Below are 72,089 nucleotides of genomic sequence, written 5' to 3' on the forward strand. Positions count from 1 at the left end.
CTAGAAGTGTGGTGGAGTCAGGTTCAAAAGGATGTCAGATGTTTATTAGAATAGGTTTCTTGTATGTGGGGGGTATGGGGAAAATAGTTTAACCTGGTGTTGTGAGACTTCTTACGGTATGGGGAAAAGACAGGAGAATGGCATTGAGCCGTAATGCTGGCTTGGAGAGCTGGTGCAGACAATTCTGTGATTCTGTGTGATGATCACATTGCTGTTTGTGGGATCTTGCTCTGGGCAAATTAGTTGCCACATTTCCTACTTTACAACAGTGACTGCACTTCAAAAATATCATTTGCTGTAAAACACTGAGAGTTCTGATTGTGGTGAAATGCACTGTATAAATGCATACATCTTTGAAATAAACCCTCAGCTTTCATGGCAATGGGGGAAATTTATAATGTCCCAAACCCTGATTATTTTTAATTAAAAAAAGTAATCAGTGTTACAGAAAAACACTTTTTTTTCAGAAGGAAAACCAGTTCAGGCCAATATCCTTAGTTTCCTCTTTTACTGCTGTTCCAGTTAAAGTGTACAAGACCAGTTCAGACCAGTGTTGTTAGTTTCCCTTTAATTGTGACATGACCTCACCTCTCCTGTCCCCACTCATCACCCTCATTACTGAGAACAACGCACTGCAGGGCTCCCCAGAGTAATAAACATTTCACTTGCTTCTACTGGCCAATGATAAATCAGTCACTAAAACACACCAACATCAATTTCCGGTTCAATTGCTTGAATGGCTAAAAAAAAACTGATGGCAGTTGCCAAAAAGAAGAAGCACGGAATGTGATGCATTTTTTAAATTGAGAACATATTCTTGAGTGCTCTTGTCCTTGTTCACTGGCAGTTCCAGCAAACGTGGCTCTGTACCTTTGGAGAAAATGAAATGTTCCATGTGTTTGATAGAGTTTGACAAAAACATGCAAGAGCAAGATTGGTGGCATAGTGGACAGTGAAGAAGGTTATCTAGGATTGCAGTGGGATCTTGATCAATTGGGCCAGTGAGCTAATGAGTGGCAGATAGAGTTTAATTTAGATAAATGTGAGTTGATGCATTTTGATAGGTCACATCAGGGCAGGACTTACTCAGTTAATGGCAGGCTGTTTGGAAGAGCTATAGAACAAAGAGACCTAGGTGCATCGCTCCTTGAAAGTGGTGTCACAGGTACCACCTATGAAGAATGAAGAAGGCATTCGACATGATTGGTTTCATTGGTCAGAACACTGAACACAGGAGTTTAGTGTCTTGTTGAAGTTGTACAAGACCAAAGTAAGGCCACATTTGGAGTGCTGCATACAGTTCTGGTCACCCTATTACAGAAAGGATATTATTAAACTAGAAAGAGTGCAGAAAAGATTTACTAAGATTCTACCGGGACTTGATGGTTTGAGTTACAAGGAGAGGCTGGAAAGACTAGAACTTTTTTTCCTGGAGCGTAGGAGGCTTAGGGGTGATCTTATAAAGATCTATAAAATAATAAGGGGCATAGATAATGTAGATAGTCAACATCTTTTCCCAAAGATAGGGAAGTCTAAAACTAAAGGGCATAAATTTAAGGTGAGAGGGGAAAGATACAAAAGGGTCCAGAGGGGCAATTTTTTCACACCGAGAGTGGTAAGTGTCTGGAACAAGCTGCCAGGAGTAGTAATAGGGGCGGGTATAATTTTGTATTTTATAAAGCATTTAGACAGTTACATGGATAAAATGGGTACAGAGGGATATGGGCCAAATGCGGGCAGTTGGGACATGCTTTGTGGTATAAACTGGGCAGTACGGACAAGTTGGGCGGAGGGGCTTGTTTCCATACTGTAAACCTCAATGACTCTATGCACTCAATTGTAAATCATCATCCTGTTCAGATGGAGACACCTTTTGTTTGAAATCAGTGCGGATATGCTGTTGCCTTGCTGTAATATATTTGTAGAGATGCCCTTTCTCTCTGTTCGTTTGTGGATGGTGAATGTGGCTAGGACAGGAGTTGGCCACTCAACTTTTATGAATGGAGCTGATTAGTATTCAGCGCGGGTCCCCGCCCCGGCTTGACGTCAGTGAGGTGTCTGTGAGTCAGTCAGAGTGACTCCTCCAGTAACTAACTCCAGCAGCCTGCACTCTGCAACCTGCCAGAGACTGCAGAACACACAGCCTGCACACACTGGGAGCAGCTCTCTATCCACAGATCGCACGGTCTATCTGTATAAATATCGAGATTATATTTAATATATTGCTGCTTTGTCTGGAAACCAAGGAGAAGCACTTGAATGTACAACATCTAGACAGACAGGTAATGCTCAGATTGCAATGACTGTTTGAAATAAGGAACAAACAGGGTTTGGGTGGTTCTGGGCGGCAGGTTTTGAGGAAGCTTGCTGGTTAAGTGTTTTATTTGCCGTCCTGGCAGTATTTGCTGATGCAAGTGGAGAAGTGACTGCCAGCGACATGTACCTTGCATAGAGTGCAGTAATGTTAATGTAGAGATGGGGATGACAAGGTGCGAATGTCAGCAATTGGAGAGGCATGAGTCCAATGTTTACAGAGCATCGCATTAACTAGAGCTGGTGTGTATGTTTAACTAGAGACAGCATGTTTAACTAAAGTTAGTGAATATATTTAACTAGAGTTAGTACGTTTAGCTAGAGACAGTGAATATGTTTAACTAGAGCTAGTATATTTAACTAAAGTTAGTGAATATGTTTAACTCGAGTTAGTGAATATATTTAACTAGAGTTAGTACGTTTAACTACAGACAGTGAGTATGTTTCTGGAGTCCAGAACTGTTTTTTTAAATATGTACAAACACGCTCACATGTTGCAGGTCAAACCCAACAACATGAATGAGAATATTTCTAAGAACTCCACTGATGAGCAGTCGGGCTGGTTCGAGTCCAGTGAGGAAGGTTCCCCTCTGGATTTAGCGGTGCGGCAGCCTCTCCTCAATCCCTGGGATGTTGTGCTGTGTGTGTCTGGGACGGTGATCGCCTGTGAAAATGCCATTGTGGTGACGATCATTTTCTACACGCCAGCCCTGAGAACGCCCATGTTTCTGCTGATCGGGAGCCTGGCCACGGCTGACCTGCTGGCGGGCCTGGGACTCATTGTACACTTTGTGTTCCTCTACTGCATCCGCTCGGAGGTGGTGGGGCTGGTCACAGTCGGGCTCCTGGTTGCCTCGTTCACCGCTTCAGTGAACAGCTTGCTGGCCATCACCATCGACCGCTACCTCTCCCTGTACAACGCACTGACTTACTACTCGGAGAGGACTGTCACCCGCACCTACATCATGCTGATTCTCACCTGGGCTGTGTCCATCTGCCTGGGGCTGCTCCCCGTCCTGGGCTGGAACTGTCTCAAAGACATCTCCATGTGCAGTATTGTCAAACCTCTCACCAAGAACAACCTGATCATCCTCTCCATCTCGTTCTTCATGATTTTCGGGATGATGCTGCAGCTGTACATGCAAATCTGCAAAATAGTTTGCCGGCACGCTCACCAGATCGCCCTCCAACGCCACTTCCTCGCCACCTCTCACTATGTGACCACCAGGAAAGGTATCTCCACCCTGGCAGTCATCCTGGGGGCTTTTGCAATCTGCTGGCTGCCCTTCGCAATATACTGTCTGATGGGAGACTACACCTACCCCTCTTTATACACATACATCACCTTCTTACCAGCCATCTACAACTCGATGATAAACCCGGTCATCTATGCTTATCGGAACCAAGATATTCAGAAAGTGCTTTGGACAGTGTGCTGTTGCTGCTTCCCCAGTAAACTTTCCTTCCGCTCCAGGTCTCCCAGCGATGTCTAGATCCCTGGGATCCACTATCAGTCTAGTCTGGACTGTGCCTGTCTGTCTTATCAGAGCTTGAAGACTTTCTCAAACGTCCAAAGCTCCTGCAGTCGAACCCATTGCACTAAAGCCAAAATGAGAATCGAGGAACAAGTGAGAGAGAGGCGGAAACACTTGGACCAAGAAATGAGATGCAACTAAAACACTTTCTGTACTGTACTTGGAATTGCACAATTGTTAAATATTAAAACAAAAAAAAACTGTATAAAATGTACACGGCACTTTGAATTTCAACTCTTACTATAATATTGCACAGAGTTTATTTAAATAAAAATAGTCGTTTGTGAGTTTTTGTTCTTGTTTGAGATTTTGGAATGTATTCTTGTTTACAATCATCAATAAAAAGTCATAATTTGTGATAGAAATATAATGTTTTCCTCTTTTTATCGCAACATTTCTGCATTATTTTAATATTTCCAACAATTTAACTGGCGTAACTTCAGGTCGCGTTTTAAATGTAAAACAGGGATTAAACATAAACTGAAACAGTTTCAATAAATTCATTAGAAATGAAGAAAATGAATGAATCCACAATATATATTTCGGTGCTCGTCCATTGTAAAACCACGAAAGCTCAAAATATCCGATAGGTATTTAAATTTTCAGCTATATTGTTGCAATGTAAAATATATTCTGAATGAGCGATTGCGTAATCCGCTCAGGTAAATGTTAAAATCGAGTTTGAGAATCCGAGTTTTGACAGTGTTACAACACTTCGGAACAGCAGAGGGAGTAACCCTCCCATTGTACACACATTGCATCAGGCACGGATTCTGGGCACGTATTTATAATGCAGCCTCCAGGTGAGGTTTGCATTGCGGAGCACTCCCCGCCCCCCCCCCCCCCCCCCCCCCAAGATCTAGCACTAAAATATACTTCTTCAACGTCAAACATAATCCCTCAGCAGTCAGTAAAATAGCACCTGACTAAATCAAACACATTTTATAATATCATTCGCAGCAGCTAAAGTCCTCTGGGTGGATTCTGAGTGTACACCAGTTTAATATCAAGAGCATTCTGGTGGTGGTCAGATTGCAGCTGTATCTGTAAACTCGCCAGAGACTGTCCTTCAGAGGAAGGGGCTCCTTCCTGAGGGGAGGGGTGATTTGGAGGTCAATCTTCGAGAGCTCTGGGGCCAGTGGGGTTCGGAGCCGCCTATTCCTCTCTACTGTCTCTCCTCAGTCTGATCATTCTCCTTTCTCTCTCTCTCCTCAGTCTATTTATCTCCCTCCCCCCTCTCTCTCCCTCCGTCTCTCTCCTCAGTCTACCTCTCTCTCTCTCCCTTCCTCTCTCAATCTATCCTTCTCTCTCCCTCTCAGTCTATCCTCTCTCAGTCCATTTCTCTCAGTCTATCCTCTCTCTCCCTCTCAGTCTATTTCTCTGTTTATCCTTTTCCTCTTCTCTCTTTCCCTCCCTCTCTCAGTCTATCCTTTTCCTCTCGTCTCTCTCTCTCAGTCTATCGTCTCTCTCAGTCTATCCTTCTCTCTCTCTCAGTCTATCCTTCTCTCTCTCTCAGTCTATCCTTCTCTCTCTCTGTCTATCCTTCTCTCTCTCTGTCTATCCTCTCTCTCTCTCTGTCTATCCTTCTCTCTCTCTCAGTCTATCCTTCTCTCTCTCTGTCTATCCTCTCTCTCTCTCTGTCTATCCTTCTCTCTCTGTCTATCCCTTTCTCTCTCTCTGTCTATCCCTTTCTCTCTCTCTGTCTATCCTTCTCTCTCTCTGTCTATCCCTTTCTCTCTCTCTGTCTATCCTTCTCTCTCTGTCTATCCTTCTCTCTCTCTGTCTATCCTCTCTCTCTCTCTCTCTGTCTATCCTTCTCTCTCTCTGTCTATCCCTTTCTCTCTCTCTGTCTATCCTTCTCTCTCTGTCTATCCTCTCTCTCTCAGTCCATCCTTCTCTCTCTCTCTGTCTATCCTTCTCTCTCTCTCTCTCTCTGTCTATCCTCTCTCTGTCTATCCCTTTCTCTCTCTCTGTCTATCCTTCTCTCTCTCTCAGTCCATCCTTCTCTCTCTCTCTGTCTATCCTTCTCTCTCTCTCTCTGTCTATCCTTCTCTCTCTCTATCTATGCTCTCTCTCTCTCTCTGTCTATCCTTCGCTCTCTCTGTCTATCCCTTTCTCTCTCTCTGTCTATCCTCTCTCTCTGTCTATCCTTCTCTCTCTCTCTGTCTATCCTTCTCTCTCTGTCTATCCTTCTCTCTCTCTCAGTCCATCCTTCTCTCTCTCTCTGTCTATCCTCTCTCTCTCTCTCTCTGTCTATCCTCTCTCTGTCTATCCCTTTCTCTCTCTCTGTCTATCCTTCTCTCTCTCAGTCCATCCTTCTCTCTCTCTCTGTCTATCCTTCTCTCTCTCTCTCTGTCTATCCTCTCTCTCTCTCTCAGTCTATCCTCTCTCTCTGTCTATCCTTCTCTCTCTCTCTGTCTATCCTTCTCTCTCTGTCTATCCCTCTCTCTCTCTCTGTCTATCCTCTCTCTGTCTATCCCTTTCTCTCTCACTGCCTATCCCTTTCTCTCTGTCTATCCTTCTCTCTCTCAGTCTATCCTTCTCTCTCTCTGTCTATCCTTCTCTCTCTCTCTGTCTATCCTCTCTCTGTCTATCCTCTCTCTGTCTATCCCTTTCTCTCTCTCTGTCTATCCTTCTCTCTCTCAGTCTATCCTCTCTCTCTCTCTCTGTCTATCCTCTCTCTCTCTGTCTATCTTTCTCTCTCTCTCTGTCTATCCTTCTCTCTCTCTATCTTTCTCTCTCTCTCTCTCAGTCTATCCTTCTCTCTCTCTCTGTCTATCCTTCTCTCTCTCTCTGTCTATCCTTCTCTCTGTGTCTATCCTTCTCTCTCTCTCTGCCTATCCTTCTCTCTCTCTCTCTCTGTCTATCCTTCTCTCTCTCTCTCCCTCTGTCTATCCTTCTCTCTCTCTCTCTGTCTATCCTCTCTCTCTCTCAGTCTATCCTTCTCCTCTCCTCTCCTCTACCTCCCCTTCTCAATCTATCCTTCTCCTCTCCTCTCTCTCTCAGTCTATCCTCTCTCTCTCTCTCAGTCTCTCTCTCTCTCTCTCTCAGTCTGTCACGTTCCGGAGAAGCTGGCTGACGTCAGTGCCTGGTTTGGATCACCTCCACCTTCCAGTATCCTCTCTCTGTCTCGGTCGGAATAAGAATCCTGGCTGAATGACTCCTGGGGAGAGAGAGAGTGCGTGTGGGAGCAGCAAGCACACACCATCAAACCACCTGAACTATACTTTGGCAGCAGAACACTAAAGGAAGGTTCATCATTGCAGAAAATAACAACCACAATTTAATAACCTGATTATTTCCATCCACTGATTAAGCAGCAGTGGGCGTGTTAGTTTCCCTGCTCTGAGTGATTGCTTTAATCCGGGTAAAAGTCTTGCTTCTTATTTAGATCAGATTGGTTTTGGCTTCATTCCAGACTCTTCTCACTCGCTCATTTCCGCTCTAATCTTGCTGTTAGTGCAGATTGCTGGGGGCTTGTCTGCTCCTTACTGTATCCCCCACAAGACTGAATAGGAACGCTGTAACACAGCTGGGTGCAGTGAGGAAAGATCCAGATGTTCCACAACTTTCACAGGTTTGGAAGAGATGCAGTGGATTTGGTTAAAATCTTCTTGAATCATTGCAGATATTTTAAAATCGATTCAATGACCTTGTGCTTTATTCAACGAATCGCATGAATCTACACTGTTCAGGCGATTCAGATTAAAGCATCAAATATATTTTCAACGTGACACTTTTCATGGCACATGTTTGATATCGGAAGGTAAGAAATATGAAGCAGGCGTGGACATTCAGCTTGGGGAGTCTGATTGGCTATTTAATAAGATCATTGCTGATCTGTTTTCCTCCACTACACTACATCTGATCTGGGGAAGTTGCTGGAGTCCATTACCAAGGATTTCATAACCCGGTATTTGTAAGGCAGTGATATAATCAGACAAAGTCAGCGTGGATTTACAAAGGGGGAATCACGCTTGATGAATCAACTGGAATTTTTTGAGGATAAAACCAATAATTGACGGAGGAGAATCAGTGGATGTGGTTTATTTAGACAAAAGCTTTTCAACAAGGTCTTACATAGTAGATTGCAATGTAAAGTTAAACTGCATTGGGATTGCAGGCAATATCGTAAGATTGATAAAAAGTTGGTTATCAGGAAGGAAGCAAAGAGCTGGCATAAATGAGTCTTTTTCTGATAGGCAGTGACTACTGGGGTATCTGTGCCAGGATTTCAACTGTTCACATTATATATTAATGATTGGAAGAGAGAATTACATGTATTATCTCCAAAGTTGGGTGGGAGGGTGAGCTGTGAGAAGGATGCAGAGATGCTTCAGTACGATTTGGACAGGCTGAGCGTGTGGGCATCTGCATGGCAGATACACTATAATATGGATAATATAATATGGAGTTCGGTTACGAGTGGTGTGCCTCAGGGATCTGTTTTGGGGCCACTGCTGTTTGTAATTTTTATTAATGATCTGGATGAGGGTATAGTTGGGTGGATTAGTAAATTTGCTGATGACACCAAAGTCGGAGGTGTGGTAGATAGTGAGGAAGGGTGTCATAGTTTTCAGGGAGACTTGGACAGGTTGCAGAGCTGGGCCGAGAGGTGGCAGATGGAGTTTAATACGGAGTAGTGTGAGGTAATTCACTTTGGCAGGAATAACAGATGTGTCGAGTATAGGGCTAATGGGAGGACTCTGAATAGTGTGGATGAACAGAGGGATCTAGGTGTATGTGTACATAGATCCCTGAAAGTTGGGAATCAAGTAGATAAGGTTGTTAAGAAGGCATACGGTGTCTTGGCGTTTATTGGTAGGGGGATTGAATTTAGGAGTCGCAGCGTCATGTTGCAACTGTACACAACTCTGGTGCGGCCGCACTTGGAGTATTGTGTGCAGTTCTGGTCCCCACATTATAGGAAGGATGTGGAGGCTTTGGAGAGGGTGCAGAGGAGGTTTACCAGGATGTTGCCTGGTATGGAGGGGAGGTCCTATGAGGAGAGACTGAGGGATTTGAGGTTGTTTTCGTTAGAAAGAAGGCGGCTAAGAGGGGATCTTATTGAAACATATAAGATGATTAGCGGTTTAGATAGGGTGGACAGTGATAGCCTTTTTCCTCGGATGGAGACAGCTAGCACGAGGGGGCATGGCTTTAAATTAAGGGGGAGTAGTTATAGGACGGATGTCAGGGGTAGGTTCTTTACCCAGAGGGTGGTGAGGGATTGGAATGCCCTGCCTGCTGCAGTTGTAAATGCGCCTAGTTTGGGGGCGTTTAAGAGATCCGTGGATAGGTTTATGGATGGAAAGGGATTGGTTTAGGTTAGAGGGTCATTGTTTTTTAACTGGTCGGCGCAACATCGTGGGCCAAAGGGCCTGTTCTGCGCTGTAATGTTCTATGTTCTATGTTCTAAATGTGAGGTTATCCACTTTGGTAGCAATAATAGGAAGACAGATTATTACTTGAATAAATGTAAATTAAGAGAGATGGAGACTCAGCGAGAACTTGGTGTCCCTGTGCAGGTACAGCAGGCAGTAAAGAAGGCAAAAGCTTTATTGGCTTTCATAATGAGAGGATTTGAATATAGAAATTGGTATGTTTTATTGCAATTATATAGGGTATTGGTGAGGCCACACCTACAGTATTGAATCCAGTTTTGGTACTTTGTCTGAGGAAGGATGTCCTTGCTATAGAGGGGGCACAACAAAGGTTGCTGTCTGGGCTGATTCCTGGGATGGCAGGTCTGTCATATGAGAAGCGACTAAATTGGTTAGGATTCTACTCATTGGAGTTTAGAAGAGTGAGTGGGGATCTCATAGAAACGTATAAAATTCTTACAAGGTAGATTCAGAAAGAATGTTCCCAATGGTGGGAAAGTTCAGAACTCGGGGCTATAGTTTGAGGATAAGGGGTAAACCTATTGGGACAAAGACGAGGAGAAATTTCTTCACCCAGAGGATGGTGAATGTGTGAAATTCACTACTGCAAAAAGTAATTTAAAACAAAGTGTTGTTTGATTTCAGGAAGAAATTAGATATAGCTCTTGAGACTAAACGGATCCAGGGATAAGGGGGAGGGGGGATCAGGATATTGAATTTTATGATCAACCATGATCAGAATGAATGGCGGAGTAGGCTCGAAGTGCCAAATGACCTATTCCTGCTTCTAGTTTCTAGTTTTCCTGTACTATCCCCATCCTTCAATTCCCTGTGCTGTCCAAAAATCTATCCATCTCTCTCTTGAACATCCGCAGCCCTCTGGGCTGGAGAATTCCAAAGGTTCAAGTTTCAGTGAATAAATTTCTCATCTGGCTGACCTCTTTGAAATTATGGTTCCTAGTCTAGGTTCTCCAGCCTGGGGGGAATCGCGGGGAACATTCTCCCAGCATTTATCCTGTCAGTAATCTTGCATCCTTCAATAAGATTATTTCTCATGCTTCTGAATTAGAGTTTGGGACTATGTCTCTTCAAAAGCTGATCCCACCCCAGAAATCAATCTGGTGACCTTTCTCTGCTTTCCCTTCAAAGCAAACGTATCCTTCCCTCAGTAATAAATACTTTAGTTATGTTCTCAATTAATCTGTGTTTTTAAATAGGAATGGAAAAAGGATGTATTGGGAGAGCAGGATAAGGCTAATAAGGAAGACAAATGGAATGTTGGCATTTATTACTAATGGAATAGAATGTAAAGGTAATGAAGTGTTGCTGCTCCTGCTCCTGGTGGGATCGCACTTTGAATATTGTGTACAGTTTTGATCCCCTTACTTGAGGTGGGATGTAGTTACATTGCAAGTGGTTCAGAGGAGGTTCACTAGATTGATTCTAGAGATGAGAACTTTGTCTTACGATAAGAGATTATGTAGTTTAGACCGATTCTCCCTGGAGTTTAGAAATATGAGTGGAGATCTAATTGAGGTGTACAAGAAAATAAAGGGGATTGACAGTGTAAACGTGGAGAGGATATTTACTCTTGTGGTGCAATTAGGAGAGGTCATAGTTTTAGGATAAGGGGAGGCAGATTTAAAACGGAGATGAAGAGAAATTACTTCTTTCGAACGGTCGCGTGTCTGTGGAATTCGCTGCCCCAGAGAAGGTGGGGGTGGGAGTAGAGGGAGAGGGGGAAGGGAGGAATGGGGGAAGAAAAGAGTTAGGGGAGATGGGGAGGGAGGAAGAGGATGGGGAAAGGAGGGGAGGGTGAAGAGGGAAAGGCAGAGAGGTAGGTGGGAAGGAGGGGAAAGGTGGGAGAAGGAGCGGGGGAAGGTGAAAAGGAGAAACTAGGGAAAGGATTAAGGGTGAAAGGAGGAGGGTGAAGATTGGAAGGAAGGGGGGAGAAGGGAAGGTGGGAAGCAGGGGTGGATGATGGCAGTGTGATCCAGGGCAACACGCCTGCAGCAGGTTTTTGAAGTTTGAGCAGCTTTGCCTCAGAGTCATTGAGCTGGAGGCTGAGCTGCAGACACTGTAATACGTCAGGGAGGGGGGATATTAGGTGGATGCTTTGTGCCAGGAGGCAGTCACACCTCTTCGGACCAAATCTTCTGCTTTAATCAATGATCAGGGACAGGAGGGTGTGACTGTAAGTTAAGCAAGTCAGTGGACTCAGAGGGCAGGAACATGGGAGCTCAGCCTTTACAATTGTCCAGCAGGTTTGAGGCTCTCTCAGCTGGTTTGGATGAGAGTTGGGACTATAGGGTGGATGAGCTAACTGGCCATGGCACCATGGTTCAGGAAGCCACTCAAGATGAGGGAGCAAAAATGCAGTTGGGAAGGGTATAATCAAAGGGGTTGACACCATTCTCTGTAGCAAAGGGGATGCCTGCCCAGTGCTAGGATTGAGGGAATCTGCTTGGGGTTGATGTGGGAGGGGGAAGACTCATGGTCCACATGGGTACCAACCACATAGGAAGGAGGTTCTGCATAGTCAGTATGAAGACCTGGGCACTGAATTAAGGGGCAGAACCTCAAGGGTCTGTGTTATTATGGCTAAGATCAAGCCCAGACTCAGGTGCAATGCATTTCCTTGTCAGGTTGAATCTCCTTTGTCCCTTTTGTGGGGACCATGTATTGGATTTTCGTTGAATTTTAAATTGTTTTTTGGAGCAAGGAGATGGATTAAGGGCTCGTCCTGTCCACTCTGACTCTGTAACTTTGAGAAAGAAACAGAAATACCTGAGCTACATGAAAACTGGTATAGAACAAATCAGATTAGAGAAATGAATACATGGTTCATAGACCGGTGTGGGAGAAGTGGGCTTCAGTTTGTGGGACGCTGGCACCAGTACTGGGGAAAGTAGGAGTTATACTGTTAGAGTGGTCTACACTCGAATCATGCTGGGATCAGTGCTCCTGTGAGCTGCATAACTAGGGAAATAGACAAGATTCTAAACTAAATAATGGGGACAAGGGATCAAATTTGCTAAGATGTACGAATAGAGACCAGGCAAAAGAGGAAGGCATTATTACAAGAAATGAAATATTGACAGGAAGAGATAGAGAGTAAATCAGTGATGAGATGAGTGGTTACAAAAGTAATAATGATAAAACTAAAAGCTCTATATCTGAATGCACAAAGAATTCAAAACAAAATGAATGAAGTGAGAACGCACATAGAAATAACTAAGTACAATTTGGTAACAATTACAGAGACATGATTGCAGGAGACTACAGATTGGGACTGAATATTGAAGAGTACAGGATAATTAGGAAGGACAGGAAGTGAGGAAAAAGTGGAGCAGTGACTCGGTTGGTTAATGATACCATTAACACAATAGAGAGGTGTAATAAACTCACAGAGGCAAAAGTCCTGCCTCCAAAAGTTTCTTTATTTATAAGACATACTGCACAACAGAGTGCCTCCTGCTTCAGCAGGCAGATAGACTTACACACCTGCTTTAACTAGGGAGCATGAGGCCAACCTAATTTGCCTGACTGAAGTCATCACAGAGGGAGGATCTAAAGCCAGGGTCCAGGATGTGGAAACAGTTTGGGTCGTGATGGAAATCACCTTGTGAAGGTCGTGTACAGGCCCCTAATAGTAACCATATGGTCAGGTGGAGCATAAAGGAAGAAATAATTGGAACTTGTCAGAAAGTGAGTCTGGAGAATTGGTAATGGAAAACAAAGAGATGGCAGATTAATTGAACCTTGCATCAGTCTTCACTACAGAAAATATAAGTAGCATCAGAAGCAGCTATAAACCAGGAAATGGAGGGAAAGGAGGAACCCAGAAAAATTATAGTCATCAGAGAGGTGGCACTGAGTAAATTGTCGGAGCTGTGGGCTGACGAGAGCTCGGGTCCTGATGGATTTCATCCCAGGGTCTTCAAAGAGGTGTCTAGCGAGATAGTTGATGCATTGTTTTTAATTTTCCAAAACTCTCTAGAATTGGGGAAAATCCCATTACATTGGAAAATAGCAAATGTAACTCCAATATTCAAGAAGGGAGGGAGACAGAAAACATGTTAGAAGCTATTGTTAAATACGTTACAGCAGGGCACTTGATTAAGCTCAAGATAATCGGGCAGTGTCAACTGAAATTCTTTGAGGAAGGGGAACCAGTGGATGTACTGTATTGAGATTTCTGGAGGGCATTTGATAAAGTGCCACATCAAAAGTTATTGACAACATATTAGCATGAATAAAAGATTAGCTAGCTAACAGAGAGCAGAGAGTAGGCAAAAATGGATGTTTTTCAGGTTGGCAAAATGTAATAAGTGGTTTTGTCATGGATCAGTGCTGGGACCCCAACTGTTTACAATTTATATAAGTGACTTGGATGTACAGATTGAAGAAATGTTTGCCAAATTTACAGATGAGGGATAAATAGGAAAGTAAGTTGTAAAGAGGACATACGGAGACTGCAAAAAATGTAGAGAGGTTAAGTGAGTGGGCAAATACCTAGTAAATGGAATATAATGTGGGAAAATGTGGATTTTAGCAGGAAGAATAAAGTAAAGCATATTATAAAAATGGTAAGAGATTGCAGAGCTCCGAGGTATAGAGGGATGTGGCTGTCCTAGTGCCTGAATCACAAAAAACTAGTGTGAAGATACAGAAAATAATTAGAAAACTAATAAAATGCTATCACTTATTGTGGGGGGGAATTGAATACTGGAGGAGGCAGGTTATGTTTCAGTTGTACTGGGCATGAGTGAGAACACATCTGGAGGTGTGTACAGTATTGGTCACTTTATTTAAGGAAAGATGTAGATACTTTGAAAGCAATTTCAGAAGGTTTACCAGACTAATATCTGGAATTAATGAGGTGCCTTCTGACCACAGGTTGAATAGGCTAGGCTTGTATCCACTGGAATTTAAAAGAATAAAAGGCGACTTGATTGAAACATATCGGATCTTGATGGGTCTTGACAAGGTATTAAGTTGATCTTTCTCCACACCCTAGCTATGACTCTAACACTACATTTTGCACCCTCTCCTTTCCTTCTTTATGAATGGTATGCTTTGTCTGTATAGCGTGCGAGAAACAATATTTTCACTGTATGATAATACATGTGGCAATAATAAATCAAATGTCAGGTGGACATGGAGAGGATGTTTCCACTTGTGGGACTATCCAGAACTAGGGGTGAAATTAAAAACAGGGGGTCACCCATCAACAAGGAGATGAGGTGAAAAGTTTTCAACCAGAACTCCACCAGTCTTTGGAACTCTCTTCCCGAAAAGAGGAGCATAGTAGACTGTGTCCACGTGGAGAGGAAACCAGAAATTAGTAACTATCTTATCAGACAACATTTGTATATTTCAATAGTTTTGTTTCTAAAAATAAATGACCTGAATGAAACATTTTTTGTGATACTTTTCTGATGTAATAAAAATTAACTATTGAAATAAATTCTAGGAAATCTAATGGCCTGTATTTATTAACTTCAGGTGATTCAGAGTTAATGATTTTTATTCCAAAGGTAGCAACGGTTTACTGCACACACAATCAAATACATGCAAATTCTTCTTCAAATTAACACCACTAAATTACCACATTCTCATGAATATTTACAGTGAAAACTCAAAGCTCGAGTTCATATTTTTAAAATTTTAAATGTTTTTCTTGTGTAGATGGATTTGTTGAAGAACTTCAAATTCTTTCCAGTTTTAGTCTTGTATCTTTAGTGTCTCCAAAAGTCCCCAAGTGTTTCTCAGTTTATCAGTTTCTTTTTAAATGTGTTAAAGCTAATTCTCAAGGAGTAGCATTGTTGATTTAGTCATAGTCATTATCATAGAAGTTTACAGCACGGAAACAGGCCCTTCAGCCCAACTTGACCATGCCACCCTTTTTTTCAAATCTCTAAGCTAATCCCAATTGCCCGCAGTTGGCCCACGTCCCTCTACTACCATCGTACCCATGTTACTATCTAAATGCTTTTTAAAAGACAAAACTGTATCCACCTCTACTACTACCTCTGGCAGCTTGTTCCAGACACTTACCATTTGACCAGCATTTATTACCCATCCCTTATTGCCCTTGAGAAAGTGGTGTTTAGACATTTTTTTGAACCATCGTTAAATGTAGCACTTCATTCCAACTGTGTAGCTTGTTCAAAGTCAGCCACGTTGCTGTGTCAAGACTGACGTTGAACTGGAATGCATAAGAAAGACAGATTCCTCTCCCTGAGGGACACTGGTGAACAAATGGGATTTTACAACAATCTGGCTGTTTTATGCAAGTTCTTTTTATTTACTTTCAAATAACATGCTTCAGGACAGAGATCTGCAAGAAAATCCAGCAAAATAATATCTGCACTGCACTTGGATGTTGCATGAAAAACATCAAGAGTTCAGGACCATAATAATAATATGCAACATTTTTATAGACTGGTACACCCACCAAATAATACACAATGCTGTTACGGACTGGTACACTGCAGCCAGGACATTTTAAAGCTGTACCTTTTTGTTAACAAACTAATTTACCAAGTCAAACACAAATATTTTTTGATTGGCTAACAGATAACAGTGTCTGTATTGGCAACATAGATTAAAATTTGATGGCCAAAAGTTCAAAATTTTCAAGTTTTTTATTAAAAATCTACATATGGGCTGGGAGCTTCCAAAGAAAGAATGGTGGGGCATTGATCTTAAAAATAAACTTTGATTTGAGGATCTAGGTCATTGTTTTTTGAGGTCTGAAATTGTCAGTATAAATTGGGACTTCAGAATATTAGTAAATTTATTTACGCTATTTGTGTTGAATTTGTAGTTTTGCATAATACAGTGGTCTAGGAATAGAACCATAGAATAAGTACAGTGCAGAAAGAGGCCATTCAGCCCATTGAGTCTGCACTGTCTACAATCCCACCAAGGTCTTACCCCTTTAACCCCACATCTTTATCCTGCTAGCCCCTGACACTAAGGGGCAATTTAGCATAGCCAATCAACCTAACCTGTACATCTTTGGAGTGCGGGAAGAAATTGGAGCACCCGGAGGAAATCCACGCAGACACAAGGAGAATGTGCAAACTCCACACAGACAGTTACCCGAGGTCAGAATTGAACCCGAGGCCCTGATGCTATGAGGCAGCAATGCTAACCACTGTGCCACCATGCTGCCCCCTGTGATACTATGTCAAAGTAGCGGATGGAGAAGAAAGGCTTGTAATGCCAAAATAAGGAATATATCAGTTACACATGAGGACATAAAATTATTAGAGATGAGCAGAGGCCACTAGAATCCGTGGGCTGGCATTGTGGCACAGTGATTAGCACTGCTGCCTCACAGCACCAGGGATCAGGGTCAGCCTTCTGTCCCAATCTGGGGTGACTGTCTGTGTAGAGTTTGCACATTCTCCCTGAGTCTACATGAGTTGCCTCTGGGTGCTCGCATTTCCTCCACACTCCAAAGATATGCAGGTTAGGCCTCTTAGTCTCAGGGGGATTATGTGCTGTTACGGGGATACGGCCTGGGTACGATTATTGTCAGTGCAGGCTCAGTGGGCCAAATGATCTCCTGCACTGTATGATTCTATGATTTTCATTCTATGATTATCTTTTTGCCCATAGCCCTGGCTCAGGGAGCACAGTGGTTGGCACTGCTGCCTCACAGTGCCAGAGACCCAGATTCAATTCCTGGCTTGGGTGACGATCTGTGTGGAGTTTGCACATTCTCCCCATATCTGCTTGGATTTCCTCCGGGTGCTCCAGTTTCCTCCCATAGTCTGAAAGATGTGCTGGTTAGGTGCATTGGCCATGCTAAATTCTCCCTCAGTTTACCCAAACAGGCGCCAGAGTGTGGCAACTAGGGGATTTTCACAGTAACTTCATTGCGATGTTAACGTAAGCCTACTTGGGACTAAAATATAAAGCTTACTTTAACTTTCATTTAATTTACCTTTTAACCATATCTATCAATTGTTAATTTCTTCTGAAACAGTTTATTTTTCAACAAATCCATGGAACCTGTTAATTTTTTCTATTTCAAATTACTTCCTTTATACCCAATCCACATGGCTCATATTTTGGGCTGATTATTTTCCTATTTTCCAGTTTAAGCTCTCTGGTATTTGAAGCTTTTCTCATGGTCACTAATTCCCCTGCGAACTGCATCCAACTGTGAGACAAATTTCTCCTGGACTTAAACCAATGGTTTTAATAATGAGGTTATCTTCCAAACAGGATTGCTTATTTCAGCGTTATGGAGGGAATACAGATTTATATTTATGTAGCTCTTCATCATAGAAAGATCATAAAAACCCTTCAGTACAGAAAGAGGCCATTCAGCCCATCAAGTCTGCACCAACCACAATCCCACCCAGGCCCTACCCCCATATCCCTACATATTTTACCCACTGATCCCTCTAACCTACACACCTCAGGACAGTAAGGGGCAACTTTAGCATGGCCAATCAACCTAACCCACACATCTTTGGATTGTGGGAGGAAACTGGAGCACCCGGAGGAAACCCACACAGACACGAGGAGAATGTGCAAACTCCATACAGACAGTGACCCAAGCCGGGAATCGAACCCAGGTTCCTGGAGCTGTGAAGCAGCAATGCTAACCACTGTGCTACCATGCCACCCAACCATTTCAGGTGTCCCAAAGCACTTTACAACCAATGAAATACTTTTGAATTGTAGTCACTATTGTAATGTAGAAGATGGCACAAGGAAGAGTGTGAGATACTGACTGAAACCAATAGTCATCAAACTGCTGAATTGATAAGTGAACAGTTTTCGAAATAAAATTCTTTATTTAATAAGGAAGAATACACATCTTAAAAGAAACATTGTACACTCTGCAGTTACTCTGTTTCCTCCCGTTGCATTCGACAAGTTTACTCATTTTGGATAAAACAGAGGTGCTTAAACGTTAGTGTAAACATGCTTCAGTGTGGAAATACTTGTGAACAGGAACCTCAATTTGGAAAGATGCTCTTTAGAATTTTTTAGGGTGTCCACTTGAAGAGTTTTTGGGATGTTTTCTTATGTTAAACGTGCCACGTAAATTCCAAGTTGTTGTTGTAAGAATGATCGAAAGTAAAGTAACTAATACTCGAAATTGATCAATATCCAATGACTACTGCTCTCTATTTCATGGTTCCAGTCAGCCAGTTATATCTATTTTCAATGATCAGCTAGCAACATCCTGGGGGTTAACATTGGCCAAAATGTAAACTGGACTAGCCATATAAATACCGTGGCTACAAGCGCAGGTCAGAGCTGGCAATTATGCAGAGAGTAACTCACCTCCTGACTCCCCAAAGTCCACCGTGTTCAAGGCACAACCTTCTCCACTTGCTTAGATTAATGCAGCTCCAACAACACTCAAGAAACTCAACATCACCCAGGACAAATCAGCCCATTTGATTGGCACCCCACCTATCCACTCCCACCATCACCGACGCACAGTAGCAGCCGTGTGTACCATCTACAAGACGCACTGCAGGAACTCACCAAGGCTCCTTCGACAGCACCTTCCAAATCTAGAACCTCTACCATCTGGGAGGACAGGGGCAGCAGATACATGGGAACACCACCACCTGCAATTTTCCCTCCAAGTCACTCATAGTAACTTCATTGCAGTGTTAATGTAAGCCTACTTGTGACACAAATAAATAAACTTTAAAACATCCTGACTTGGAAATATATCACCGTTCCTTCACTGTTGCTGGAACTCCCTCCTGGACAGCACAGTTGGTGTATCCATACCACGGACTGGTTTAAGAAAGTGCCTCAGCATCTTCTTAAAGGCAAATAGCGGAGGATAATAATTGCTGTTCTAGATGAATAAAAACACTGTCATCAGTTCTTTGTTCGAAATTGGTGTGAACCTTCCAATCTGATCAAAGTAATTGCTATTGATTAATAACTACATCTCTCTTGGGGGAAGCTGTTGAAAGCAAATTACAGTTTCACACCAGGACGAGGTATGAATTAGTTGTCCTTATGACTTTGGCGCACAGCAGAACATTTTGGTATATATCACAACACCTACACTTAAGACAGAAGATTCCAAACCATTATTCCTCAATCTTCCTTTAGCTGAAATTTTAAGTCTTTCCAGAGATTCTCATAGAATTCTATGATTCTAGAATTCTCAGTGCAGAAGGAGGCCATTTGGCCCATTGAGTCTGCACCCACCATAATCCCACCCAGGCTCTATCCCCATACATTTACCCTAGCTAGTCCCCTTGACACTAAAGGGCAATTTAGCATGGCCAATCCACCAATCCTGCACATCTTTGGACTGTGGGAGGAAACCATAGCACTTGGAGGAAACACGCACAGACATAAGGAGGACATGCAAACCCCATACAGACTGTGACCCAAGCCGGGAATCGAACCCAGGTGCCTGACATTATGAGGCAGCAGCGCTAACCACTGTGCCACCATACTGCCCCAAGATATACTCTGTTTCAGAATATTTTCCTTTAAAAAATACTTCCCAGCATTAACATAATGCTTGTTCACATTTTTTGCAGGAGCCAAATTCATTGCATATTTAAATATACTATCGGCAAATGCTCGCAATGATTTCAAACCCTTTACACAAAAACATTCAGTTAAAGTGTAATTTCTTCTTGAGGGAAAGGGGGAAAATGCTGGTTTAACTGGTGAAGTCCACACCCTGTGAAAGAATGAATAAAATTCGATGTGCCACTTTTCTCAAGTGTATTAATTTCTCTTGTACACTACATACAGTATTTGGCTGAAATAATGGATGGGATTCTCTGGCCGCCCTCACCAGTAAACCAGAGACCCTCGCCCAATTTCGATGGACCTTTACATAGTCCGCCCCTCGCCCGCTAGAATCCCAGTGGTGGACAGGATGGGAGAATTCTGGCCAATAAAAAGGATATTCATGGAGTAGAGTTTTCTTTAAAAAAAATCTTAGCACATATTTGTAGATCAACATTATTTTAAATAATGAAGTTTCTATGTATAAAGATCAGTGTTAGCCAGGAATACACAGAAAAAATATAGGAACTTCCCGATGCAATAAGGCCAAAGACTGTCTAGTTCACACTTTCTATCATATGGAAGTGACATGGTTCAATGCTAATGGAGCTGATAACTAATCATTCCAGCAGACTCAAATATCCAGGGAAACTGAATGATGGAAAGTTTTGGAATGTTAAGTCCAAAATATGGTTCTACTCACCTTTCAAATCACCCAATTGCCATGTCCCAAACTATTATATTTTCAAAGAAATGCACTGGCCAGCATTAAAAGCTCATGAGCCAAGGTCGAAAATCAAAACATTCAGGAAGTGATGGCTTTGATGCTTTGTGTAATTGCAGTAACGTACAATCTACGACATAAAGTACTAATGTACATACACCCAGATATCAATGGCAAATATCAAACTCCTACTTAGATATAATAAAACCGAACAGGTCTATAATTACACCACAACAATCAACATGAAACAGTTTTGAGTTTGGGAGTGAATGAGTGAGGTAAACCCAGGATCCCTAAATCCTCGTGCACACAATCGAATCATAGACTCCCTACAATTCAAAAAGAGGCTGTTCGGCCCACTGAGCCTATACCGACTCTCCAACAGAGCACCTTATCCTGGCTCTCCACCCTATGCTCCCTCTCACCTTAAAGGCAAGGAATCTGAGAGATGGACAGTTAAATCCACAGGGTGGAATATCAAAGCAGCTGAACAGTCTAACAGTATAACCCTCACTGGGGAAGCAGATTAGTTTTCCATCCCGCCCATCAGGCAGGCCAGAATTTTCAAAGAGGCCAGTTCCCTGTATGATCAGGACCATGGAGGCCTTTTCCAGCTAACATTTAGAGCCGCGACAGATTCGCATTGTCCCTACCCCAAAATGTTGCAAATATTGTGCCGTCCAATTTCCTCCAAACTGGACATTCTGTAGCAAGGTTCTCCATTTGGAATAGATCACATTTCCTGCTGCAGCTCCACACCGTTTGACCCTGCACGCTTCCTTTGATCTCTAGATTTCATTAACTGCAACGTGAGACTACTTCTGGTGAGGGCTGTGGTGTTGCGATAAGCTCCTTGCTGCTGAAGAGAGGCAGAATTTCACTGTAAATGTTGCATACAATGCTGAATATTTTAAAACACCGCATTTCCAACTTAAACCGGAGATCTTATTGAAAGTTACAGGATACTGCGAGATCAGGATAGAGTGGACATGGGGAGGATGTTTCCACTAGTAGGAAAAACTAGAAGCAGAGGGCACAACCTCAGGTGAAAGGGGCGATCCTTTAAAACAGAGATGAGGAGGAATTTCTTCAGCCAGAGAGCGGTGAATCTGTGGAACTCTTTGCCGCAGAAGGCTGTGGAGACCAGATCATTGAGTGTCTTTAAGACAGAGATAGATAGGTTCTTGATTAATAAGGGGGTCAGGGGTTATGGAGAAAAGGCAGGAGAATGGGGATGAGGAAAATATCAGCAATGATTCTGCTGCTATGTCTTATGGTCTTGAGGTATTAAAATGGTTGTGTAATCTTCCAAAACTACGAGCCTTGCAGAGTAATTCCCCTGCATCTGAAGAGATTTTCCATCATTATTATTCTCTGTCTTACATCTTTCCAAGGTGACACGTACAAACCTGGTGCCACATTTAAGCTTTACATTTGGGTGTGAAAGAAATGACACAAAAAGCAAAGTACTGTAGATGCTCAAAATCTGAAATCAGCACAGAAGCTACAGGATATAGTGTGAACCAGACTACTGACCCAGAACCTTAACTCTCCCCACTTCTCATACTGCCAAACCTGAGTGTTTCTGGTATTTTCAGTTCATTTGTGAGGGAAAAGATTTTAAGTGTGACCCTCGAGAAGAAAAATATTTGAAAAAATTAAATTTGACTCCTTTGTTCCAAAGGTGTAGGTTAACACTTTTGAACAATTCATTAGAAGGTGCTGAAGATACTCAATAAGTCAGGCAGCATCTGTGGAGAGAAACAGAGTTAACTTCCCGCTCAATGACCTTTATCAGAAAGGTGAAGGCTGACGCTTTTGAGCAACATCCTGGCACTATCCAGAAACTGGATCATTTAGTCAAAGGACAAGTCATACATGCTCAATTCAAAAGCTTATCAATTTATTCTAGAGGTGGTGCGTGGAAAAAATGGCTATTTGAAAAGATGTGACTCATCATCCTAGTTGGCTCTTAGCCTCAGATACATTTTCACTGGCTTTGATCCTCAGTGCGGGCAGACTATAAGAAATTTCACGTGCACAGAAGCACGTTGCTCAGACATAGGCAAAGACATTTAAAAAATGGATTTAACATTTCTCCATATTATCAATGTTAGCCTGAGAAAAATTGCTCCAAGGGGATAAAATATTATAAGATCATAAAAGATAGGAGCATAATTAGGCCATTTGGCCAATCAGTTCTGCTCTGCTCTTCTCATCCCCATTCTCCTGCGTTCTCCCCATAACCCTTGATCCTCTTATTAATCAAGAACTTATCTATCTCAGTCTTAAAGACACTTAATGACCTGACCTCCACAGCTCTCTGTGGCAAAGAGTTCCACAGATTCACCACTCTCTGGCTGAAGAAATTCCTCCTCATCTCTGTTTTAAAGCTCAGGGTCCCTGAGCAGAGATATTTGAATCATTGATAGTCATGGGTGAGGTGCCTGAAGATTGGAGAGTGATAAAGGTTGTGCCTTTGTTTAAAAAGGGCTGCAGGGAAAAGCTTGGGAACTACAGGCCAGTGAGCCTCGCATATGTGGTGGGTAAATTGTTGGAGACAGGATTTACAGGCATGTAGAGACACAAGGACTGATTAGGGACAGTCAGCATGGCTTTGTGAGTGGAAAATCATGTCTCACAAATTTGATTGAGTTTTTGAAGGGGTGGCCAGGAAGGTAGATGAAGGCAGTGCAGTTGATGTTGCGTACATGGACTTTAGCAAAGCCTTTGACAAGGTACCACATGGTAGGTTGTTGCATAAGGTTAAATCTCACAGGATCCAGGGTGAGGTAGCCAAATGGATACAAAATTGGCTTAATGACAGAAGACAGAGGGTGGTTGTAGAGGGTTGTTTTTCAAACTGAAGGCCTGTGATCAGTGATGTGCCTCAGGAATCGGTGCTGGGTCCACTGTTATTTATCATTTATATTAATGATTTGGATGAAAATATAGGGGGCATGATTAGTAAGTTTGCAGATGACACCAGGATTGGTGGCATAGTGGACAGTGAAGAAGGTTATCTAGGATTGCAATGGGATCTTGATTAATTGGGCCAGTGGGCTGATGAATGGTAGATGGAATTTCATTTAGGTAAATGCGAGGTGATGCATTTTGGTAGATTGAACCATGGCAGGACTTACTCAGTTAATGGTAGGGCATAGGGGAGAGTTATAGAACAGAGAGATCTTGGTACAGGTTCATAGCTCCTTGAAAGTGGAATCACAGGTGGACAGAGTGGTGAAGAAGGCATTTGGCATGCTTGGATTCATTGGTCAGAACATTGAATACAGGAGTTGGGATATCTTGTTGAAGTTGTACAAGACATTGGTAAGGCCATTCTTGGAATACTGTGTGCAGTTCTGACCACCCTGTTATAGAAAGGATATTATTAAACTGGAAAGAGTGTAGAAAAGATTTACTGGGATGCTACCAGGACTTGAGTTATAAGGAGAGGCTGGATAGACTGGGACTTTTTTCTCTGGATCATAGGAAGCTGAGGGGTGATCTTGTAGAGGTTTATAAAATAATGAGGGGCACAGATCAGCTAGATAGTCAATACCTTTTCCCAAAGGTAGGTGAGTCTAAAACTAGAGGGCATAAGTTTAAGGTGAGAGGGAAGAGATCCTCCTAAACTCTATTGAGTACAGATACAGACTCCTCAATATGCTCAGGAAACTGGGATTAGTCTCAGTAGACATGCTACTGGTGTCACGGTAGCACAGTGGTTAGCACTGCTGCCTCACAGCACCAGGGGCCTGGGTTCAATTGTAATCTTGGGTCACTGCCTGTGTGGAGTTTGCAATTTCTCCCTGTGTCTGTGTGAGTTTCTTCCAGGTGCTCCGGTTTCTTCCCACAATCCAAAGATGTGCAGATTATGTGGATTGGCCATGGTAAATTGCTCCTTATGTTCTAAAATGTGTAAGTTAGGGGCTAAGGGGGGTAAATGCATGGTGCTTTCGGATGTGGTGTGTAAATGCATGACATCTGAAAGCAAGTGACAGACACAATCCAACACAACCACTGTAGGTTTCTCATCAAATCTCCTTAGATGCTTCTCACACTGAGAGCCAACTGGTCTCACTGGGACTCTGACTTCCACACAAATGTTTCCAAACTCCAGCCTTGAAAAATATGCCATGGAATCTTCTTCCAAACAATGCTCTGTCTCAGATGCCTTCACCAATGATTCATTTCCAGGATTTCAAACTCTCCTTACAGGATTCCTCTGCTTTAGATTGTTATGTGCATTGAAGTTTCCACAGTCCCTCAGGTTCCCATGCTTGACAGAATGGAGTAAGATGTCACTAAACTTTTGGTTTACCTCAGATGTCTGGTTTTTCGCGAAGCGAGCTTTAAGTTTGATTCTTGCAGCTGTCTCTTTAACTCAGAGCACTTTCTCTGCTTCTTCCTCATTCTCCTGAATACAACCTTGTTCAACTATTTGTTATTTGTTCCCTTAATTTAACTGTCTTCCTGTGACATATTTCTGGTCCCAAGTCCTGGAGTTTCTGGACTTTCTTTTGTTCTTTTGGGATGTCTGCTCTCTGCAGCTCACTTGCCCTATTCAGCTTCTCCTTAGTCCAGCTTAAATCTAACTTAACTCTTTTCTGTTCTAGGGTGGCACCTGGTTGCTAAGCAACAATCCAGTTTTCCTTTAAACTTTGCTTGTTTTCATATCATAAATCCTCATTATAACCAATTTAAAGTCATTAACCATTTCAAATATAGGAACAAAAATTAAATGTCTTTAAGGTTATACCTTATTTCTAATACCCACAAATATAAATATAGATTATTTAAATCTGCCTCTATTTCCTGGCTCTTGACTGGAGAAAGTGAACAGGTGACTTACTTTCACATCTCAACACTGCACTGAAATAAGATGGTGGAAGGTGTGTGACACACTAGTATCCACAGTGATAACCTTGACAGTGTTTCTTCTGTCATTGTGGGGGCTAATGATAAGTTCATTGAATCTCTACAATGCAAAAGAGGCCATTCAGCCCATCAAGTCTGCTCCAACTTTCTGACGGAGTATCTTACCCAGACTCTCCCCTCCACCCTGTCCTTGTGACCCCACACATTTACCATGGCTAATCCATCTAACTTACACATCTTTGGGCACTTGGGGAGAATTTAGCATGGCCAATCCACCTAACCTGTACATCTTTAGACTGTGGGAGGAAACTGAGCACCCGGAAGAAACTCACGCAGACACGAGGAGAACGTGCAAACTTCATACAAACAGTGGCCCAAAGCTGGAATTGAACCCGGGTTCCTGGTGCTGTGAGGCAGCAGTGCTAATCGCTGTGCCACTGCACAGTTACATTCTACTATTGCAGAGTGTTGATATCATATCAGCCAGTTTGTTTCCTTTGGACATTCTCAAACCATACTCTGATTTCTCTTGAACAAGTACAACTGTAAATGGGACCAAAATCTCTCCCACATCTGTCAGTGTTGCCTGGATTGTTTCTATGTGAATATAGACCTCAATTTTATACACTCCATCATCCTGTAGGCCTGATTATAGTGCGTTGAATATTCTGTACGTTACTGAATTGCAATTTCATTATTTCTACAACTCAAATAATGTTGACTACAGGGAAATAGGGAATATCCTAAAAAACTGATAGGGATTAAAGTTACACATACCTTCTTCAATTCACATGGAGACAAATATAAATAGATTTCATGCAACATTTTTCAAGTAACAGTGTCTTAAGGCAATTTACAGGGGGTTACAGTATAGGGTGCAGGGGCGAGTCTGGGTAAAATACTCTGACAGAGAGCTGGAGAATAAGGAAATTTGGCATGTCAGCTACAACCCTCACCAACTTTTACAGATGCGCCATAGAAAGCACTATTTCTGGTTGTATCACAGTTTGGTATGGGCTCCTGCATAAGACTGCAAGAAACTACAAAATGTCATGAATGTAGCCCAATCCAGCCTCCCATCCATTGAGTCTGTCTACACTTCCCACTGCCTCGGCAAAGCAGCCAGTATAATTAAGGACCCCACGCACCCCAGACATTCTCTCTTCCACCTTCTTCCATCAGGAAAAAGATACAAAAGTCTGAGGTCACGTACCAAACAACTCAAGAACAGCTTCTTTCCTTGCTGCTGTCAGACTTTTGAATGGACCTACCTTGCATTAAGTTGATCTTTCTCTACACCCTAGCTATGACTGAAACACTACATTCTGCAATCTCCCGTTTCCTTCTCTGTGAACAGTATACTTTGTCTGTATAAAGTGCAATAAACAGTATTTTTCACTGTATGTCTATATATGACAATAATAAATCAAATCAAATCAAATTAAGGGGATCAGTGATGATCAATAAGATTTGGGGAGATGTTAGCAATTACCAAGGGCATATATGTTATCCAGGCAGTGGTGACCAAGGAGGAAACTGGTACTAGGAGGAAGTATTGGGTAGATTGCTGGTACTTAATACTGACAAGACACTGGGACCAGAGGAGATGAATCCAATGGTTTTGAAGAAGATGAGTGGAAATTGCAGGGCACAGGCCGTAACCTTTCAATCTTTCCCAAGACTCAGGAGGTGCCAGGAGACTGGAGAATTGCAAACATCCCACCCTTGTTCAGTAAAGGTTCCCAGAACAAGCCCAGCAATTACAGAATAGTCAATTTAACTTCAGTGGTGGGGAAGCTTCTAGGAACAATTATTCAAGATAGAATTAGCAATCACGTGGAAAATGTAGGTTGATTAGGAAGAACCAGTATGGATTTCCAAAGGAGAAGTCGTGTTTAACTAAATTGCTGGAGTTTTATGAGAAAGGGTTGATGGGGGAAATGCTGTTGATGTGGCGTACACAGAATTTCAGAAACATTTGATGCCACATGACAGACTTGTAAGAAAGACTATAGCTCGTGGATTAGAAGGGACAGTAGCAACATGGATAAAAAATTGGCTGAGTAATCAGAAACAGAATAATGGTCAGTGGCTATTTTTCTGGCCTGAGGAAAGTTTGTAATGGGGTTGCTGGGGGTTAGTATCAGAGTCATAGAGGTTTACAGCGTGGAAACAGGCCCTTCAGCCCAACTTGTCCATGTTCATCTTTGGTATTTGGCTCCTTGCTTTTCTGGATATAGATTAACGATCTAAATCTTGGTCTACAGGGGATAATTTCAAAGTTTGAAGATGACTAACAATTTGGAAGCATTATAAACTGGGAGGTGGATAGTGTAGAATTTCGAAAGGACATAGACAAGTTGGTGGAATGGGCAAATAGGTGGCAGATGAAGTTCAATGTGAAGTGTAAGGTGATGCATTTTGGTAGGAAGAACACGGAGAGACAATACAAAATAAGTACAATTCTTAAAGGGGTGCAGAAGCAGAGGGAGCTGGGTATTTCTGTGCATTGATCATTGAAGGTGGCAGAACGGGTGCAGAAAGCAATTAGTAAAACATTGTGTCCTGGGCTTTATTAATAGGGGAATAGAGCACAAGAGCAAGGAGGTTATGCAGGACATGTTAGGTCTTTTTGTATACTTTCTGGGAGCTATACTATAGGAAGGATGGGGAGAGTGCAGAAGGGATTTACAGGAATGGATCCAGGAATGAGAAACTTCAGTTATAAGGATAGATTGGAAAAGTTGGGACTGTTCTCCTTGGAGAGAAGGCCAAAAGCAAATTTGACAGAGATGCTCAAAATCATGAGGGAGCTAGACAGAGTAGCTAGAGAGAAACTGTTCCCACTTGTAGAATGAACAAGAGGGCACAAATTTAAAGTGATTTGCAAAAGAAGCAAATGTGATGTGAGAAAATACTTTTTCACCCAGTGAGTGGCTTGGGTCTGGAACGCACTGCCTGGAAGTGGGGTGGAGGCAGATTCAATCAAGGCATTCAAAAGGACATTAAATTATTTGAATAAAAATAATATGCAGGCGTACGGGGAACAGGTAGGAGGATGATATTAAGTCATAATGTTCATTTGGAGAGCAGGTGCTGATATAATGGGCCGAATGGCCTCTCTCTGAGCTGTAACAATTCTGTAATTCAGCAAAGTTAAAAATAGAAGTCTAGAAGAGTATTTGCAAGAGGCCTTAATTCCACTTTCCTGCCAGTCTCCCAGAACCATCGATTCATTTGTTCATCAAAAATCTCCCCAACTCAGCCTTAAATATATTCAATGTCCAAGTCTCCATTAGTCTCATAAGAACAAGGAGCAGGAGTAGGCCAGCTGGCCCCTCAAGCCTGCCCCACCATTCAACAAGATCGGCTCCACTTACCTGCTCGCTCACCATAAAACTTAATTCCTTTACTGTTCAAAAGTTCATCTATCCTTGCCTTAAAAACATTCAACTGCTTGACTGGGCAGCGAATTCCACAGATTCACAACCCTTTTGGTGAAGAAGTTCCTCATCAAATCAGTCCTAAATCTGCCCCGCCTTATTTTGAGGTCATGCCCCCTAGTTCTAGTTTCACCCGCCAGTGGAAATAACTTCCTTGCTTCTATTTTACCTATTCCCTTCACAATCTCCTTTGTTCATTTAAGATCTCACCTCACTCTTCTGAATTCCGAGTATAGCCCCAGTCTACTCATTCTCTCCTCATAAACCAAACCTCTCAGCTCCAAAATCAACCTAGTGAATCTCCTCTGCACCCCTGCCAGTACTTTCTCAAGTAAGGAGACCAAAACTGTACACAGTACTCCAGGTACACAGTACACAGGCCTCACCAGCACCTTATACAGCTGCAACATAATCTCGCTGTTTTTAAATTTTATCTCTCGAGCAATGAAGGACAAAATTCCATTTGCCTTCTTAATTACCTGCTGCACCTGCAAATGAACTCCTTGTGATTCTTGCACAAGGACACCCAGGTCCCTCTGCACAGCAGCATGCTGCAATTTTCTTTTGGTGGAAGAGAATTCCAAAGACAAACAGCCCTCAAAGGAAATTCTTGTCATCTCAGTCTTGAATGGATGGCCTCTGATTTTGAAATGCTGCCCCCTTGCCAGGAGGAAGCATCCTCTCAGCATCCATCCTATTAAGCTCCTTTGGAATCTTATATTCCAATATGAATACCTGATTCTTCTAAACTCCAATGAAGATGCATCCAATCTGCATTCCTCGGAAGACAACCAATTCATCTCAGGAAACTTGCTGAATGCAAGTACCTCTTGAAGGAGACTAGAACTGTGTACAGTATTCCAGATGGTGTCCAGTACAGTTACAAAGCAACTCTTTCCCTACTTTTATACTCCATTCCTTGTGCAATAAAGCCAACATTCAATTTGCCTTCCTAATTATTCACTGCATGCTAACTTTGACTGCTTTATCTAGCTGAGCTCCTAATGGTTAAAATCTGACACTGAGCTCTCCATCTTTTATTCCCAGCAGGGTCAGTGAAAATTTCAATAACCATATATTCTCCTGGCTACACTTTGGCCTTTGGGTCTAGCATAATACAACCTCTAAATCAGAGAATTAGATTTTTGTCGCATGAAATAAAGTACCAGATAATGGTGTGTAGAAATGATTTTTTACCCTAGAAAGTTGTTTGATGGGCAGTAATGTTTATCAATTTTTTTTGCCTTGGACAGCTGTGTGTGGGTGGTGGGGGGGAGAATGAGAAGTGGAAGGGATATTCCAACCATGGTGTAGTCTTGACGGGTGTACCAGCCCGCTGGATCTTACTGGAGGAGTAAAAACACAGTCCCAACCGTTCCTTATAAAACACTCTGAAATCTTTCTCTTTCAATATCAGATTGATGAAATTCTCAAAGCAAAGTTCTCCTTTCCAACAAATCAGACACATGCATAGTGGAGCTTAAATTTTACACCGAAGTGTACCTATTTATTATCAGTTAGTGCTGTCCAAACCCAACATTTTAGTATTTACAACCATTTGCTAAAAATCAAACTCAGTCCAAACGTGTGCAGGTTAGATGGTTAGGGAAGGTGATGGTCCAATTGCTAGACTATTAATCCAGAAATACAGCGAATGTTCTGAGGATCTAGGTTTGAATCCTGCCACGGCAGATGATGGAATTTGAATTCAACACAAAATATCTGGAATTAAGAATCTACTGATGACCATGAAACCATTATCAGAAAAAGCCATCTGGTTCACTAATGTCCTTTAGGGAAGGAAATCTGCTGTCCTTACCTGGTCTGGCCTACATGTGACTCCAGAGCCTCAGCAAAGTGGTTGACTTTCAGCTGCCCTCAAAGGACAACTAAGGATGGGCGATAAATGCTGGCCAGCCAGCGACACCCATGTCCCACAAATGAGTAAGTAAAAGCTGGATTGGTTATACTAAATTTCCTTTCAGTGTCCAAAGGCTGGGTGGCAAATGCATGGGGTTAATGGAATAGGCAGGGGTGTGAGCCCAGGTAAGATGCTCTTTCAGGGAGTCTGTGCAAACTCAATGGGCCAAATGGCCTCCTTCTGCATTGTTGGGATTCTATGGCTCTATGGTTCATGCACTTTTCTCGTCACCTTTTCCAAACAATTGTTCCAGTTTTTACCAAAAGGTTAATTTAAAAGGTCCTTCTGTGGTCTGGAACTGAAATCAAGCATTCTTCAGTTTTACTTAAAGCCTTCCTGCTTTAAACTTTAGCAGCACATCTACATTGGGCTGTCAAATCAATTTTATGCTGCACCACTGCCCTCCAGAGGCAGAAGGCACAATTACAGGATAACACATGACATTGGCACAAGCTAAATTCTTAAAACAAGCAACACCAGAATAATTTGTTGCAATGCAGAATAATTAAAGGCCTAGATAGTTAATTGTTATTAATTATATGTAAGGAATTTAACAGCACAAGATAAACAACAATTAAATGGTAACAATACAATGTTTGGGCCTGAACTTTTGAAAATTAATCTTAGGATTATACAATAGAATCCCAACAGTGCAGGAGGCCATTCAGCCCATTGAGTCTGCACCAACTGTTTGACAGAGCATCTCACCCAAGTCCTATCACGATTACCCCACATATTTACTCCATTTAATCCTCTTAACCTACACATCGTTGGACACTATGGGACAATTTAGCATGGCTAATCCACCTACATTGCATATGGACAGCACGGTGGTTAGCAATGTTGCTTCACAGCTCCAGGGACCCAGGTTTGATTCCTGGCTTGGGTCACTGTCTGTGTGGGTTCCCTCCCGGCGCTCAGGTTTCTTCCTACAGTCCGAAACACGTTCCGGTTAAGTGCATTGGCTATGCTAAATTCTCCCTCAATGTACCTGAATGGGTGCTGGAGGATGCTGATTAGGGGTTTTTTTTATATATAGTAACCTCATCACAATGTTAATGTAATCTTTTGGAAGATCTAATACATATAGAAAGTATACAGTAAATAGCAAAAATACTTAAACAGTATTGATAGGCAAAGGGATCTTGGTACACAGGTCACTGAAAGTGGCAATGCCGGTGGAGAAGGTAGTCAAGAAGGCATACGGAATGCTTACCTTCATCGGTCAGGGCATTGAGTTTAAAAATTGGCAAGTCATGTTGCAATTTTAAAGAACCTTAGTTAGGCTGCACTTGGAATAGAGTGTTCAATTCTGGTCGCCACACTACCAGAAGAATGTGGAGGCTTTGCAGAAGGTACAGAAAAGATTTACCAGGATGTTGCCTGATATGGAGGGCATTAGCTTTGAGGAGAGGTTGGACAAACTTGGTTTGTTCTCACTGGACAGTACTGCTAACCACTGTGCTGTCCACATCCTACCGTAGTCTCTAATCTGTATTAGACCTTGTATTAGAAGGATATGGTCCCCAGAAGGGTAGGGGATTTTAGTTAATTCAGGCCTGTTCTTGTGCTGGAATTTTCTTTGTTCTTAAACCTACTTGTGAGTAATGAATAATTTTTAGAAAATCTTTGGACATTGTTAATCATGGGTGTGAACTAAAGAAAGGCAACTTTTCAAACTTGCACTCAAATTGTTCAAATAATGCTCTGTGCATCGTGTGTTTTATAAAGTGCAGCAATGGAGTCTGTAGTTGAAGCAATCCATTAATTGATCCTGAGCACAGAACATGCTGAAATTTGGTTTTCTTAATACCAACAGGAATTCAGGAAAATGTCAACAACCTATACCTGTTTTATACAGAATATGGAAGCTGCTGCCAAGTTACTGGTGAGGTTAACTATTGCATCTCAAGCAAACAACCTGCAGTGGAGGCCAGCATATAACAAGTTGTATCAACATTATTAGAAGTTTTGAGTCTTCAAAAAGGATTCCTTCTAATTCGTACATCAGCACTTGTCAGACACTACCAGCTAGTGTATCCCAGGAATGTTTGAGGACTCTGGGTCTGTTTTCATTGCAGTTTAGAAGGATGAGGGTCTTATTGAAACATACAGGATACTGCGAGGCTTGAATAGAGTGGACGTGGAGAGGATGTTTCTACCAGTAGGAAAAACTAAAACCAGAGGGCACAACCTCAAGTGAAAGGGACGATCCTTTAAAAGAGATCAGGAGGAATTTCTTCAGCCAGAAAGTGGTGAATCTGTGGAATACATTGCCGCTAAAGGCTATGGAGACCAGGTCATTGAGTGTCTTTAAGACAGAGATAGATAGGTTCTTGATTAATAAGGAGGTCAGAGGTTATGGGGAAAAGGCAAGAGAATGGGGATGAGAAAAAAAAACTGCCATGATTGAATGGCGAAGCAGACACGATGGGCCGAGTGGCCTAATTCTGCTCCTACGTCTTATGGTCTAACAAAGAATCCTCTAGTCATTTTCAATGTTTAGTTTAACTAATTAAATCAGATTGAACCAGATGCAGATATACTGGAAATCTACTGAAACTTCAGCCCACATTTATCCTTTTTCCCTCTCACCCTCTGCCTCCCTCATATCTTCATTTTAATAAATACTATTTTTATACATCTAATTTGTGGAGTAATTTCAATGCTATTCACTCAGATTACCAGCTTCAATTAAACTATTTCAATAAACTCCATTTTCTGATAAAAGAACATGCTTTACCACAGGATGTCCCAGAGTGCTTTACAACTAACAAAGTACTTTTCAGAGGTAATCATTATCACAATGTAGGAACAGGCAATTTGTGTACAAGGTCCAACAAACAACAATGAGATAAATGACCAAATAATCTGCTTTAGATCAATTGATTCAAGTATAAGAAAATTAGCCATCTCAACGGGAGAGGTATTTTGCTACTCTTCAAATAATGCCAACATACAAAGCCTCTATCTAACCTCTCATTCAAAAGACAGTAGTTTTGACAGTGCAGCACTCCCTCAGCAATACACTAGGGTGTCAGGCTACATTTTTACAGAAACAAAATGCAACATGCTCCAACCACTTAGATGACCTTTTCTCTTCCTTCCCTCACTTTCTACTTGGGAAATTGATGGACATCTGCTTGGAGAACTTCCACTGCTTGTCACCTATATTTGCCATGTTGTACTGAACTGTAATCTAACTAATGAAGATGTTTTGTGCACTTGCTGCATTTTTCACTCTACTGGATGCAGCTTCACTTTTCAAAATCAAATTTCAAAAGTCGATGTCTAAATCAGTGGTGTAGTTATGACTCAAATGAAAGGAGAAACATTTAATAATGCATGTATTAAAATAAATCAGGCCCAATCAAATACAACAGTTTTGGTAATTATTTATTTTAACAGTCTTCAGGAGGTCTATAGCAAATTCCGCACATGATCTTTAGTTACATAAAATTCTAATTAAATATATTCTTGTGAGCACCCCGCTACGGTTAAGTCTTGATAAGTTCTATTGAAATTACTTGTGAGTAATTCCACATAACAAATACAACTGCCCACACAAGGGAGAGAACAGCAGAAGGGAGGAAATTAAAGAATTGAATTAACCCAGCTACCTGATTCAGATACTGTATAATTACAAAATCTACCTGAAAACACTAGGAAAATAATCTGTTAAATTTAGATCAAGATAATTTTGAACACTTTAATTTTATTGTACATAACATTCCATAATGTTAGCTTTGACGAGCACTAAATTTGCATAGTTTGTCAGTGAAGCGCTCTCCTCACATCCATTCACTGAATGATTGCTTAAGCAAGATGTAGAAACACTTAAAAATGATGTAAACAAAGCAAAGATTAAATTGCAGTTCCCTCATAAGTTTAGAGTCCTTTTTTTGGTCTATTAAATGCTTCCTTCCAGACAATTACCAGTGTATACCTGTAGGCAATTAACACAAGAAGTTGGTACCCCATTGTAGGAACATGTTGCCAGTATTATAAAACTACTAGGGTATAAAGATTCCTAGAATAGACATTTTACACACGTTCCCTTTAAAACTTTGCTCAGTAAAACACTTTGGTGACGTTGCAAATTTCACAAAAGTTGGCATGATTTAAATCAATAGGAACATATGATTTATTTAAATTCGATTAGCACTAGCAAGTGTGAATATGGACTCTAAACTACATCTGCGTATATATTTTTATATCGCTGATTTACAAGATTATAGAATTCCATCATTCTAACTACTGTATGTGATTAAAAGGCAGAATATCATTAATTTATATAGAAGAAAATATTGGCTGATAAATATAATTTCATTGTTGAATGATCATGCGCACTGCATTTACTGTTTGAAACAAGACAGCAAGATGTTTTAATGTTAGGAATCCAGTGGTTTTTAGCACATTTATCCTCCTTGTTGAAATGTGTGTACATGCAGTGCATATGGTGACTCCCACAAGGACGAGTCTATTTTATTGCTTTGTAAATGTGGCACTTCATATATTATAAGCCCTCCATAATAATGCCAAGTGTTTTCTTGTCTGACTTGCATCTTTCCAACAGATTCACAGACTGTGCAAATAATACATTAGAGTACTACATCTATGTGTGAAGGCATTGTTGGAAAAGGTTTGGCGTTTCAAACAGGAGAATACTGGCAGCTGGTGATGTGTGTGTCAGCATAGCTCAGCTTAATCAGACCACTCTTCATCATCAAATTCTGACTCTTCAGAATCACTGTATTCAACTGCAATACGTCTGGACAGGATTGTGGCCACGTCATTCCCAACCCGGTCCCGCTTTTCCTCTTGCTCTCGTTGCTCTTCAACTTTACGAAGCTGGAAGCCTAGTGAACAAACAAGACAGGTTTCGAATGCAAGGTTTACCCTTCACATTAAAAATGGCTCATCTGGCTGAATCCTGGTTCCAGCTTTTAGATCAAACACTGAATGCAACAGCTTTCTAATGTTGGAAACTCAGAAGATATCAGCATCCTTAAATCAAACTAGGGGCAGATTACATTAACATTTCTGCTCTCAGCCTTTTCGCTATTCTATAACAAGAGCTGTTGCTATGATACTAGAGAAAATTGAAATGGCATTCAAAAACTTTCAATAAAAAATAATAAGATCCCACTATCTAGCAATGGTAATAAACACAGGATGAGAGTGGGATGTCACGTGTTGGTAGCAGCCCCTTCAGCGTAATCTCCCCAGTGACAGCCTCCTAGTTGGTCATTTCCATCTTTGCTGTGTGCAGGAACAGGCTCCTGATGTTGCCAGCTCAATGAGGGGGCATCAGCAGAGGTGGATGCCATTGAGGCAGGTCAAACACCTCAAAGATACCTCAACACACTGGCACCCTCAGAGGTATGTCTTTATATTAAAATACACGAGAACCAAAGCCACTTGGCCGAAAGGAGAGGTCTCTTTCGAGGCAGGAACAATTTTAAGGCCCAGGCCAGAAACTCTAAGGTGTTATGTGAAGTTACCTAGATCCTGATGCTACCCACAATAACCTGATTTTATAGCCCACTGGCAATACCATTTGATGAACTTCTGCCCATTTTTTGTCTGCCTGAAGATGTAAAGGCCTCCATTTCCTCATTAAGACATTATTTACAAGTTAACAACATTCCAATATATATGCATTCTTTTTCTATGCATGCTTTCTGATATAACTGTTTTATCTCTACATCTTCTGTTTTAATTCTGCCAACTTCCCCAAACTAAGAATATCCACTTCATCTTTCTCCACCTGATCTCGTTCCTTTCCAACTATCTGATCAGAAGTGGTTTCTGACAACTGAACTTCTTTATCTTCACTCTTTGATTTCTCCTCTTGTTGTAACCTATGGCTTTGTGACTTTATTACCAAACAATCAGGAAAAATCCCAGAAGATGCATCCTTTAACAGATCAGTGATTTGATTTCCCACTTTTTAACCACAGAAGCCAGCACTCCCACGTGTGATCCAGCTATATTGTCACCCAACATAAACTGCATTCCTGGACAATATGATTTCTCTATTATTCCTACTACCAATTCACTTTTTACTGGACCACCCTCATCTTTATAAAGGAACACTACTCCTCTCAACCTGAATTCCACATTTTACCACATTTTCTGGCAATATTCCTTCTAAACTATGTAACTTTTCATCTCTCACCAAAATCTGACTTGCCCCCATATTTAAAATTTTAACTTCTTCACCTACTCCTGGTACACATAAGTAAACTTTATCCACACAACACTTTATCAACCAAACTGGCCAGGCTGTACATTCTTTAGCTTTAAATGGGAGTTTCCTTTATCACTATAATAATTCCCACTAGCTTATCCTGTTTTATCACATCTGTCTTCCCAGCGCTTTTTTTAAATGCCAACACTGTGACTTTGCATGGCCTACTTCATTATGGTGAAAGCACCCCGGGCTTTTTATTTCTCTTCTATCCTCATGAACTTCCTTCTCAACCTGAGTCTTTATTATCTTCCACAAGGTCTCCTTTGCCTTTAACATCCGAGTATTTCTCTCTTGCCCAGTTTTTATCCCTCACAAACTTTGATTTATGAATTAATTCATAATCATCTGCCATTTCTGCTGCTAACCTTGCAGTTTAAACCCTCTTCCATGTGTTCTCACTAAGTCAGGAACTGAATTTTTAAGTTCCTCCAAAATAACTGTTTCTCAAAGTACACTATATCTGGCCTATTTTCAAGGCCCTTATCCACTTACCAAAATTACTTTGTTTGATCCTTTAAATTCTACGTACTTTGACCAGGTTCTTTCCTTCGATTTCTAAACCATCTGCAGGCTTCTGGCACTAACTCATATGCACATAAGATGACTTTTTTATCTTATCATAATCCCTAGATACCACCTCAGATAATGATGCAAAATTGCTCTACCTACCAACTTTGAATCAATAATACCCAGATGGCCATTTCACCTGTTTAACTAACTTTCTCAAATGGAATAAAAAAGGCTTCAACATCCTTCTCATCAAACCTCGGCAATGCTTGCACGTATTTAAATAGATCCCTATCAGGTCTTTTGACTATGACGAGTTCGTTCTTCCTCAGTCCTCATCACTATTCCCAGCTTTAACCTCTACCACTGCCATTTCAAGTTTCAGTTCCAGTTTCCGAAGTTCAGATTCACTCTCTTCTTCTTCTGCTAGAGCTATCTTATCGCTTTCTTTTTCCTTTGCCAGGGCTATACTGTCTTTCTCTTTTTGATCTGCCACGGCTATTCATTCTCTTTTTTCTCCTGTGTTTTTAATCGCAATTCAATCTCAAGGCAGCAGCTCACCACCACCTTCTCAAGGGCAATAAATGTTGGCCTAGCCAGTGACACCAACATCCCAGAAGTTAATTTTAAAACATTAAATCATATTCATTTACCTCAGTTTGATCATTCAAATCATTTTGTGAATGCTACGTACGTTCAGATAAAAAGCCTTTAATTCTGTGTTTTAACATTATTCTCTGTTCTTATCACATCTGATGCTTTTCTATACTTCGTCTGTGTCTATTTTTGCTTTCTATTCCTTTTTTGCAACCTTTAAATCTGGCTCCCTCTCAGTTTCCCAGCTTCTTCCCAACAGCACTGGCCAATCTCCATGCCAGTTTATTAGTTTCAAGTCCTGCTAAGCCTGACCATCTTGTGCCCCAGAACCAAATCCTATGCCTCAGAAATCTGACGTTCTCTCCTATACCAGTTCTCCAGCTAGACACTCACTCAATTCTTCTATTTCTGTGGGACTTGGAGTAATCCTGAGTTTAGTCCTTAGAAGTCCTGCTTTTCAATCTCCTTCCTAGCTCCTTAAATAATGCTTTCAAGACCTAATCCCCCTTTCCTACCCAAGCCACTGTTACCGAAGTGGATCACAATCTCCAACTGTTCACCCTTCCTTGGAAGAATGTCCTGCAGCTGCACTGAGGGCAGTTCCAAACTCCAGGATCGAATCTCCCTTCTCACAGGTAACTCCAGGTTTATTTCCATGGACACAGGTTGATACCCAATATCTCCACCTAACACACAAACACTTTCTAGTAGATACTAAGGCAACATTGAACCATGAATTCTGCTTCTCTTCAGGGGCACTTTAGACAACTGGACCACTTTTTTTAATGCTCTGGACATCAGCTGATTCAGTATTTATTCACAGTCATTCCTAGTATGCCTAGTGCAACCCTTCAATTATTTGGTGAGCACAAGCAGTTGTTCCCTTTGAAGAAAATTGCAACTGACAATGTAACATCTCCCAGTCTTCTTTTACTTCATTACTTTACTTTATTCATTACTTTTACTTTATTCTTCATAAAGTTCCCTTCTTCACTATTATAATGCTACTGATGTACTGTGGATTTGATCAGCGTTGTATATTAAAGATATTCAGTGTCAAATTGATTCCAAAGGTAAATGAGCCATCGGCTGCTTTATTCTTACTCAACTGGTTAATACTGAAGTATTTGTAGATACTATCAAAATGTACCCCTTATATGTATTAAAAAGTAATCTGTGAACCAAAACTATCAATAATTCTTCAGTTATGCTGGTGTTCAAGATATAAAAGCAATCTGAACAGTCATGTATTAGATTGTTGTACGGAGAAAGCAATGGATCTGTGAGAAATAGCCATTACATTTCAATCAAGTACATTTCGTTACTATCTGTATTCAACTGGACAAAAAGCAAATTGTATTATGCTCCCTCTGTGCCACTAACATTTGTACAAAACCAGTTTTACCTTGTCGAATGGCTGACAGCAAGTCGGTCCTAGCATCACTCACTGGTGGCAAAGAGGCTTTAGGTTTTGGCTCTGAAGATAAAGGTGGTGGAGCTGGGGCACTGTTAAAGGATAATGGTGGTGGGCCAGGAGGGGGAGGAGGAGGAGGGGGCGGTGGAGGGCCAGCTCCTCCTGCAGAGGATAGTGCAGGAGCAGCAGGGAACTGATCAGTTGGAGGAGGAGGAGGAGGGACTGATGGAGCTTCAATACCATGGAAGTTTTGATTAAACTGCATTGGAGGCATTGAGGGAGGGGGTGGAGGCGGTGCAACAGGAGGTGCATGTCCCTCAGCTCCCATGAATGGTGGTGGTGGTGGAGGGGGAGCTGGTGGTGGAGCAGGCCCACCTCCCATTGGTGGGCCAGGTGGTGGTGCTGGAGGAGGAATATTCGGGCTGCCAAGACTAATCCTTTTATGGGTTGAAGAATCCTTTTGCACATCCATGGCATAACTGTAACAGAAGTAAAAATTGGCACAGAATTACAATTCACATGCACACACAGCAAGTCCTCACTTCAAATTCTGGTTTTGTCTTTGAAAAGCATGACTTGAAGTGAAACCCCAATTCCAACTGGAATCGCTGCTAAAACTGTTAGATTCTGCAGGAACTTCCTTGTCAGAAAACAAACAAATATTAAAATATTATACCTTCCAAGTTGAAATATTTTACATTGTGAAATTCTGACGCTGGTAAATAAGGTAATTTTTGTAATAAGTTTAGAAATATTAGAAGAGAATTGGAACATTTTACTTCGTTCCTGCTGCTTCCTGAACCACCCACTCCCGGATCCTCCTGGTTGGTCCTGAACCCACTCCCCCTCTCTGGGTCCGCAAGTCGGCAAACACCGAAAGAGGTCGCACGTCAGACAGTGTTAAGGGGGAAGAGGCCTCCACACAGGGAGCAGCGTGTGGGAAGAGAGCACCACTCAGGCAGTGGCCACTCCAAAATAGTCCTGACTGGATCATGACGATAACTATGTTAAAATGAATCTCATGATGTTCAACAAAATGACAGACCCCATTAACTTACTGATGTTAAAATGAAACAACATTAAATGGTCAATGCTAAACAAGGGCTTTACTACACAAGAGAAAGCAGTTTAGCTGTTTTACATGAAAGAATGGGAACATTGTTCTACATTTACAGAATTCTGCTTTTCTGCAATTTATAAACCTATATGAATACTTAACACTTATCTGAAGAGTAAAATCTCATTATAACTCTCAATTACAAGTAAGTTTAAAATGGTTTGGTTTCTGTAGAAACTCCATTAAATTTCAATCACAATAGTGTTGCTTTATTATTTGGCCTGGGAAACATTAAAAACAAGATGCTGTTTTACTGCAGAAAGAACAGTTTCTTCTCAAGACTTACAGTGGTTGCTTTGAGTATAGTAATTCTAGAATAAATTGCATTTAGCTAAACGGCAATCAAACCTCTCCTAGTCTAGATGTATGCTCCAGAGATTCTGGTTTAGCGCACAATCCAGTGCTTAAGTTTCTTTTACAAGGGACATGGTTTCACGTAGAGGTGCAATGGTGAGGGAGTCCAGAACTAGGGGTCATAGTTTGAGGATAAGGGGTAAACCTTTTAGAACTTAGGCGAGGAAAAATTTCTTCATCCAGAGGGTGATGAGTATGTGGAATTCACTACCACAGAAAGTAGGCCACAATGATGTCAGATTTCAAAAAAAAAAATGATATATTGCTCTCGGGGTTAAGGCAATCAAGGGAAAAGGGAGGAAAGGGGGGATTAGGATGTTGAATTTGATGATCAGTCATGATCAAAGTAAGGTAGACAAGTCTCCAGGGCCTCCTAGGATATACCCCAGAATACTGAGAGACGCAAGGAAGGAAACTCCTGGGGCCTTGAAAGAAATCTTTGTATCCTCACTGGCTACAGGGGATTGGCGAATAGTCAATGTTGATCCTTTGTTTAAGAAGGAAAGCAAGAATAATTCAGGTAATTACAGGCTGGTGAGCCTTACATCAGTGGTAGGAAAATAACTGGAGAGGATTCTTTGAGACAGGATTTATTCCCACTTGGAAATAAGGGGACCTATTAGTGAAGGGAAGATCATGTCTCACAAACCTGATCAAGTTTTTCAAGGAAGTGACAAAGATGATTGATGAGGGTAGGGCAGTGGATGTTGTCTACATGGACTTTAGTAAGGCCTTTGACAAGGTCCCTCATGGCAGACTGGTGCAGAAGGTGAAGTCACATGGGATCAGAGGTGAGCTGGCAAGGTGGATACAATACTGGCTTAGTCAAAGAAGACAGAGGGTAGCAGTGGAAGGGTGTGTTTCTGAATGGAGGGCTGTGAAAAGTGGTGTGCCTCAAGGATCAATGCTGAGACCTTTGCTGTTTGTAATATATAAAAATGATTTGGAGGAAAATGAAAATAGATTGATTAGTAAGTTTGCAGACAACACAAAGGTTGGTGGATTTGTGTACAGCGATGAGGACCATCAGAGGATACGGCAGCATATAGATCAGTTGGAGACTTGGGCAGAGAGATGGCAGATGGAGTTTAATCTGGACAAATGTGAGGTAATGCATTTTGGAAGGTCTAATACAGATAGGAAGTATACAGTAAATGGCAGAACATTTAAAAGTATTGATAGGCAAAGGGATCTGGAGGTACAGGTACATAGGTCACTGAAAGTGCCAATGCAGGTGGAAAAGGTAGTCAAGGCAGCATATGGCATGCTTGCTTTCATCAGCCAGGGCACTGAGTTTAAAAATTGGCAAGTCACGTTGCAGCTTTATAGAACTTTAGTCAGGCCACACTAGGAATATAGTGTTCAATTCTGGTCACCACACTACCAGAAGGATGTGGAGGCTTTGGAGAGGATACAGAAAAGATTTACTAGAATGTTGCCTAGTATGGAGGGCATTAGCTATGAGGAGAGGTTGGAGAAACTTGGGTTTGTTCTCAATGGAGCGAGGGAGGTTGAGGGGAGACCTGATAGAAGTCTACAAGATTATGAGAGGCATGGACGGAGTGGATAGTCAGAAGCTTTTTCCCAGGGTGGAAAAGCCAATTACTAGGGGGCATAGTTTTAAGGTACAAAGGGCAAGGTTTAAAACAGATGTACGAGGCAGATTTTTTTTTTTACACAGAGTGGTAGAAGCCTGGAACTTATTGTCGGGGAAGATACTGGAAGCAGATATGGTAGTGATTTTTAAGGGGCATCTTGACAAGTACATGAATGAGATGGAATAGAGGGATATGGTCCCCAGAAGGGTAGGGGGTTTTAGTTATGTCAGGAAGCATGGTTGCTGCAGGCTTGGAGGGCCAAAGGGCCTGTTCCTGTGCTGTAATTTTCTTTGTTCTTTGAATGGCAGAGTAGGCTCAAAGGGCCAAATGGTTTACTCCTGCTTCTAGTTTCTATGCAAGTAGAAAACTATGAATCCAAACAAAATTATTAAAAATCAAAAGCACTGGAAATATGACTGTGCGGAGCTTGCATATTTCTCCCTGTGTCTGCATAGGTTTCCTTTGGGCGCTCCAGTTTCCTCCCACAGTGCAAAAGCCATGTTAAATTCTCCCTCAGTGTACCCAAAGAGGTGTTGGAATGTGGCAATAATGGGATTTTCACAGTAACTTCACTGTAATGTTAATGTACATTCATAAACAAACTAAACTACTCAGCACATCTGGCAACATCTGTTGAGAAGAGAGTTAACATTTCAGATTGATGATCAGGTTCTAAAGAAAGAGTATTGATCTGAAATGTAAACTCTGTTTCCCTCTTCACAACAGGGTTTCCTCTAAGTAATCATGCAGTAACTCAAAAGTCCCATGGAGACTGGGCACAAGTCAGTTCCTTTTAATTTGAAGATTTCACCATTTCAATAAAATGCCAGCTCATTCCATAAAGAATAATTAATCAGTTGCACTAAAATTCTACTGAGGTTAAACTCTATACTCTGCTGGCCTTTCTCAATATATTGGGATATCACTGCTCACAGTGGCTTGTGAAGAATCAGTGTGTGAAGGGTTTCAATCTTGTACAACTTCATTTAAATTTTTTTCTACAAATTAAAAAGTAATTGCATTGCTCAATGTTAAGAAGTTTCCAAATATCCATTAACATTATGTTTATTCATATACTTTTAATTTAACTTACTCAAAATCAGGTGGTGGTGGAGGTAAATCAGCCCCTGGGGATGCTGGAGGAGGTGGAATGATTGAATCACGGTACGTTCCATGGGTTCTATAAACAAGATCTTCATTTCCATCAGAGCCTATGCTTCCATTAGGATAGATCTCATTGTGACTGGATCTGTAAAATGTACAATTATCTGTAAAACAAGCAATCTGAAAATTTGTTCCTCAGCAGTCAAAATCTTTTAATTTAGATCAAGATTTACAGACATCACAATCAATTATTCACTTTGCACTATATCTGGCGACCTGGGGGCATGAAATGGTGGGTAGATGGTGAATAGAAATAGTTGAAGTTCTTGACTGTTAGGACAAGGATTTTGGGCCAGGAACGTATATTGCTTTTTCATCAAAGATTTTAGACCTAACACTTGTTACTTACATGCTTGCCCTTTGTATATCTTGTTGCTACATATAAAGGATTATGTTTCGTTTGGGTGTAAAAATACCTCATTTTAGTATTGCGCTCGAGGCAAAATATGGCTAATTTGTGGTTACAAATTGAATAGTCCTGATCTAAAGGTTTTCTTGAATCAGAAAGATACAACAAAGCTATTCAGCCTATTGTATGTGTTCTGCCTCTCTGAAAGAACAATCAAATTAGTCCCATTCCCCTGCTCTTTCCCAATTACCGCGCAGTTTTTCCTTCAAGTGTTCATCCAATTCTCTTTTGAGAGAGGTAACCATGATGTGGAGGTGCCGATGTTGGACTGGGGTGGGCACAATAAGTAGTCTCGCAACACCAGGTTGAAGTCCAACAGGTTTATTTGATAGCACGAGCTTTCAGAGCATTGCCCCTTCATCGGGTGACGAAGGGGCAGCACTCCAAAAGCTCATGCTGCCAAATAAACCTGTTGGACTTTAACCTAGTGTTGTGAGACTACTTACTTTTGAAAGAGATTATTGAATCTGCTTCCACCACCATTTCAAGAAGTGCTGACTGTGTGAAGGCTCTTCATGTAATCTAGCCCCGCTTCCATTGCTAACTATTATAAAGCTGTGTCACCTGTTTACGAGCCCTTCTATCACTGGAATATTTCTCCTTATTTACACTGTAACAACTCAAGATTCTGAATACCTCTGCTAAACATCCCCATAACTTCTTCCATTTTAAGAAGAGCCTCAGCTTTTCTAGTTTTCCCACATGAACGAACTGCTGGATCCCTGGTACTTTTCTCACTGATACCCACTGAATTCAGGAATAAGGGAAGGGCAAGGGGAGGCAAGATGTTGGGTTTAAATTTCAAACAATGCTTGGCAGTTAACTGCCAGTCACCATCAAATGGTACATTCTCCATGGCAATATCTCCACTATAGCCCATTACCAATTGCTTAGCACTGTTTTCATTCAGTATAAATTGTTTTTCCCTAATATTTGTATTCTTGCATAATACCCTGATGACTGCAAGATGAAAAGCTTTGACTCATCTCTTCATTCAGCAATACTCAAACAACTATTTGCATAACTTTATTAAATCATAAAAATAGTAAAACTTACGTGGATTCTTCTGTCACAGATTTTGCTTCCACAAATTCCTTGCCCATCTTCAACCTCTCCCATTCTTCTTTCCGAGTTCTTATTTTCCGTGGATTGAGATTTCCTCTATTTGAAACATCCCTTTTCTCTTTCTAGATGAAGTCAGAATAGCAACCAATACATTTCAGTGTTTTGTAAGAGTTTTGTGATTTGAAACAAAATAGAAAAATTAAAGTGCATTCACATCACAGTTCTGTTGAAAGTTTGTTGATCCGAAATGCTTTTTGCTTTTCTCCCCACAGGTTCTCCTTGACCTCAGCGTTTACAGCACGACATTCTTATTTCATGCTGCAACTTATCCAAGGTGTACAAGCAGTATACTTGTTACACAAAATAATGGAAAAACAGAAAAACTGAATAAGCTCATTGGGTCTGGCAGCACATGTGGAGAAGCAAACAGAGTTAAGATTTTGAGCCCACATGGTGCTGCTACATTTTGGTTTCTCTCTGCACAGATGCTGCCAGACCTAAGTCTATCCAGCCTTTTCTGTTTTGTTTCAGATTTCCAGCATCTGTAGTATTTTGCTTTTAATTATTTTATCAAAAGTGCCTATTATCCCACATCACCTCTGAAAACAGAGACTCAAATAGATGTCCTTTCAACCCTCCAAGCTTGCTCTGCCATTCAATAAGGTCATGGCTGATTTATGACCCAACTCGACATTTGCCCATATCCAGAAAAATCAATCTCACATCTAAAATTTACAATTGATCTAGCACCAATTGCCATTTATAAAAGAATTCTAAACTTTTACCACCTTTGTAAATTGTTTTCAAGAGAGAATCAGAAAAATTGAGCCAGATTTATGTCCCTGCGTCCTATTCCCAACCAGCAAAAATAGTTCCTTTTCAGCTGTACATTAATCTATTTTGACCAAATACCCTTTTAACCATCCAAATTTCCTTTTAACCATCCAAATTTCAGGGAATGCAATCTATTTATGCAATCTCTCTTCACAGTTTAACACTTGAAGCACAGGCATCATTCCAGTAAACTGATGTTGCACTAACTCCAAAGTCTTCCCACCCTTCTCAAGGTATGATGCCCTATGGTTTAACCAAGGTGTTGGACAACTGAAACATGACTTTTATCCCCTTCTGTTCTAGTGCTCCAGATATAAAGAATTCCATTAGTCTTTGGTTATTTTCTGCTTTAGTTATGTATTTGAAACCACCCGCCCTCCATCATTTCTTTCTTTTCGCTATTTAAGTGGAACCCTGTTACATCCTTTTGAAGTCGAAAGTGGATGACCTCACATTTGACTACATTGAAATCCACTTGCCAATCTTGTCCATTCAGTCACTCTCAATATCACTCAGTGTCCCTTTGTAATGTTTGTATCCGTTTTCTAATGTTCTCATTTGGTAATGTTCTTGGGACAAGATACATAGAACTTTAAAGCGACAATTGTACATTTCATACACCAGTTTGATAAACAATTTACAAAATGAATTATTCTGTAATTGTTAAAGTGTTCAATTTTGATTTGAGATGTCAACGTATTCGTGATTAATTTCACAGGTTGGTCTGTTTCCAAGTGATTGCTCCCAAGACAACATGAGCCGTGGCATTTCAAGGGTCTCTGGTAACTTTCTATAGCATGCTTTATTCAGCACTGACCTCAATAATTCCATTGATACTTAAAATCTGACTAGCAACATTCAGTGCAGAAAGCTGGCTGAAGATCCTTTTTTTTATACACACAAGTCCACATTTATTATACATTTTTATTGGATCTCATTGCAAAATATTTCATCCAGTATTTATTTTAATATCAAGACAGCCAGTAAATAAATTCACCTTCATATAATTAATTAGCTGGTGTGGAATCTGAAATGTTGGCTTCATGAAATCTGCCATTTAAGGTTCCTATGCTCTACAAAAGTTGATAATGTAAGCTACTAAAGTAACCCTGCTATGCATCCTAGATAATGCCAAATGATTTCAACAAGTGATGATATTCATGAACAATCAGGTACCCTAAATCAATAAACTACAATGAGCTAATAGATGAAATGCTAACACAAGTTCAAAAGCTGCTCTTGGGACATGGGCATTGCTGGCTAGACCAGCATTTAAATTGCCCATCCCAACTTGCCCTGGAGAACAAGAATACAAGAAACAGACGGAGCAGGCCAGATGATGGTATGCTACCTTCTTGAATCCCCATAGTTCATGTGTTGTCTACAGTGAGTAAGTTGTTAGAAGGTATTCTGAGAGACATGATTTACAGGCATTGAGAGAGGGAAGGACTGATTAGGGACAGTCAGCATGACTTTGAAAGTGGAAAATCATATCTCACGAATTTCATTGAGTTTTCTGAAGGGGGGGGGTAACCAAGAAGGTAGATGCGGGCAATGCAGTCAAAATTGTTTACATGAACTTTGACAGGGCACCACATGGTGGTTGTTGCATAAGGTTAAATCTCAACGGACCCAGGATGAAGGAGCCAATAGGATACAAAATTGGCTTGATGACAGAAGACAGAGGGTGGTTGTCGGGGGGTGTTTTTTCAAATTGGAGGCCTGTGGAATCTGAAATGTTGGCTTCATGGAATCTGCCATTTAAGGTTCCTATGCTGCAGGGAAGTCGATAATGTAAGCCATCAAAGTAACCCTACTACGCACCCTGGATAATAAATGTTTTCAACAAGTAATGATATTTATGGCCAATCAGGTACCCTAAATCAATAAACTACAATGAGCTAATAGATGAAATACTAACACAAGTTCAAAATTTTATAGTTGCTCATGGGATGATGCTCAGGCCAGATGATGGTGTGCTACCTTCTTGAATCCCTGTAGTTCACGTATTGTCTGCGGTGGGTAAGTTGTTAGAAGGTATTCTGAGAGACAGGATCCACAGACATTGAGAGAGGGAAGGACTGATTATGGACAGTCAGCATGACTTCAAGAGTGCTCAGTGCCTCAGGGATCACTGCTGGGTCCACTGTTACTTGACATTTATATTAATGATTTGGATGAGAATACAGGAGGCAAGGTTAGTAAATTTGCAGATGACACCAAGATTGGTGGCATAATGGACAGTGAAGAAGGTTATCTCGGATTGCAACAGGATCTTGATCAACTGGGCTAGTGGGCTAATGAATGGCAGGTGGAGTTTAATTTAGATAAATGCAAGGTAATACAAACCAGGGTAGGACTTAACTTGATGGTTTGAGCAAGGAGGAGAGGCTGGATCGACAGGGAAATCTTCCTCTGGAGCTTAGGAGGTTTAGGGGTGATCTTATAGAGATCTTTAAAATAACGTCAGCTAGACAGTCAATCCCTTTTCCCAAAGGTAAGGGAGTCTAAAACTAGAGGGCTTAGGTTTAAGTTGAGAGTGAAGAGACATAAGGGTCAAGAGGGGCAATTTTTTCACAGAGGGTGGTGATTGTCTGGAACAAGCTGCTAGAGGTAGTAGTAGAGGCAGTACAATTTTGTCCTTTAAAAAGTGTTTAGATAGTCACATGGGTAAGGTGGCTGTCGAGGGATATGGGCCAAACGTGGGCAATTGGGACTAGCTTAGTGGTTAATAAAAAGGGACAGCATGAACAAGTCAGGCCGAAGAGCCTGTAAACCTCTATGATGCTATGGTCCATTCATGGCCACTGTATATTCTGCATCTGGACTATGTGGAGAGGTAGTGGTGACTCAATACAGAAAGTATTCCAGAGATATGGGATATCTCATACCTCATATAAAATGAAAAAAGTCACAATGAGAGGAATATTGAGTAATCATGTGCGAACATCCCTGCTTCTGACCTTATGATGGAGGGAAGGTCATTGCTGAAGCAGCTAAAGATAGTTTCGTCTAGGACACCAGCCTGAGGGACTCCTGCAGCAATGTCTTGGGACTGAGATGATTGACCAACAACTGCAAACATCTTCCTCTGAGTGCCATGATTCCAACCAATGGAGATTTTCCTCCTATTTCTGATTCCCATTGACCAGTTTTGCTAGGGCTCCTTGATGCCATAGTCAGTCCAAATGCTGATTTGCTATCAAGGGCAATCACACTCACCTCATCTTTTTGTCACTGTTTAGAGCAAGGTTATGACGAGGTCAAGAAGCGAGTGACCCTGGCAGAACCCAAACTGAGTGTCAGTGAGCAGATATTTGCTGAGTAAATGCCATATGATAACACTGTTCATGATAGCTCCCATCACTTTGCTGATATTGGGAATAGGCTGATGGGGTAGTAATTGGCAGGGTTGGATCTTTTTGTGACAGGACATCCCTGAGGAATTTTCCACATTGCCAGGTAGATGTCAGTGCTGTAGCTGTACTATAATAGCATGGCTAAGGGTGCAAAAACAGAAAATACTGGAAAATCCCAGCAGGTCTGACAGCATTTGTGGAAAGAATAGAGCCAACGTTGAGTGTAGACAAACCTTCGTCAGCTAGTTCTGGAGCATAAGTTTTCAGTACCATTGCCAAAATATTGTCAGGGCCATAGCCTTTGAAGTATCTAGCATCTTCAACTGCTTCCTGATATCATGTAGAGTGAACCAAATTAGTTGAAGAACTGGCATCTATGATGTTGGGCACCTCAGGAGTAGGTGGAAATGGATCATCCACTCAGCACTTAAGGTTGAAGATGTCTTGAAGTGCTTCAGCCTTAATTGTACTTTGCACTGAAGTTCTGGCTTCTCCATCATTGAGGATTGGGCCAGTTGTGGATTCACCTCTTCCTGTTAAATTTTCAATTGCCCATCACCATTCATGACTGGGCTAAAGAGCTTAGACATAATATTGAAATTAAGTCATTTTCTAAGAGGTAGAAGAGAACTTGAAATGTAGATAGAGGATGCTGTATGATGGAAGTACTAGTTAGCTTTTCTTTGTCCTTCAGTTTTTCTTCCCCATTAACCAAATCTGGTTCCAATTCACTTGTCCATTTTTTTTACATCTTTCTTACAGATCTTTGACTTCATAATTAAATTAATCCACATAGCTCTTTTCAATCAATAAATGTGTTAACACTGGCAGACAGCATCAACAGATCATTTCGCCATAGCCAATTAAGTGTCATTTAGAGGCTCACATCATAATCCCTTGCACGCTAGATTTTAGACAATGGTGCTTGAATCACTATTCTGATTGTACTTGCCGGCCAAAATTGAAGGTGGCTTTGTCTACAGCTACTGTACAAGTCACTATCCAATGACAGATTCTGTATAATCAGGTGATTAAACATAAAATACACAAAAGGTAGAAGGCACTTTGGCATTGCTGTGGGTTTTAAATTTGAAGTCATTGTGGCTGCCTGGAACTTTTCCTCTTACATACAATTTACACCTGTCTTGCTGGTATAAATTCAGCACAGTTTAGACTGCCAAGTTCCTGTTATTTTTAATTGCCAGCACCCACTTGCTAGGGTGAAACAACAAAAAGGAAATGCAATTCATAAATGAACAGAATCACATTACATTCAATTTCAGCTTTGAACCATCCATTCACCGTTATTCAAGACTAAAATAAAAAGCAATACCCTGTGTTTCCTTTTCTCTTTCATTATCTCCTTGGTGTCTTGCAGCATTTTTTCTTTCCAAAGATCAAAGAAATAGGAAGGGTCAGTGTAAAACTTAAGGCTGTCTTTTCCATCCTCTCTGTAACAGAAGGAAATCACCATCAACACAAATGTTGAAAGACTTAACTTTTAAGACATAGCAACTAAGGCAATGATGAACCATTTACCAAAAAAATCTGATTGTGACAGTTTCTATTAATGTCTTTGTGTCCAAGTCTGAAAAATATTTCATTTCATTTTCCTAAACAGCTAACTTTGTTGATAGCAGCCTGCCTATCAGTCAAAAGGTTGTACACAAGAGTTTCACTTCAACAGAAGACTGACGATCTGCTGTATTCTTGGAGATGCAATTTTTGATCGGTGCTTTGAACTTGAATTCTGCCTGTTTTAGCCATATTAAAAACAACAATGGCACAATTCAAAGACGCACAGAGACTTCTGTTCATGTTCCAGCTAACAAGCTTCACCACCAAATTAACTGTTTAACGGACTATTCAAATCATTTGTTGTTTTTGCAACTTGCTGTGCACGTATTAGTTGCCACGTTTACCTACAGTACAACTGATTCATTTGGAAATCAAGAACTTAGGGATATTATGAGGGTGAATAAAGGTGTTCCATAATCACCTACAGATTCTGGTTTATGGCAATGTATGTTATTTGTAAAAATTCTATTTGAACATCTTGTGCTTCCTTTAATGGCTGTAAAGAGGAGGGTTTTTAAAAGATATTTATATATAATCACTTTACAGAAGTATGAAGATTAAATTAGTTGATCACTGAAGTTGACATATTCGCAATCAATAGCTTTCCATCGGACGACAAAATGAACAACTGTTTGAGTAGCTTCCCAAAGGACCAAGGCTGCAGGCAGTTTACAAAATTAAAAAAGTTTCCAATGCAGAAGTTTCAGACAGCAGTCTGCAAATGACTGCTCCCAAATTAACTGAACTGGAGCTTCAAGTCAGTAATTCAGGTTATGTGCCTTGCAACTTATTTGATGATATGACGCATGAAATCTTTATAATTATTTAAAAGGTTGAAAATTCATGAAATTATGTCAGGTATTTCATTCAGGCAAGGTTTCACCAAGTTTGTGACCATTCTGTCTGGTACAAGGATTTTAATAAACGGGGCAGAGGTAAGAGAAACATTTCTCCCTCCATTACTGAAAATACAATGTCCCCTGCTAGAATACTACTACAATCCATTTTACATAAAATGAGTCAAAAATATTCAGCTCTGCTTGCTTTACTTTCCAAAGTACAAATGAACAAAATTTTAAAATGCATTCTTATTTATACCACATGATGGTTAGCATCTCATACCTGTATGGAGTTAGAATATGAAGGGGTGGTGGCTTGTCACATGTATTGTACGTATCATCAATAGGAACTGGCAGAGATGATCGACAGAACAACTGTTGATCCTGGTTTGTGCAGCTTTTGAAGGCTTTTCTCAGGTTGATAGTTTGCAGCGAAACTGAAAATAAATAGATTTGCTTAAAACTTCAATTGCCCTCATGCATGTTTTTCACTAGCTTGCCCATGTGGCTACACTGAATTCACATGTCGAATTGGCAAGGCTCTTCATTTAAGAAGCATCCTCCCCACTCCACCCCTCCCTAATACGCACATTATTGAGTTGCTATTTAATTTCGTTAGCCAAGAAATATCAAGATGAATTGCAATGCCCCATCACTACCTCAAGTGACATCAGCTTAGCACAGTTTAAAAAAAGCTGGACTCTCCCAGACTGCATCGATATACCACACAGTGCATTTACACGTGTCCATGAAGCAAAACCATTTTAATATCTTCTTCCAGTCCTATTACTACATTTTATCTTTATTACTTATCCTTCATTTTTTTTTGTTTTCCAATTTCAAGATGACATACGCACAAAGATGATGACATATTGTTTTTCAGAAATACCCTTTTCTCACAGCTGGGATTTCACTCTTCCCTTGTAAACACAGGATATGCAACAGTTGTCCTTTCACTTCCTCCTGGCTAATTAAGAGTTCGGGTAAGGTAGCAATTTACTTCAATCTTTTCCGAGCTAGCGTATGTTGCATATTATGCAGTACCCTCTAACATCAGGGAGACCAAATGCATATTTGGTGACCATTCTATTGTACAGCTCCATTCTGTTGGCAAGTGCAACACTGACTTATCATCTGCTTGTCGCATTAACTGTTTCTCTACTTTCCTGTCCATGACAAAGTACACTGATACAATGAATCTTAATGCAAATTAAAAGAACAGCATTTCATGCCAGTATTTTCTGTTTTTAATTCAAGTTGTGTTTGACCAGAGAATGCTTAAGACATTGCTCTGGTGACCAGCATTAACATGTCTTCCATTAAATGCAAAATTCAATAACAAAACTTAAAAAGAAACGCTAGCCAGCAAAGTGATGAAGCTCTGCTGGTCTGAAAGTGGAACAGGGTAACAACTTTTAAGTGCTTCTAAATTAAGACTCGAACAGAGCTGAAAGCACAGGATGGAAAGGTTTGCACAACCACCAACAAATACAAATAGCACCACCAGGTCATTCTTACCATCTTCTACTTTGGGGTCAAGTTGCGTGACTTTAACCTGCAAACGGTCAATCCGCTCTCCAAGGCTATTTACTCGAACAGCAAAGCTGCCTGCTTCCCTAAATAGCTCACCAAAGATATCCTCAGCATATTTACCTGACAAGAATTAAAGACAACAGATTAACAGCCAAGAATTATAATATTTCACATTTAAAAATGCTAAGCTTGAAGCTCTGCAATATTATTGGACTTCTTCAGCTACTTGCGGGTTCCCTAGCAGAGATATTTGAATCGTCGATAATCACAGATGAGGTGCCTAAAGATCGGAGGGTTGCAAATGTTGGGCCTTTGTTTAAGGGCTGCAGGGAAAAGCCTGGGAACTATAGGCCCACGAGCCTCACATCTGTAGTAAGTTATTAGGAGGTATTTTGAGAAACAGGATCTACAGACATTTAGAGATGCAAGGGCTGATTAGGGAGAGTCAGCATGGCTTTGTGGGTGGAAAATCATGTTTCACAAATTTGATTCAGATTTTTGAAGGCAGATGAGGCAGTGCAGTTGATATTGTCTATATGGACTTTAGCAAGGCCTTTGACAAGGTTCCACATGGTAGATCGTTGAATAAGGGTGATGCAACCAAGTGGATACAAAATTGGCTTGATGACAGAAAGCAAAGGGTCATTGTAAAGGGTTATTTTCAAACTGGAGGCCTGTGACCAGCAGTGTACTTCATGGATCAGTGCTGGGTCCACTGTTATTTGTCATTTATATTAATGAATTGGAGGAGAATTTAGTAGGCATGGTTAGTAAGTTTGCAGATGACACCAAGATTGGTGGCATAGTGGACAGTGAAGGTTATCTAGAAGTCCATCTAGAGATCTTGGTTAATAGGGCCAGTGGGCTGACAAATGGCAGATGGATTTTTTAGTCTGAGTTCTAAGGAGAGGCTGAATAGACTGGGACTTTTTCTCTGGAGCATAGGAGCTCGGGGTGATCTTAGAGGTTTGTAAAATAATGAGGGACGTAGATCAGTTAGGTTGTCAACATCGTTTCCCAAAGGTAGGGGAGTCTAAAACTAGAGGGCATAGGTTTAAGGAGAGAAGGGAGAGATATAAAAATGTCCAGAGGGGCACTTTTTTCACACAGAGGGTGGTGAGTGTCTGGAACAAGCTGCCAGAGATATTAGTAGCGGCGGGTACGATTTTGTCTTTTAAAAAACATTTAGACAGTTACATGGTAACTTGGATATAGAGGAATATGGGCCAAACGCAAACAATTGGGACTAGCTTCAGGATTAAAAAAAGGGGGTGGCACGGACAAGTTGGCAGAAGGGCCTGCTTTCATGCTGTACATCTCAATGACACTATTTCAGTATGCTTGCTAACAAGTGGCAGCAATTTCTGAACTGCATCATATCCAGTCCACAGTTAAAACGTGCAAAAAAAGGATTAAAGGCATCAACATAAATGCACTAAGTGTTCTGAATGTAAAAAGTGAGATTGAGATTCAAATTGCATGAGGGGAGGGGGGATGAAATGGGAAATGGAGTCAAGGACAGATTAATATAGCAGTAATATGATTTAGGGAAGAGTTTAATTGGATTCGCCGGTTATAAGCTGTTCAGAAAAGGAAGAATAATAATGAGACAATATTCAAAGGTTCCATCAAAGCTTGCTATTAAAATAAAAGTTTGAATTTAATAATTTCAAGCAAAATATTTATACGAGCTAAGCTCACTTGCATCCAAATTTCAACTTTGAACAGTACATCAATGCATTTTCTTTTTAAAATACTGGAACAAGTAGTTTAACATTCCCTCGATTAACGTACAGAAGGAAAGTTAGGCTTCATTCACATTTGTTCCTATCTACAAGGCAGACAGGCAGATTTCTAAGTACCTATCTAAGACACTTCCTTCATTTTGGAGTGCAAAGAGAACAGATGTTGCACTATTTCCTATTGTATACTTCTCTTTATTTGAAAAGCATTCTGATGAGTAAGATAACCTAAATACTATGACACAGGGGCATTGTCAGCAAAAGAGCGGCTCTGAATAGTTGGTGGCAAAGAGAACAAAACGCCATCGCAAAAATCAAAAGCTATGTAGAGACAAATAACAGATACCCAAAGCTCAGACTTTAGCTTCTTCATTGTTGCACTGTGCAACATGGGGCTTGCAGAAGGCTAAATAAAACTTGACCTTTCGATGACAGACAATTGAATGTGGCAGCCTCACGTTTCATTGAGATTTTTATCAAAGTGAGCAGCAGGTTGCAGCAAAGAAAAGGGACTCAAAAGTAGACACTAGTTTAAGCTTTGAATGTTAGTTATTTCTGCATCAAGAACAAACTGAGATGGAGAGACCAAGTAGCAATTTTTCAAAGCTCTCTTTTTAAAAAATGAACAAGTGAGACAAAGACAGACCATAATACTTACTTAGACTGCCAAGCTGCCGGATGACATTTGTGAGTGTAACATTCGTTACACATTCCAATTCACTTTGAACATTATTAGGCAGAGGTTGGCGGCATAGATGCCTCGGTTCAATGTTCCTCGTCACTAAAGGCATTGTGGTTCAGAAGCTAATGCAAGATTAAAAAAATCTGGAAATACAAACATTAAAACAAAAAATGTGAAAATCTTAAGTGTAATACAATTTAATATTCATGGAAGGAAGCATGGAAGCTTCAACCATGATTTTTAAGGAACTGATCACTACAAAACACATTTGGTCTGCTAAAACAAAGGCTTCAAAATTCTTTACAAAGCCAGAAACACACCATACCTGGTCTCCATCCTAACTGATTCCCAGAAAACAAACACTTCTGATAAAACTACATCTCTATTATAGATTTCAGAAGCTGAAATGATCTTACTCATGGTGTAATTATGCAAAACCATTAATGGAGCTTCTTTCGATTTAAAATATGGATGAGAAAGGGAAGGGAAATGAGAATATTCCGTATTTGAGGAAGTAACAGGAAATTCTGTACTGGTTTCTTTCATTTGATTTTCAGAATTCTTCCCCTCAATTATCTGGTTTATCAAAACCTTTTGCATACCAGAGATTTGTAAAATAACCATCCCCTTAAAAATTGCACCAATATTAAAGACAATGCATTAAAATTTGTAGCTGTTCAGCCCATCTCTTTTTGTCAAGTGACAGAGAAAACCAATCTCCTGCTATTGAACTCAATATAGGTTCACCATATGCAGGATTCAACGAGGATGATCTAACACATGCCAGTGGCCACCCTCTGCAACACTGAGTTGTAGTCAGAATGAACAACTGGGTGAACAACACAAGAATTCCTGGTATTTAAACCAGGAAGTGGAGCACTTCGAGAGCCGCAATATAACATTCTGCATCAAAAAATCTGGAGCGATATCTGTGAAACTCACTCTAGGATGATGCTGTTAGAATTCTCATGCCTGTACAGAGTTTAACTTCAACTAAAACTTCTATAACCTGTTGAACTAGTATTGTTTGATTGAGTGTACATCAAGCCAGAATGCCCTTCCAGACGCCAAGGTCAATGTCATGTAAGATTTGGAACATTGTTTGTAGTTAATGTTTAAATCTAAGGCACTGAGCAATCTGAAAAATATTAAGCACGATAATTTGCTGACCTTGGTCAAAGATTCAAAGTTATTAACACATTGGAATTTATTAATTTTTTTTTAAACTCATTTACGGGATGTGGGTGTCACTGACAAGACCAGCATTTATTGCCCATCCCAAATTGCCCTGGACATGGTGGTGATGAGCTGCCTTCTTCAAGCACTGCAGTGCAAGGTGTAGATACACTTGGTGATACACTAGGGAGATGATTCTGGATTTTGACGCAATGACAGTGAAGGAAGGATAATATATTTCCAAGTCAGCTTGATGAGTGACTTGGAGGGGAACCTCCAGATGGTGGTTTTCCCAGGTATCTGCTGCCCTTGTCCTTCTAGACGGTGGTGGTCGTGGATTTGGAAGTTGCTGCCTAAGGAATCTTGGGGAGTTCCTGCAATCAATCTTCACCAAAAACACATGGCTGCCTGTTTGTCAGTGGTAAAGGGATTGAGTGCTTACGAAGGGGCTACCAATCAAGCGAGATGCTACGTCCTGGATGAGTTTGTATTGTTGGAGCTATACTCAACCAGGCAAGTGGAAAGTATTCCATCACACTCCCGACTTGTGCCTTGTAGATGGTGGACAGGTTTTGGAGTGTCAGGAGGCAAGTTACTCACTACAGGATTCCTAGCTTCTGATCTGCTCATTACCATAGTATTCATATGGCCAGTCCAGTTTAGTTCATCAGTATTAACCCCAGCATGTTGATAGCGGGGATTCAGAGATGGTAATGCCATTGAATGTCAAGAGACAACAGTTAGATCCTCTCTTGTTGGAGAAGGTCATTATCTGGCACTTGTGTGGTGCGAATGTTACTTGCAATTCATCAGCCCAAGCCTAGATATTGTCCAAGTCTTGCTACATTCGGACATGGAGTGTCTCAGTATTGCGCAGTCTGAAGAAAATTTTAATAACAAATATGTAAATAGTCATCAGGGTGGGATGATGGCAGAGTGATGAGAACTGCTGCCTCACAGCGCCAGGGACCTGGGTTCAATGCCAGCCTTGGGTGACTGTGTGGAGTTAGCACGTTCTCCCCGTGTCTGCATTGGCTTCTTCAGCGCTCCGGTTTCCTCCCAAAGATGTGCAGTCCCATGATGTGTAGTTAGGGGGATTAACAGGATAAATACGTAAGACTATGGGGATAGGACCTGGTGGGATGCCCTCTCGGGAGAGTCAGTGCTGATGGGCCGAATGGCCTCCTCCCGCTCTGTAGGGATTCTATGAAACAGAAACATCATTAAAAGATGCTACTTCCAGTTTAGAACATTCAGTGCTGCTCCTTTCAAATGCAATGACAAATAGTTGCTACAGATTGCTGAGATTGCTCCCAAGTGAGATCCAAAGAATGTGGAGCATATATTTTCCCAGAATTCTCATTTAAGATAACCATTTTAATTTTAAATAAAAATCAGTGCATGCAAGATACTGATAACTTCATTTTTCTGGTACAAAACAAATTCAAAAAAACAAAATCTACCAATCACACCAACTCACAAAAACAATCCGATAAATTTTGAAATAATTACACTCAGTTAAAATGGGTTAATAATGATTCACTGATGCAACTGCAAATCTTGTCAAGTTAATCAGACTATGAACTGATCAGACCACTAACCCATTATAATTCAACAAATTGTTCAACTTATTAGTTCTCTAAAATGTGGTGGGATATTAAGCTTACGCAAAAGCTTTATTCAGTTCATTGACTGAAGAGTTTCTATCGGAAACATTACAGCTCAAACTGCAAGTTGAAACAGCTCCAGGCTGACTAGCAAAAGGCACTCAAGCTCATCCCAGATAAGCACCAATCTCAGAATGGCAGGTCCGCATTCCAAATTTGTTCAAAACATTTACTGGCAACTGTCCATTTAGCTTATTTTCTATGATAACATATCACTCTCCACCATTGGCTGGCACTCTTGACTGCTTTATCCGTTTTCAGCCAAATAGTTCATAATTCTAAAAATACTTGTTACCTCATCAACTTGAATTTACAGGAAAAAATGTATACATGCTGCAATGGATAACAGACCTTGAAAAGCATATCATTTATATTAAAAATTAATTTTTGAAAAGTGTCTAGATTTTCACTAAGTAGTCTCACAACACCAGGTTAAAGTCCAACAGGCTTATTTGGTAGCACAAGCTTTTGGAGTGCTGCCCCTTCATCAGGTGAGTGCAGGATTTGGTTTACAAAGAGGGCATATCATAGAAATCATAGAAACCCAACAGTACAGACACAAACTCAATTACAAGATAATGGTTGGAATGCAAGTCTTTACAGGTGCAGACAATGAGTGGAGTGAGGATTAAGCACATTTTAAAAATGTAAATTGTCTCCAGCCAGGACAGTAGTGAGATTTTGCAAGACCAGGCAAATTGTGGAGTTTACAGATAGTGTGACATGGACCCAAGATCCTGGTTGAGGCCGTCTTCATGTGTGCAGAACTTGGCTATCAGTTTCTACTCAGCAATTCTGAGCTGTTGTGTATCTTAAAGCCCTTTTTGTGAACCAAATCCTGCACTCACCTGATGAAGGGGCCGCACTCCAAAAGCTTGTGCTACCGAATAAACCTGTTGGACTTTAACCTGGTGTTGTCAGACTATTTACGGTTCTTACTCCAGTCCAATGCCAGCAACTCCACATCACAGATTTTCACCATTAATGGTATTCGTTTCTAGAAAGGCTAAAAACCGAATAATCTGAGAGTTCAATAGTCTGAGTTCAACTGAGAGAAATGATGATTCCCAATACTGATTCACTGTACAGATTTCAAGGTTTCTTTAAGTGATGCATGGCATTTAATAAAGGAACTGACTGTACTAGTAGAATTTAAACAGTTTAAATAATTTCAGTCATTACTACTTGTTGTCTGGAATATTGTTCCAATATAAAGCACTCAAAATGTCTACAGTGCAGGAGGACATTGAGCCCATCGAATTGCACTGACTCTCCAGCGACAGAGCATCTTACCAAGCCATCTAACATGCAACATCTTTGGACTGTGGGAGGAAACCGGAGCACCCGGAAACCCACTCAGACGAAGAACAAAGAAAATTACAGCACAGGAACAGGCCCTTCGGCCTGCCAAGCCTGCATCGACCATGCTGCCCGACTTAACTAAAACCCCCTATCCTTCTGGGGACCATATCCCTCTACTCCCATCCTATTCATGTATTTGTCATGATGGCCCTTAAAAGTCACTACCGTATCCACTTCCACTACCTCCCCCCGCAACAAGTTCCAGGCACCCACTACTCGCTGTGTGAAAAATCTGCCTCGTACATCTCCTTTAAACTTTGCCCCTCGCACCTTAAACCTATGCCCCCTAGTAAGTGACTCTTCCGCCCTGGGAAAAAGCTTTGGATTTTCCACTCTATCCATGCCTCTCATAATCTCAGATTTCTATCAGGTCGCCCTCAACATCCGTTGCTCCAGTGAGAACAAATTAAGTTTCTCCAACCTCTCCTCATAGCCAATGCTCTCCATACCAGGCAACATCCTGGTAAATCTTTTCTGTACCTTCTCCAAAGCCTCCACATCCTTCTGATAGACCAGACTTGAACACCATATTCCAAGTTCAGTCTAACTAAGGTTCTATTAGGTTGCAACATGACTTGCCAATTTTTAAACTCAATGCCCCAGCTGATGAAGGCAAGCATGCTGTATGCTGATGTGTTGAGGCTGGGGCAGAAACCTGGGGCAGTTAACTAAGTTAACTGTTAACGGATTTACATGTGACAAGTTCCACAAATCCATTAGCCACGTTCATAAATCAAACAAATCAACAGAAATTGAGGGGCTGTTGTGTGACAATCTTAACTGTTTACACTTCTGATAGCACCAGCTATTACCAAGTGAGATATTGTTTCATCATCATAGAGAAGTTGAATCATGAAGCTCCTTAGCGTCAGGACGATTAGCAGGATAAATACGTGGGGTTAGGGGGTAGGACTATTGTCGATGCAGACTCAATGGGGCAAATGATCTCCTTCTGCACTATATGGATTCTATGATTCTACTATACAGAAAATTAACATTTTGCAACTACGATGGATATATCAGGTTTCTCTCACAGAGAAATGTATTGCAAGAGAAAGCAGTGAATGATGCCAAACTGACTGCCATAGTTGTAGGGGGGAGGGGGGGTGTGTGTGTGTGTGTGTGCGCGTGTGTGCGCATGCAATTCCCAAACGCCTTGTGGGCTTCTGTGGTAGCAGAAGCACTGACAAGTTCAACAGGCCTAAAATGGGTTGACATTTAGGGGGGAGGGTACTATTGATGAAAAGTACTCAACTCTGAAAAATCAAGATGATTTTCAAAAATTCTTTGATGGGATGTCAGCATCACTGGCAAGACTAGGATTTGTTGCCCACCCCAAATTGCCCTTAAGGAAGTGGCAAGCCGTCTTCTTGAATCGTTGCAGTCCATCTGGTGCACCCACAACGCTGTTAGGGAGGGAGTTCCAGGATTTTGACCCAGTGACAGCAAAGGAACTGCGATATAGTTTCAAATCAAGATGGTACATAGCTTGGAAGGGAGCGTGCAGGTGGTGCTGTTCCCATGTGTCTGTTGTTCTTGTCCTACAAGTGGTAGATGTCTGAAGGGGTGCCATCAAAGAAGTTTTGCCGAGTTGCTGCAATGCATTTTGTATAAAGATGGTCTGCAGATAGGTAACACAAATACAATGCTATGGGAGCAGTCACGGCCAACCCATGTCTCTTGCTCCAAGCAGCTGCCCCACTCTCTCTATCACCACAAAATGAAACACATTCTTCCCCAGAATTATCTCAATCTGATTCTGTCACACGACAGTTGCATAACTATGGTTTATTTTCCTTTGGTGACATGGACAGGGCAATAGGGTCAATTCATCAGATTCCAGACTTATTGTATGTATCCAATCCAATGGAACGGGAGGTACTAAGATAAAAGCAAGACACTGCGGATGCTGGAATCTGAAACAAAACAGAAAATGCTGGAAAATCTCAACAGATCTGAAAGCATCTGCAAGGAGAGAACAGAACAAACGTTGAGTCTAGATGACCCTTCAACCTTCTGAACTCAAAGGAATAGAAACCAGGTTCATGCAACACACTTCATAATTCAGTCCTTTAAAGTACAGTGAAGATGAATTATACTCCTTTCAAGGTCAGTATACTCTTCCTGGGGTCCAGTGCCAAAAGCTGAAGGCAGTACTGCACAACTGCAACATCGCGTTCTAGCTGTTGTACTCTACCATTCTTGAGCTAAGGGTAACATCCTATTGCCCTTCCGAGATTACTTTTTGTACCTGTGTACATGGTCACCTGAATGACTGGAAGCTAATAAAATAATAGCTTGTTTGGCTGGGGAGAGCTCAGCATTCATCCCACTCAGACAGAACTTTCAACTATCACTGAAGGTCCATGGTCTGAAACAAAAATTTCAATTCAGTCGTGAGCACAAATGCATAATCATTGCTGCTGTATTGGTGAGGAGTGCTCCAAAATACATCTCTCAATATAAATAGGGTCAATTCTGCAGCATTAGATAATACCACAACAGCCACGTATTATACATAACGGCATCAAATAAACAAGGATGGCATTAACAGTGAGTACATTAAAAACAGTTCTGCCACCTTGCAGCTGAGAAGTATATGACATACAGTAAATAGCTCTCCTCAATTTAAAATTTAGAAAGTATTTTAAACTTAAAATTGTTTCCTTTAAAAAAAAATTAATTAGTCGCTGTCAGAAGGTTCCCTTCGATTTATTCAAACTGAAGGAGATGGTCAGCTTTCACCCAATACTTCCCTCAACAGACCAGCTAAGATCAAAAATACTGTCAAAACACCTAAATTTAAAAATTGATGGCTAACAGAAATCAAAGGCAATTAAAATTGATATTACGTAGTCTATAGAATCATGGAAACTCTACAGTGCAGAAGGAGGTCATTCAGCCTATCAAGTCTGTACCTCCAACAATCCCACCCCAAGCCCTATCGCCACAACCGCTCACATTTACCCTGCTAATCCCTCTAACCTATGCATCCTGGGACACAATGGGCAATTTGGCATGGTCAATCAACTTAACCAGCACATCTTTGGACTGAGAGGGGAAACCGAAGCACCCAGAAGAAACCCTCGCAGGCACGAGGAGAACGTGCAAACACCACACAGAGTGTGATCCAAGCCGGGAATCGAACCTAGGTCCCTGGAGCTGTGAGACAGCAGTGCTAATTACTGTGCCACCGTGCCGCCCCAATGGAGACTACTTGTTTGGTCAGTGACAATGTATGACTGTGAAACTGAATTATCAAGAAGAGTGACAAAGATTGAATAACAGAATTTGAAATGAAAGGATTCAGACAGGTATTGCATATTGCCAAGCTGCTCGAGAAACTCGCTTGAGGCAGTGATATTAAGGAAGTTCACATATTTTGGATATGTGAAGTGAACAGAAGGGAGTTTTTGGAAAAAGAGGTAATGCAAGGAAAAAAGACCATGAGAGAGATGGTATGGATGGATATCAGAATGTGGACTGGCCTTTCCTTGGCATAGAAGGAAAGACAGTGAGAAAGATAGTTTGTAATGAGGTCAACCCTCGAAATGAAGATGGTTAAAAAACAAAACAATTGGGAGCAAGGATCAAAATCCCTACCATTGACTTACCGAAGGACCACTCACAAGGATAAACTCTTAATGTAATTTTTTTGCTCTCTTTCAGTGAATCCAGCTTCAGCAACATGCTAAAGCTACCATGTTAACTGATGGCTTGAGCGCTCCGAAAGCTAGTGGCTTTTGCTGCCAAATAAACCTGTTGGACTTTAACCTAGTGTTGTGAGACTTCTGACTGTGTTTACCCCAGTCCAACGCTGGCATCTCCACATCTTGAGCTAATAAGCCAGTGAATAGTAGTATAAAGTCCCACTATGTTAGTAAGATTTCAAATTTTTTTTAAATCTGGGAAAGTTGGCATTGGTAAGACTGATGATGAAACTACCCGAATGTAATAAAATCCAAATGTTTCACTAAAACCTGGCCTGACATCTGTGATTCAAATTCCACTCCAATTAAGTTGTCTCTTCACTGCCATCCACAAGTGGTCCAACACATCATTAAGTTCTATTGCTCCATTTTCTGAGGGGAATGAGTAATGAGAAATAAATTCCAATTTTGCCAGTGGCACCCACATCCCTCAGAATTTAAACAAAGAGTGCCATGTACCAAGATCCTAATTGAGAAGGGTGATGTGAATGCTGTCTCAGAATTAGTCCTGTTGGATTACACCATTTGCTGCACTTCTTTTGTTGGCTGAACAAGGTGATTCGGGAAAGGCAAAGCCTGCCAGCAGGGTCAAATACGAAATTACCCCTTGCCTATGGGTGCAAGATGATCTCTGCTGATGCCTTGCTTACAGGGTTGACATCTGCTTTGGCACTTGTCACCAAATGTCACGGGAGTGATGAATTCCTGCTCACAGCTGATGTCACTATTTTCATCAATTGTCAGCTAGAGTTTCCCACTTCTCATGATTGATGTTGATGGCTTTCATATTCCTTTCAACAGATCCTTAGATCAGAATTTTGAGCACCCCATTACTTAGCATGGGTCATCTTTGCTTGATTAGTGCTAACATATTTGTTATATCTGTCCTAGAGGGAATGCTTCATTGGTGACTCTCTCCATGTGATTTGCTTTTTCTATTTTTTCATGGGATGTGAGCATCACCGGCAAGGCCCGCATTTGTTGCCCATCCCTAATTGCCCTTGGCCTGCAGGGCCTTTCAAGGAGGCAAAGAGGCAACCACATTGCTGTTGGTATGTAATCATATTTGGGCCAAACCAAGTAAGGAAGGCAGATTTCTTTCTCTGAAGGATATTAGTGAACTAGATGAGTTTTTACAATAACTGATGATAGTTTCACAGTCACCGTCACTGAGGCTAGCTTTAAATTTCTGAATTTATCTATTAATTGAATTTAAAATCCACCAGCTGCCATGTTGGGATCGAACCCATGTCCCATTAGCCTACGTGGATTACTAGCTCAGTGACTACTACTACAATGCCATTCGACAGAGGGCAAAGTTCAAAATCCCTATCATTGACTTATATGAGGGCCATGCCAAGGATGTATAAAACACACAGGAGATGCAAGCTATTGAGGTGTAAATTGTTCAGGCCTTGCTGCCATATAGCAAAGTGCTAAGGATACAAGCCTTAGAGATAAGTATCTTGGTCCTGTTTTTCCATGCTCTGTTTCATTAGTCAACAAACCTGGTGGCTGTCTTTCCAATTCATGCTGAGCTCTCTGTTGAGTGACTGGTTACTGAATGAATTAAGGCCTGTAGACATACGAACCAGCAGGTCTCTGAGGTGCAAAGGCCTACAAGTGACATTGGATTAAGCACAAATGATGTGATCTCCACTAGTGGATGGTTTTACAATGAATACAATCACAGTATACACCAAGATATCATACAACAAAGCAACTGGGATAAAACAATTTGAATTGCTGCATTTGTTCATACAGTCCACAGGTTTCTGTAAAAATACAGAATCCTTTGAAATTGATAAAAATCCCATAACAATCAGTTTGAACACTGATAAATATCACTGCAGGCTTCATTCAAAACAAGCTTGACAAGTTGGAACTGCGAAGACTTGAGCTAGTGTGATTGATATTTTGTTCCCCTAACAATGTGTCAAAAATAGCTACATAGCGGTTGCACACCAGTTACATGACACAGTGCCATTTCCTACAGACATCTGCAAACTTGAGAAGTTTCCTTAATATCAGCTACTTCACAATTTGTCAGCTGTGCCACTTTTCAGATATGTTTACCCCTTTCTCCGCCCCAACAAAAAACTACTAAACCAGTTTACGAAACTAGAAGCACCGAAATGGATTTGAAACCAAACCATTTTAGGAGATCTGCCCAAACTGCTTGCATTTCAGTTAGTTCAGATTGCGATTTAATGTGAATTCCTCAGTTATAAAGTATCTTAATTTCCCCCTAATATATACATAGTTGATAGCTGATGAGGAATAGGCTCCTTCCCCCTCCCCCCCCAGGCTTTTGATCTCAAACCACAACTACATTTCCTGTTGGATGACTTCAGTCAGTTTATTATTTGCCCCACCCACTGACTACAGTTGCACTGCAGCATGTTTGTGTCACTGTTCAGCAACTTAGCAATACCACCTGTTTTGCAATCAAGCAGCAAATATTGTTTTTGCTTGGAAATATCATCAATGGTGAAAACATGGGCTAGTAGGAGTTGGGGAAAATCCTGGTTTGTTCACCTGTCCCATGAGAAAGTACCCACAAGGATGGGCCTCCCACTGTGGAAGGGGTGGAGAGGTGGGTGTGAGATGCCATTAGGCCAGCTGACCCTGAAAAATGTTTGGAGGGCGTCACAGGGGGTCCTGAATGCATAGACATAAAGGCCTGCAGCCCTTCCACCAACTCAAGCCCACATTCCCACCCACCCACACAAAACCCAATGGCCCCTCATGATCCCAAACCAAGCTACGGCAGTTCCATACCTATTCACACATTATAACACTATACAGAAACAACTTACCCTATTATGACAGCAAGAAGTGTTTAAAAAGCTTCAGACCCAATTGTTCATTGACATCCTTACAATCTCAAAAAAACAGTGTTGTGGCAATCATTCAGACTCTTTACTGTATCAATAAGCCTGTGTCTGTGGTGGGGAAGCTTTTGGAGAAGATATTGAAGGACAGGATATGCACACATTTGGAAGAAAACGGAGTAGTTTAGTGACAGTCGGCATGGTTCTGTACAGGAGAGGTCACATCTCACCAACTTGATTTGAGTTTTTTTGAAGAGGTGCCAAAGATAACTAATGAAAGAAGGGCTGTGGATGTAGCTTACATGGACTTTAGGAAGATATTTGACAAGATCCCACATGGCAGACTGGTACAAAAACTTAAATCAGATTTGATTTGGTGTAGACTGGCTAGATGAATACAGAATTGACTTGGTCATAGAAGACAGATTGCAACAGTGGAAGGGTGTTTTTCAGAATGGAGATCTATAGCTAGGGATGTTCCACAGGACTCGGTGCTGAGATTTTGGTTGTTTCTAGTATATATAAATAATCTGGAAGAAAATATGGGTGGTCTGATTAGTAAGTTTACAGATGCCATGGCAATTGGTACAGTTTCTGACGGTGCCAGGGATTGTCAGAGGATACAAGAGGATATAGATAGATTGGAGACTTGGGAACAGAAATGGCAGATGGAGTTTAATCTGGACAAATGTGAGGTGATGCATTTTGAAGGATCAAATTTAAGTTTGAATTACCCTTGGGTAATTCAAGGCACAACCCCTGGGAACATTAATATACAGAGGGATCTGGGCGTGTAGGCCCACAGTTCCCTGAAACTGGCAACACAGCTGGCCAAGGTGACTAAGAAGGCACATGGCATGCTTGCCTTCATCAGCCAGGGCGCTGACTACAATCATGTTGCAGCTATATAAAACCTTGGTTAGGCTGCATTTGGAATACTACGTGCTGTTCTGGTCACCACATCACTTGAAGGACATGGAAGTTTTGGAGATAGTGCAAAAAAAGTTCACTAGGATTTTGCCTAGTCTCGAGAGTGATGGGCGATGAGGAGAGATTGAATAAACTAGGACTGTTTTCACTGGAAAAATGGTTGCTAAGGGGAGACCTGATAGAAGTCTACAAAATTATGAGAGGCATAGACAGGGTGGATAGTCAGAGGCTTTTTCCCAAAATATAAGTATCAATTACAAGGGGCACAGGTTCAAGAGGAGAGAGAGGGAAGGTTTAAGGGAGATGTGCAGGGGAATTTTTCATGCAAAGTGTGATGGGTGCCTGGAATGCGCTGCCAGAGGTGGTGGTGAAAGCAAGCACATTAGTAATATTTTAGAGGCACTTGGACAGGCTCATAAATTGGGAGGGAATAGAAAAATATGCACCAAGTAAGGGCAAAAGGTTTTTCTTAGTTTATTTAGGGCATCATGATCAGCACGAGCTTGGAGGGCCGATGGGCCTGTTCATGTTCTGTACTTCTCTTGTTTTTGTCCTCTAATAGTAGAGACCAGAAGCATTTGAAACCTCTATCTTTTTAAATAAACATTGTGAAATCGACAGCACAGATCAGAGATCTGGAGCCATCAATAAAGCAATGTTGTCCCTAGGGTTCAGGCATTTCAACAGGCCAAGATCTCAGGAATCCATTAGCCTACTGGAACACCTGAGCCCCAAGGAAAACACTGCTTAACTGACAGTTCTGGCTCTCTGATCAATGCAGTTAATTATAGAAAGCTTATGTACACAAACACAACAGTGAAGAAAAAGCCCATCGAGTCTGCACCAACACCACTTAACCTACCTACCTAATCCCATTTACCAGAACCTGGCCCATAGCCTTGAATGTTACGACATACCAAGTGCTCATCCAGGTACTTTTTAAATGATTGAGGCAATCCGCCTTCACCACACTCCCAGGCAACGCATTCCAAACCATCACCACCCTCCGGATAAAAAGGTGTTTCCTCACATCCCGCTAAACCTCCTGCCCCTCACCTTGAACTTGTGTCCTCTCATGACTGACTCTTCAACTAACGGAAACAATTTTCCTATCCCTGCCCCTCAATATTATTCACCTCAAGTCTTCTCTGCTCAAACAAAAACCGCCAAAGTCTATCCAACTTCTCTTCGTAAATTTAAATACTTCATGCCAGGCAACATCCTGGTGAATCTGCCCTGCTCATCCTCCGTGCAACCACATCTTTCCTATAATGTAATGACCAGAATTGCACACTAGCTGTGGCCTCACCCAAAGTTCTACACATCTCCAACATGACCTATCTGCTTTTATAAACTATGCCTTGATTGATGACGGCAAGTATTTCATATGCCTTTTTCAACACTTCAGCTTCAGAGATCTACGGACAAACATACCACGATCCCTTTGTTCCTCACATCTTCCTACTATCCTGCCATTCATTGAGTACTTCCTTGTCAAATTACTCCTTCCAAAGTGTGTCACTTCACACTTTTCAGTGTTAACTTCCATCTGCCGCTTACATGCCCATTTCATCGTTCCATCTATATCTTCCTGTAGCCCAAGACACTCAACTTCACTTAACCACTCAGCCGATCTTTGGGTCATCCGCAAACTTAATAATTCTACCCCCCACATAGGCATCCATGTTGTTTATGTACATGCCAAATAATAGGTGACCTGACACAGGTTCCTGTGATATGCCAGTGGCTTCCAATCACTAAAGAGCCTTCTGTCATCATCGCCCTGTCTCCTACAATTAAGACAATTTTCAATTCACTTTATCAAATTACCCTGCATTCCATGTGTATTTGCCTTCTTCATTAGACTCCCACATGGGACTTTAGCAAAAGCTATGCTGAAATCCATATATTTTACATCAACTATACTACCCTCATCTACACACCTGGTCACCTCAAAAAATCCAACTGAATTTGTTAAGCATGACCTCCCTCTGATAAAACCATGTTGACTATCCTCGATCAAACCTTGCCTCTTCACGTGGTGATCAATTTTCTCCGAAAGATTCTCTCCCACTGACATGAGACTCATTAGTCTGTAGTTTCCTGGCTCATCTCTACAACTCTTAAATAACGGAACAACATTAGCTAGTCTCCAGTCCTCTGGCACCTCCTCTGTGATGAGGGGGGAATTTTGGGTCCAAATCCCTGTAATTTCCTCCCTTGCCTCCCACAACAGCCTAGGACACAATTCATCCAGACCTGAAGACCTGTTTTAAGCTTGCCAACATCTCCAATACCTTGGCACTTTCAAGTACTTGCAATTTCTGCTAGTGATATTTTAAAGGGTCTGGATGATTGTTGACACTTTTATTGGGTTACAATAAAAGCTTTTCTCATATACATACCCCACTGTCAATGTAGGGTTAATTGCTTCTATGCAGTGTATAAATGGACATGGATGTGCCACAACTTGGCATGAGGACCTTCTCAGCTTACTTTTCAAAAGGTTCCCTCATACAGACCATGGTTCTGACATCTTGTGGTGCTGTGAATCATAATGCTTTTAATGGGTTGCCCTACTCCATGAAAACTGTGGAGTACATGTTTATTCCTGCAATGTACTCTGTGAGGTAAGGAGCATAAAATGCCAGTTCATGACCAGAACCAGCCTACAGCCTTAAAAGGCATTCCCAAAAATCCAAAACTCCAGGAATGAGTCTGTGATCCCAGAACTCATCCAGCATGTAATTTTTAAAGCACTCCTGAGTCAGAGGAAATCCAGCCAATGTTTCATGGATTCAGAGTGGAGATATTCATATTGTGTCTGGAAAGTATAAGAAACAGACTATGCTGTTTAAATGAACACTGCACACTTTAGACGTCATCTCTGAGATTCAATGACAGGCAAAGCAGTCAGGTGAAAAGGTGAGTGGCTTTGGAACTTCTGCCAGATGCTAGGAGAGGTGGGGTAAAATTCCTCAGCAATGGACAAGCAGTGCTAAGGTAGTTGGATGTCACTGTAAATGGATGTGGAGTTGGAAAGGTGATAAGTCCCATATTCTTTATATCACACCATGTTAAACAATGTCTGGTCATTCTAAATTTTAGCTGAGTAAAATAACTTATTGTTCCAAATTGTGTGATTGGTTAAAGTGTTTTTCCCAATCTGCAATTTATAAAAAAGAATTCACATCAGAGGACTTTATACAGCCCTGCAGCCAAGCTACAGAGGGAAGGCTCTTTGCTTCTTGTTTGTTAATGGTATCTGGGAATCACTGGCAAACCTATCATTTATTGCCAATCCTTAATTGACCTGGGTCATCATCTTAAAGTACTGCAGTTTGTATGGTGCAGGTACACCCACTGAGCCTAAAGGGAGGGACTGGATTTTGACCCAACGACAGCGAAGGAACAACGATATAGTTCCAAGTTAAAATGGAAAGTGTCTTGAGAGGAACTTGCAGGTGGTAGTATCCCTTTGTGCCCTCTGCCCTTGTTCATCTAGGTGGTTGAAGTCATGAAAATAGCGAATATGCCATGGTGAAGAGTTGCTGCAATGTCACTACTGCTGCCAATGTGTGCCACAAGTTCAAGGGAGTGAATGTTTCAGATAGTGGATACGGTGCCAATCAAATTGTCCTAGATGGTGTAAAGCTTCAACTGTTGTTGGAGCTGCACTCATCTAGGCAAGTGGACAGTATTCCATCACATTCTTGACATTTACCTTGTAGATGGTTGATTGGCTTTGGGAAATTAGGAGGTGAGATACTCGCTACAGAACTCCCATCTTCTGACTTGTTCTTACCACCACAGTATTTACACGGCCGGTTCAGCTAGGTTTCTGGTCAATGGCAATTTTTCTGATGGAGGATTCAGCAACGGCAATGCCTTTCCATTGAAAGTTGACGAGAAGTGGTTAGATTCTGACCTGTTGGAGATGGACATTGCCTGGCATTTGTGTAGCACAAACACTACTTTCAGTGATCAGCACAAGTCTGAATGTTTTTCAGGTCTTGCTTCATGTGAACAGAGACTGCTTCATTACGTGAGAACCAAATGAAACTGAACACTGCAATCAATGTTGAACATTCCACCTCCAATCTGATGGCAGGAAGGTCATTGATGAAGCAGCTGAAGATGGCTGGGTCTAGGATACAGCCATATGGAAATCCTGTATTTATGCCCTTAAACTGAGATGACTGGCCTTCAATAAACACAATCTTCCTTTGAGCTAAGTATGACTCCAACCAGTGGATTCTCATTCTCATTGACTTAAATGTTACTAGAGCTCTCTGACATGTTACAATCTTTGGATTGTAATGCTGTTTGGCTAGTCAACAGAAAATTAGAATAAAATTATAGGAACCCATGACCTGTTTGCAGGATACTAAACACAAGTTATCCATAGAACCCCTACAGTTCAGAAGGAGACCATTTAACCTATCAACTCTTCTGTACTGACTCTTCGAAGGAGCATCTTACCCAGGACACTCCCCCTCCTACCCCCACAACCCTGTGCATACATTCTAGCAAATCCACCTAACCCTATACATTCTTTGGACATTATCCGGCAAATATACCCAAAAAACATGACAACTATTGTTACTTGTCACAATTTAAAAACATGCAAA

The 72,089-nt window shown here is 41.2% G+C and overlaps 2 protein-coding genes across 2 annotated transcripts; one reads left to right on the top strand and one right to left on the bottom strand.

Moving 5' to 3' along the window:
* Nucleotides 1-2,145: 2,145 nt before the first annotated feature.
* On the top strand, nt 2,146-4,100 carry LOC145357800 (G-protein coupled receptor 12-like). The gene is made up of 2 exons (XM_080211310.1): nt 2,146-2,282; nt 2,814-4,100. The coding sequence occupies exon 2, from the start codon at nt 2,829-2,831 to the stop codon at nt 3,804-3,806; it is 978 nt and encodes a 325-aa protein (XP_080067436.1). The 5' UTR covers nt 2,146-2,282; nt 2,814-2,828; the 3' UTR covers nt 3,807-4,100.
* Nucleotides 4,101-34,109: 30,009 nt separating this feature from the next.
* On the bottom strand, nt 34,110-55,916 carry wasf2 (WASP family member 2). Its single transcript, XM_080211381.1, has 8 exons — nt 55,756-55,916; nt 53,341-53,475; nt 52,106-52,259; nt 50,739-50,856; nt 45,204-45,334; nt 43,668-43,823; nt 39,497-39,984; nt 34,110-35,590 (listed from the first exon to the last, which is right to left on the bottom strand). Exons 1-8 carry the CDS (start codon nt 55,886-55,888, stop codon nt 35,436-35,438), a joined length of 1,470 nt encoding a protein of 489 aa, XP_080067507.1. The 5' UTR covers nt 55,889-55,916; the 3' UTR covers nt 34,110-35,435.
* Between the last annotated feature and the right edge of the window lie 16,173 nt (nt 55,917-72,089).

This window comes from Carcharhinus amblyrhynchos, chromosome 24 (genome assembly GCF_965287045.1).
Source record: "Carcharhinus amblyrhynchos chromosome 24, sCarAmb.v2.hapA, whole genome shotgun sequence".
Classification (NCBI taxonomy): Eukaryota; Metazoa; Chordata; class Chondrichthyes; order Carcharhiniformes; family Carcharhinidae; genus Carcharhinus; species Carcharhinus amblyrhynchos.

What these genes read in the sequence shown, in the direction of transcription:
- LOC145357800 (XM_080211310.1), top strand. Translation starts at nt 2,829, where the DNA reads ATGAATGAGAATATTTCTAAGAACTCCACTGATGAGCAGTCGGGCTGG.
- wasf2 (XM_080211381.1), bottom strand. Translation starts at nt 55,888, where the DNA reads ATGCCTTTAGTGACGAGGAACATTGAACCGAGGCATCTATGCCGCCAA. An exon ending in AAGAGAAAAGGAAACACAGG is followed by an intron (nt 45,335 to 50,738) that starts GTATTGCTTTTT and finishes GACTTCATCTAG; the next exon opens with AAAGAGAAAAGGGATGTTTC. An exon ending in GCTGTCAGCCATTCGACAAG is followed by an intron (nt 35,591 to 39,496) that starts GTAAAACTGGTT and finishes TTTGTTCACTAG; the next exon opens with GCTTCCAGCTTCGTAAAGTT.